Source organism: Chenopodium album, chromosome 12, assembly GCF_948465745.1.
Source record: "Chenopodium album chromosome 12, dcCheAlbu1.1, whole genome shotgun sequence".
Taxonomy (NCBI): Eukaryota; Viridiplantae; Streptophyta; class Magnoliopsida; order Caryophyllales; family Amaranthaceae; genus Chenopodium; species Chenopodium album.
Window position 1 is genome coordinate 44,042,270 of NC_137845.1, and position 72,089 is coordinate 44,114,358.

General features: G+C 36.9%; 1 protein-coding gene across 1 annotated transcript; it reads left to right on the top strand.

The window, feature by feature from the left end:
• The first annotated feature begins 41,885 nt into the window (after positions 1-41,885).
• On the top strand, positions 41,886-45,891 carry LOC145570546 (aquaporin TIP1-2-like). Its single transcript, XM_081629669.1, has 2 exons — positions 41,886-42,364; positions 45,167-45,891. The coding sequence occupies exons 1-2, from the start codon at positions 41,981-41,983 to the stop codon at positions 45,545-45,547; spliced, it is 765 nt and encodes a 254-aa protein (XP_081485795.1). The 5' UTR covers positions 41,886-41,980; the 3' UTR covers positions 45,548-45,891.
• Positions 45,892-72,089: the final 26,198 nt, after the last annotated feature.

Sequence of the window (72,089 nt, forward strand, 5' to 3'; positions counted from 1 at the left end):
GTTTAGGTTTTATAAATTTCTAATTTGATTAGGGGTAGTAGTCCCAACGACCTACTTAATCCCGCGATCAAATTTTGGCGCCGTTGCCGGGGACTAAGGCGTTCATTAGTTTGTGTTGATTAGATTAGTTAGGTTCTTGTATATTATTTTATTTTTGTTTGCTTTTCTTATTTTTCTTTGTATAAAAATGGCATGCTTATCTTTTCCTCAATTTGATGATGAACCCTTTTATGCATACTTTGATAGATTAGATGGTTTCCTTAGTTACCATGGGTGTTCTCTTAGTGATGCTTGTGGAATAGCTTATTGGGTCATGAATGAGTATACTAGGGGTATGGTTGAGAATATGCACAATGGTATATTCCGTCATTTGTCTATGCATGATGCTTGGAATTTCTTCACTTGGCTTGCTAGAGATTCTTATGATAGAGAAGGTCATGTTTCTTGTTTTGATTCTCAATGTCAAGATTCCTTTAATTTTTGCATGAATTCTCTTGATACTTCTAATGTGCCTTGTGATGATCCAAATATGCATGTTGACCCCTTCCCCTCTTATGCTCATTGTGATGAGGTTTGTGCTAATTTTGATAATATGCAATTTGATATTGATCATGAACCTCAACCCAATAACATTACTCCCTAAATTCTTTCTCAAATGCAATATCTCACCCAACAACTCCAAGAGCTTCAAGAAGAACAAAAATTGAGAGATGTGAGGCTTGCCCAAGTGATGAGTGCTATGGTTGATGTAAAAGGATGTGAGGCACCTCATTTGGAGTGTGAGAGTGTTTTTGAGGATGATGTGGGCCAAGGGTGTGAAGGTGAGGAGAGATTTTCATGTGATGAGAGGATTTTTGAGGACTTTGATCCTTTTCATTCCCCTTTTGAGCTTGAGTGCCATCCTTCCCCTTATTCACTCCCTTTGAGAGCTTCCCTTGGTGAGGATGTGACTAAGCCATCTTCCATTTTAAATGAGGGAGTTCATGAGGATGATGATGATGAGTTTGAGCAATCAAGAGAGATTGAGAGTCCCTTGAGTGATGGTGGAAGAGTTGTGAATGAAGAAAATGTCGATTTTGAGGATTCCAACCCCCTTTCCCATCTTGATGAGTCTAGCTTGCATGTTTGTGACCCTTCTATCCATGAGTCTTTGGATTCTTTTGAGGCTATTTCTAGTATGTTCATTGAAGGAGTAACAAAGCATTATAGCCTTTTGAGAGAGTTCATTGGCAATGCTTCATGGGAAAGGGATGAGTTTGTGAGAAACCTATACCCTTTCATGCATGGTTTTGAGACTCTAGGCTTTGAAGATCTTGAGGGAGTTGTTGTTCATCGTTGTGATAGAGAGGAGGATGAGGTTGTTTCTATTGGAGAGTTTTTGTTTGAGGGAGATGTGAGTCATGAGTATTCTTTTGAGGATTCTATGATTGATTTTCATGCCCACATTGGTGATGTGAGGCTTTGTGAGACCATTGTTTCTCCTCTCCTTCCTCATGTCCCTTTCTCAAGGAAATTCGACCATATCCCCTACTATCCCATGTTCCTCCCCTCTTTTGTCTTAAAGCCTATTGAGGATCCTCTCTTCTTTAATGAGACTCTTCCTTCTCATCCTCCTATTGTTGAGGAAATGGGTGATTGTGCCACCCAAAAATATTTTGAGGAGAGTTTGCCTTATTTTTCTTCTTCTTTCTCTTCTTATTTTCTTGATTCTTCTTTTGATTTTTCTTCTTTCTTTTAGCATCTCCCTCCTCACTTACGTGCAATAATCTTGTTGCACGTCCTCCTTCCGTCATTTGCCTACTTGTTATCATATGAAATGTGTAGTAGTGCATTTGATAAGCTCTTGCGTTCGTTGCAATAATATTTACTAGAGCGGTCTCGCTTGGACGTTAAACAAGCCTTTCTCGGGAAGTAACCTGAGGTTTTTATTGCTTTCATTTTCTTTTCTTTTTAGATTAGATTTTCTCTCATGGAAATGTTTGTGTACCTTTTGCTAGGTACATGACTTGATATACACTTATGTATTGGTTTGGATCAAGAATCAAGGAAGTTTAATACGTATTTTTGCTAGCATATGGAAATCGAGATTCAATTCAAAAGGAAATCGGCTTTGAAAGGTTAAATTGGTTCATTTGCGGGTATTTATACCCACCAATATCCGGTAATATCTTTCCTAGCTCTTTCTCTAATGGTTGGTGACTCGTTGGACATGTGTTGGTTTGTTGGGTTGATTTCTTTCTTTTCCCCTCCCATGGATTATTTGGTTTATGTTTGAGTATATTGTCTCATTCAAGCTTGGGGGGAGGGTATTCTATCATGCTTGGGTAGAATGTTGATTCATATATGTCATGCACCTTTGTATATGCATTTCCATGTCTTTTCTTATATTTTGAAAAGTCCAAAAAGATTTTTGTTTACTTTCAAGGTATTTGGCAAAATGTGTTTTGTTTGTTCTTATTTGGACATTTTGTTTTGGAATTGCATTCTTGAATGTTTTTCTTCCTAAGTGGTAAATGTATGCACGGTTTGAGAGTGTCTTTGGTTGACTCTAGGATACTATATGCTAAGGTAGTCGGGTTAAGAACTTTTAGGGGTCCATGAAGCCTTAGTTCACGGGAATGTGGTAAGATGGAGTTGCTCTCTATAGTGGATTTGAAACCCTTGGTTGGTATTTGTTTGGTTATAATCCCTTGTGAGCTTCATTTGTTCTAGCCTTCATCACCTTGTTGAGCGGCAATTTAGGATCCTTGGCTATGCATGTCTTAATCCTTGTTTTGACCTCTAGCTCCCAAGATCGTGACCGAGCCACTCTAGGGGAGGAAAAGGGCACATTTTCTCATTTTTCTTTATCTTCTTTTTATTTTGTTACAAATTTGGTTTTCTATTTTGCATCAACCTACTTATTAACCAATTTGAGCCTAATATTTCCCGCTCTTGTTTAAACCACGTTGCAAACCTAATGGCCTATGTTTACCAACCCTCTTAGTTAGTGAAGCATTGGCATGTGAGGTTTGAGTTTTTTTTGTGTGTTGATCATGAGCAAGAAAACTTTGTGAATTGGTTGAAGTAAGGTCTTGAAAGTTGAGCTTGAAAAGAATATGCAAAAAAGTTTGAGAAGAAAGATGCAATTTAAGAAAATCAAATGAAGTTTCAAGAAAAAGCCGTCCATGATTTAAAAAAGGCAAGGACACCAAAAAAAAAAAAAAAAAAAAAAGAGAATAAGAAACAAAAAACACAAATATATTTTAGTTTGGTTTCGTTTTCTACCCTAGTTTAAGCATTGAGGACAATGCTTCGTTCAAGCTTAGGGGGGGAGCGTTCCTTCATTTTTTTGTATATATTGTGTGTTAGTGTTGAGTAAGCTTGGGGGAGATGGCATTATTGGTATTTTTGTTTGATATTTTGTGACTTCTTGAGTTTGTTTTTGAGAGTAGGCCACTCTTTTGCTTCACTTAGGAAATATCACCAAAATTTTCAAATTTTTACCCCGCCTTAACCCTTAGCCTTACGTTACAACCCAATAAAAGTCCCTTAGACTTTAGTGGGGTTAGGTCAAAGAATGTTGGAGGGAGATAGACTTCAAACCTATGGAAAGAGTATGCATAGTTGAGATGTCGGGATTACCTTCTCAAAGTTTTTCATTTCTTTATCTTTTTCCGGTTCCTTCGTGGAATCATGAGAAGCTAGCTTAAGGGTTGATTTGAAGCTAGTGGAGAGAACGCGGCCCAATTGGTTGGGGCTAGGGTGGATTGAGTCCTCATTAGTTCTCTATGCTTAGCATATGTTATGTTTCAATCAACCATTGACATCTTGGAACGTGCATACATTTGTCTATTTAGAAAGGTTTGCATTCATTGGTGCTTGTTCCTATCTCTTGTCCAAATATGAATTTGTGTTTTCTTTCTCTTTTTACGTTTCTTTTTCTTTTCTTTTTATTGCCTTGACTTGGTTTTTATTTTAGAGTTGTGGGTTAAACTCTTAGGACACCCTCACAAGAGCACACTCGTCCTCTAGGGCGATCTAGGGGTTTAAAGGGCTTGTCTTTAGTTGCTAAAATCGACCGTGATTCCTACGAAAGTGAGTTAGTGTACTTTCTTGTCTCCTTTAGTGTCTTAGCTTTGCTTGAATAAATCATTCTCCTTCTCCCGTGTTTCATGTTAATTTGCTCGAGGACGAGCTAAAGGTAAGCTTGGGGGAGTTTGATAAGTGACTTTATGTCACTTTTAGGGTGTTTATTGAGTCGTATTCCAGCTTATTTTCCAATAATTTCACCCTTTTATCCTTTATTTCTATTATTTTATTATTCTCGTCTTTTATACAATAATTTGATGAGTGACATCACTCCAAGGATAGTTTTTATGCCTTGTTTTAGCTTGTCTTAGGGTGTTTTGTAGTTGTTTTGTTCAAATAATGCATGCATACATGTCTCGATGTGTTTAAAATGAAATCGCGTATATTCTTGAATGCTTGCCTTCATTGCGTGTTTGCACCGTTCCCTATACCTTATTGCTTCCCTTGGTGTTTGTGCTTAGGTATTTGAAGTCTTGGATTGCAAAGAAGAAGCCAAGGAAGCATGAGAGAAGAATCGAAGAAAGCAAGGTGCAAGGGCGCGCATAATGTGCAGGCGCGCAGCCCTGTGAGAACCCGCACAAAACTGGCGAAATTGCAGAATCGAGGCAGAAAGTTTTGCGCGGCCTGTGCGCGACATGTGCGCGGGCGCACACCCACACCGCGCGGGCGCGCAGCCAGCAACACGGGCGCACACACCCAAGCACAAGCCGCGCAACCCACAAATGCGCGGGCGCGCAACTACATTGCTCGGGCGCGCAGGCCGCTGCGAGGGAGCGCAGGACACACAAACCGCTGCGAGGGCGCACGCGCGGGCGCACAACTACCATGCGCGGGCGCATAGATCCTTGCGCGGGCGCACAGCGGGTCCTGTTCTTCGTTTTTGCGCGATTCTTTATATATTGCGGGGCTTGTTTTGTACGGGGGATCTATTATGCTATTTTCTTAGTTAGTTTAGGAGAGCTTCTCTCTCTTAGGGTTAGATTAGGATTTTCTCTCTCTAGATTAGGAGTAGTTTAGAGAGAGAAAGCTTGGATTTTTCATGGAGTTTTGAGAGGTTGAAGATACAATTTGTGGATTTTTCTTCTCATTAATTCAATGAGTCTTTCTAACGTTCTCTCACCATTATTGCTTTCATTTATTATTGTTTTTGCTTATTTATTTGTTGTTTTGAGTAGATTAATTAGTTTAGTTGTTTGATTCTTGCTTTTATTATTATTTTACCTTGTTTTACATGTTTTTGTTCATTATGTTAGCTTAGATTTTGTTCTAGGGAAATGGATGAAGGTTATGTTAATTAATTTAATGATTGATTGTGATTAGTATGAAATTGTTTCTTGATTATTGTGTATGGACGATGCTTTTATGGATTAGAATCTTTCTAGCTAATTGATTCTATGTTCTTAATTGTATTTTCAATCAATTGTGCGAGAGTGAGTTGGTTGAGAGCCCTAAATTCCTCCATACCTTTGCTAGGCTAGTTGCACGAGAGTGAATTAGTTTAGTAGGATTATTAACATGCTTAATTGTGCGAGAATGAGTTAAATGTGTTAGTCGTTCCTAATCAAGGTCATTTTCATCTAATTGTATGTTGTTATTGAATGCATTAATGTAATTGGATTCCACTTTCCCTAGTTTTAGTTGTTTGTTCTTAGTTGTGTTTATTTTAACCTCTTTCTATCTCACAAGCCTCCCTAGTAGTCTAATTAGCATAGATTGATACACTTAGTCTTTTTGGGTTCGACCCTTTACTTACCACTATACTTGTATTAGGGTAGTTTAGGTTTTATAAATTTCTAATTTGATTAGGGGTAGTAGTCCCAACGACCTACTTAATCCCGCGATCAGCGGACTCCCAAGATTCCACTTCTTGAAGGTTTTTAAGCCACTCGTCCCACTCTCTCTCCTCATTTCTTTGCTAATCTGATTTCCTTCTTCGCTAATCACCACCGTGAACCCGATTTTCTTTTCCCCTTATACCCGGCAATCCGAAGCCTTAAACTTAAATTCGTTGCTCCAAACCTATAGATCGGCGAATCCCGCGTTTGGTAAAGGTAATTTTCTCCAATTTTTTCGGTTTTCTATGCTTTTTAGGATATCCCCCTTTTTCGACTTTTCAAACTTCCATCGACAAAAATGGCTCGAGATCGAGGGCAGAGACCTATGGAGGTCGATGAGGAAGATGAAGTTCCTCAGCTAGTTCAGCGGCGCAACCGTCCTCTGATGATGATGCCACCTTTGAGCGGTCAGAACCTCATCCTAGGGTTGGGGCTACTGCTTCATCGAGCGGCGCTGCAATTAACGTCGTTTCACTGTCGTCTGTGCCTTCACGAGATTCAGGGTGTGCTAGCACTTCCAGCTAAGGTGGGAGGTCGGCGCCTGACCCTTGCTATTTGCCTCCCAGAGTAAGGGAGTGGGATAACGTCGACGAAAACTACGGGATAATGACCACCGCCCCTTACAATTGGTGGATAGCCAAATGGGTACATTGGGGTGTATACTCGTTAGCTGCAGTTCGGACTTCAGTTCCATACGCACTTTTTTATTCAGGTGCTGAATGGGTACAATGTTTCATTGTGCCAGTTAATCCTTGTCAGCATCCGAAGGATGATGACCTACCTCTAGGTATGCCTCTTTCACAATCTCACGCCCAACGTTCACGGTTTTCAAAAACTCCATAAGCTAGTGCCGAACAAATAGTCGACGGAATGGCATGGCGCTGACTTGTGGCGGATTGAGAGCAAGAGGGGGTACCTCACTACTTGGCCGAATGACACTTCGGACACAAATTGGAGAGGTCAATGGATCTGGGTTCCGGCACCTTCGTTTGAGGGCCATCCGAACTATTTCGGTGGTCCGTGGTATTTAAGTGAGCCTGACCCCAATATGAAGAGCATCAAACCTAATGAATTCGACAAGTTTGATGAGAATGATAAGCGGCAGCTGGTTCTCTTCGGCAAGAAGTGGAATCCTGGAGGCAATGTCGAATGACCTACTAACCACAACATGGCAGCCGTGCTACCACTATATCTTACGGAGAAAATGCTCGCTGTTGTAAGCCTCAGCCGAAAGTACCAAGGCGGTTAGGAGTCTGGGTGGGGCCGAGGGCTTTGCTTTTTTCTTTTCTTTTTTTCTGTTTGTTTCCTCCATGGTGACTAACCATTGAATTTCGACTTTTCAGTGTTGTACGAGGGGAATTCCGGCATCAATTATAGAAAGCTCGGGATAAGCCAGGAGAGAGTTGTGACGAAAAACGCTCCTGATATTACCAAGTCAGAAGACCGGCCCCTCTCCTTACACGAGAAGAAAACTTCAGATAGTCAGCGCTGTTAAGTACGAGGTGTAAAAGCCTTGGTTTAGGAAGGCTGACCCTTTCTTCGTTCCCTTTGCTAAAGAGCAAGCTTCTATAGCAGCTGCTGCTGCTGCTGTTAGGGCGGCAAGGGTTGCCGAGGCTTTTGGGAGTGGTTCTGGTCCCTTTGCTTCTGTTGCTGCACCGTAAGCGGAAAAGAAGAAAGCTAAAGAAGAATAAGAAGACGGGGAGGCTGAAGACAAGCACCTGCTAAAGACTTTAGTGAGTCCTCTAGACTTGTCTAAATGTTTTCCCATTTTTCTTTTACTTTTTTTGTAATTGATACTCATTGCTCGTTGCTCCTCTGCTCTTTCTGTTGTAGTCTTACAAAGGAGAAAGAAGAAAAAGAGAGCCAGCTGAGGGTGCTCAAAATGACTCGGCTTCGGAGTCATCGTCTTTAGATGAAGAGATATCTGAGCCGAAGAGAGGGAAAGCTGGTATAGCTTTGGCGCAGTTTCACTCTTCCTCCCGAAATGCTCGTTGAGGAATAGGTTGAGCAGAAAACCCCTCCTCCTGAGTAACTGATTGAGACTCAAGAGGGTCACCCTTCGGATCAGGTTCCTCCATCTCCTCGACATGTGGCCAAGCCTTTTGCTAAAGAGATTCAGCGAGAGGCTGATGTGCTGAACAACTTGCTAATCTAGCCTAAGGACGAGTAGGTGCAAATTTTGGGTGAACGACCCAATGATTCTGGTGTTGAAGGTCTACAGGAGACTGAAGCTGAAAAAAAAAGTTGAGGAGGCCAAGAATGCTGATATGCATGTAACTTCGGCTTTCAGTCTACGGAGATGGGGTTCGGGTCTACCCCCTTAGTGCTAGTTCCCGATGCTGCCAGAACGTCCTTGAGTCCTGGCGCAGCTCAGCCGTTAAATATTTCGGCAACCTGTCTGGCATGTCTGAGCAGGAAAGGGCCAGAGCTTGGACCATTGAAGTTGCTGCTGGTGCTTCTGAGCCACATGCAAGGGTTCCGGATGAAAGGAATGGTGTCCTTGGAACAAGTGTATTATTTCGATAGAAGGTTCGGAATTATTATAAAGTTAATTATTCAGTGAGGTCAATTGATCGGAATGCCTAGCTGGAGGCCGCTTCCGATCAGTAATATTAATGCGCAATTAATATTACAACTTAATCTTGGTTGAACCCTTCGGGTCACACCCAATTAATTAGTAACCGATCTGAAACGACGAATTAATCCAATGTATTAAATGAGTCATTAGAGTATTACGAACAAAGACGTCAGAAATCAAACTAAGTGTGTCAAAATTGAGGGTCGTAAGTCGAGTCGAATTTAGGAAACGACGAGACTAGAAATCAAGCAAACAACAAGTTATTGCTCGGGAAAATCCTAGCCTCATATTGGCCTAGCCAATCGAAGGCTAGGATGGCTAGTACGCCTAGCCGAAGCCATTGTCTCAAGGCAAGGCTTGGCTTCAAGCTCAGCATGGCCGAGCCAAACTTGTGTGCAAGGCTAGGCTGCCACAGCCAGCCGCACATGCTAGGCACAAGCAGTAGCCAGCCCGCACCATCGCAAGCAAGGCAAGCAGTATATGCGTGCTGGGCCTTGCGCGCATGGCTGCGGAGTGTTGGGCTACGCCTAGCACAAGCAGAACAGCAGAAACGCAAGCACGCAATGCGTACGGGGCTGCGGGCTGTGCGTGTTGGCGCACCTGCTGGGCTGCACACGCATGTGTGCATGCTAGCAGGCCTAACCAAGCACCAGCCTGCCAGCGTGGCGCGCCTTGGTGCCCAAGGCTGGGTGCCACGTGGCGCGCGTTGGATGGTTGGGCTTGAAGGCTTGTCCTGTGAGGGGTTGTATAAGGCGCAAGGGGTGGTTGGTCCCCCCTTATGGTCCTCACCTAACCCCTTGCTCTCCTTATGACACTTGTTACTTGTTGATTGTTTTGCTATTTATTTGATTTTAGAATTAAAATTTAATTGTAAAAAGTCATTATACCAACTCTCCCACATTGATGGGATATTAGAATTCTCAAGGGGATTTCCTTATAAATACCCATCATTGGGAATTGGGAAAATCACTTTCAGTTTTGAACTTGAAAGGATCTCCACAAGCGAGAACATTTTCGTTCTAACTCTCTTAGTTTCTTAGTCTAGCCCCGGCTAAGCTCTAGGTAAGGGTCGTTCGGGTCGGTCTTGGGGGTGAGAGCCGTCTGAGGCTATCGCGAGTGCGAAGCTTTGTAAGCTTTACAGTAAGAGCTCAAGACGAGTGAAGCACACGTCAAGGGTGTATCCTTCTTTCTCTTTCTTGTTAATTAATTATGTTATTAATTATGTTGTTAATTAATATGCATGTTTTAGTTGCTTTAATTTGTGTTCAGGTCATGGGATGGGTTTTAGTTCCGCGTGGTGTCGGACATCATGAAACCCAACAGCGGTATCGGAGCCTCGCTCATTTAATTATTGTAACTAATTTTTCTAGGTGATTTAAATGGATTAAAACTTATGGTTATTCTTGCTAATTAGATTAGAAGCTCGTTTTGATTATTTTATTCTCGATTTTATTCAAAGTTTTACTCCATAACCCAGTTTTTGACCCAAGACTAGTGAATTTTGGGTGAACTTAATGCTCTGGAATAGTTTTGATCCTTTTAAAGATGTCCAGAAGCTAAATTCTTCCCAGAAATGCTATTTCGAGGCATTTTCGACGAAAAATTTTAAATGTTTAAACCTTGATTTTGTAATGGTATATTAATTGTTAATTATGTGCACGATTATTTCATTAACCTACTGCATTAATAAGCATCTTTGAGAATGACTATAAAGTTATAATAGGTGCTTAAATTGGTTAGCTCATTTTTCACAATATTACAAATCAATTGCTCCAAGGTAAAGAGGGCTGAGGAAGCTGAATGCCAAGCAAAAATTGCTGAGCTCAAGAAGAAATATGTCGAAGATGCGGCTGCTGCACTTAGAGCTGAACTAGACACCATTACAGCTAATATCCGAACTGTCTACCAAAATCTTAAGCATACCATTTTCCCTTGGCTTGACAAGGGACATGCGCTGATCCAAGAGTATGGGGCCAAAGACATTCCTGGTATTGAGCAAAGGGTGTAGTGGGAAGTTAAGGCTCGATGCTGATGGTCAAGGACTTCAAAGAGAAGGTTGCCCGGGATGAAGCTAAATCTAGCAAGAAGTAATCTAAGCTTCAGGATAAGATTCTGCGACTTTGGAACGAGCTGGATGCTCAGGATGCAGAGCTCTCTGAGGCTGAGATTAAGATGGATGCCAAAGATGCTCAGCTCTCCCAGGCCCAAGACAAGCTGAAGGATGTTCGGGGCCAGATGGAAGCTTAGAATGAGGAAGCTGCTAAAACTCGAGCTGATCTCGAAGCTACCCAGAAGCTATTAGAAGTCCAAATTTATACTCAAGAGCAATATGAAGAGGGATTCAACAATTTCTTTAAGGTGGCTTGGCGTTTGGCCTTCCATGTTGACCCCAACATTGATTGGGACACAGCTGAAGAGTGGTCTCCAGACCCTCAGAATTTCCGTCTGCATGAGGCCCATCCTACTGAGGTTACTTTCTTAGCTCGTCAGGCCGAGGCTGAGACTCAAGAAAACGAAGAGGTGGAGGCTAAGAAAGAATCTGAGAAGACCCTTGTCCAGCTTGCTTCATCCTCTACTGGTGCTGAATCTTTTAACAACCCAAGAACAACTGCTTGGCCTGATCCTGCTGATGCCAAAGCGTAGGAACTCGGGCAGTCGTCTACAGAGTGTTGAAGGTCCACTAGTGCTTAAATTTCAACTATGTCGCATCTGTTTTTTTGCCTTAAACCTTTTACTTCATCTTGCCTTGATGTAAAAACTCTAATTTGTTTTTGTTTTTAAGTATTTATACTTAGTTCGACAGCTGTACTTTTCCGCTTATGGGCGGCTGCCGATTTAGAATGTTTATGTCTGAACTTTCTCTGATGCAACTCGGTGATCTGAGTATATTTGAATTGCCTTGAATGTACTGCATTCCTTCCTTATTGCCTTATTCCCTTTACTTAGTTTTCTTGCCTTTTTCTTTAATTTTTGCAAAAATTTTCTAAATGTCGAACTTCGGCTTGGGAGTTTTTTTACAGCTGAGTGCTTCTTGCCCCCTAGAAATATGAAGTTGTGATCTTCATGTTTCTAAGGTGCTTGATTGAACTATTTTGGCAGACGAACGCTCGTCTCGGCCAAATTTCTGGGATTGAAAAAAAAAATTAGTAGTTTTGGCTTTTTTTTTCTCTTCTCTTTTATTTGAGGAATCTATGAGTTCCCTACTCAGCAGTCTTAGACTCTAGAGTAGTATCTCTTGATCCTTAAAATATTTCTGAGGGAATGACTATCAGAAACACAAGGCCATAATTCTAGCAATGTTTCGAATATGACTCCTTTGAAGCATAGTGTCAACGATAGGCTATGCTTCAGATTTATCCATGACCTATTGCCCCAAGGAACTAACTTATCCAAAGTACCGTGCCAAAAAAATGGCTATACTTCGAGGGTGAAGTCATTGTCCCCTATAGAACTGGTATAATGACAAATCGAAGTATGATGCCACTGTTGGGCTATGCTTTGGACAGTGCCGAGGTGAAACCTTTCTTTCAAAAATTTAAAGAAGACAAAAAATGGAAACTCCCAAATTTGGTAGAAATAGTGGCTCAAAGGCCTTTTATTAATTAAGAAGATGCACTTACATAGATTTCTCTGCCCCGAAGGGTTTACACATGATACTTCTTAAGTACCATCAGCATTTCAGTGATTTTTCAGCTCAGTTCCATCCAACAGCCAAAGTCGGTATGTTCCAGCCTGAAGTTCATCATAAATTTCATAGGGGCCTTCCCAAGTAGCTGAGAGTTTCCCATGAATGCGTCCTTTTTACACAGCTGCATCATTTTGAATAACAAGATCCCAATTTTGAGAAGTCTTGCATGAACTCTTCGGTTGTAAAATTTGTTGATCCTTTGCTTGTATGCAGCAATTCTGTCTCGAGCTAAATCTCTTACCTTGTCCTGAAAATAAAGGGATTCTTTCATGAGTTTCTCATTTTCTTCGCCTAAGAACAGGTTTACTCGCAGACCTTCTGTGCCAATTTCCACTAAAAGAACGGGTTCAAATCCATACACCAACTCAAAAGGTGAATGTCCCGTAACCGCTTTTTCAGTTGTCCAAAGTGACTAGAGGTTTCTTGGAATTTCCTCTATCTACTTGGACTTTTGATCTTTAACTCTCTTCTTGAGAGCGTTAAGAATCTGCTTATTCGCAGCTTCGGCTTGACCATTGCTCTGCGGATGACATACTGTAGAATATGCTAACTTGATGCCGAATTGGTCAGTGTACCGTTTCAGCAGCAAATTATCAAATTGCTTCCCATGATCAAAGACAAAAACCTTCGGAATCCCGAAGCGAGTGATGATATTTTGCCAAATAAATTTCCTAACAGTTTGCTTTGTGATGTTCGAGGCTGCTTCGGCCTCAATCCATCCGCTGAAATAGTCAATGTCGACTATCAGCCATATTTTTAGTACGGAGCATCAGGAAACGGCCCTAAGATGTCCAGCCCCCATTGGGCAAATGGAAACGGGTTCAAGATCGGTTGGAGATCTCGGGCTGGCTGATGGATGACTGGTGCGCATTTTTGACATTTTTCGCATTTTCTTACAAGTTCCTTAGCGCTTGAGATCATGGCGGGCTAATAATACCCTGCCCTCAATGCTTGAAGTTCTCCCCCCGATGTGGTTTCCACAGATGCCGAAATGAATCTCCCAAAGAATGTAATCATCGTTTGTTGGTCCGACGTATTCTTGTAGTGGGGCTAAGGAGGATTTTTTTCAGCAGCTCTCCTTTAAAGATGATGTATATTGAGCTGATTCGCTTCAGGTTGGAGGCTAAGTTTCTGTCTTTAGGAATTTCTCCCTGAAGTTTGTAAGCTAGGATGGGATCCATCTAGCTTGGCTTATGTGTAAAGCAGCAGACCTCAGGCGCTTCGTCCACACTTCTTTCTCGGCACACCTCCACATACACAAAATGGTTCAGCTTTGTTAGAGTTAAACTTGCAAGTTTAGAGAGTGCGTTGGCTTGTGCGTTCTGACCCCTTGGGATCAGCTCGACTTCAAAAGTTCTCATAGTCGTAAAAACTGCTTTAATTTTTGCAAGATAAGCAATCATTGAGGACTCTTTGGCCTCATATTTACCTCGGATCTAATTTGCAACGAGCTGAGAGTCTGTCTTTAAAAAAATGTGCTTGGCTGCCAATGATATGCACAATTCTAAGCTGGTGATTGTTGCTTCATACTCCGCGTCGTTGTGCGACGCTCGGAACGAAAATTTGAGCGCGTACTCATAGGATTTGCCTTCGGGCGATATCAGTACTACCCACGCCCCCGAACCATTTATGGTGGAGGATCCATCCATAAAAACTGTCTAGACTTTTTTTTCTTCGTCTAGCGTCTCTTGGTAGGAACACTCGGCAAGGAAGTCCGCTAGAGCTTGAGCATTGATGGTTGTTCTCGACTGGTAGATGATAATGAACTCAGTGAGCTCGAAGGCCCACTTTGCTAGCCTACCAGATTTTTCAACTTTGCCGAGGACTTTTTCCAGCGTTGTTCAGTCAAGACCACTATTTGGTGGCAGTCAAAATATGGTCTCATCTTCCGCGCAACTACCACTACTGCGTATGCAACTTTCTCCAGTAAGGGGTAGCGAGTCTCGGCATTTGGCAGAGTGTGGATGACGAAATAGATCGGCTGCTAGACTTTATCTTCTTCCCCTGGCAAGACTGCGCTTATAGTGGCTGGCTAACCGCCACGTATAAGTACAACGTTTTTTCCTCCAAGATGCTCACGTGTCAGCGTCATGAGTTGAGCCAGATGCTCACGGAGCTGCTTGAAGGCTTCTTTCTGCTCGTCCTCCCAGATGAGCTTCTTTGTTTTTTGGAGTTTTAGCGCTTTTAAGAAAGGAAGCCCCTTATCCGAGACTATAGAGATGAACCCAGATAGGGCTATCATTCTCTTATTGAGACGCTAAACATCCCTATTTGTTTTCGGCTCGGGAAGATCGAGCGCTGCTTGCACTTTGGCGGGAATGGCATCAATCCCCCATTTGTTGACTATGAAGCCTAGGAACTTGCCTGACTTCGCGCCGAAGACACACTTCTTCAGATTCAGCTTCATTTGATGTTTTCTTAAGGTGGCGAAGGTTTTAGCCAGTTCCGCGACATGGTGTTTGTCCTCTTTGCTTTTGACGATTGAATCGTCAACAAAGACTTCAATATTACGGCTGTTTTGCTCTGCGAAGACCTTATCAACCAACTTTATATTAGTTGCCCGCATTTTTCAATCCGAAGGGCATCATTTTGTAGTTGTACACCCCGGAGTTCGTAACGAATGCCTTTTTGCTCGATCATTCGGGGTGCATGAAGATATGATGATACCCCGAGAATGCGTCCATGAAACTAAGTAGGGCATGCCCACTTTTCGAGTCGACTAGCTGATCGATCCTCTACAAGGCATAGAAGTCCTTCGGATAGGCCCTATTTAGGTCCGTGAAGTCAACGCACATTATTCAAGTGTCATTTGCCTTTTGAACCATCACCAAATTGGCCAGCCATTCTGGAAATTGACAAGGTTCAATAAAACCTACGTCTAGAAATTTTTTTACGTCGGCTATAATGTCTCAGTTCTTACCTGCGGAGTAATTTCGTTCTTTTGCTTAACTGGTCGACAGGTGGGGTCGACATTAAGCTTATGAGAGATGAGGTTCAGATCGATCTCGGGCATATCTGCCGCCGAGAAGGCGAACACAACTTTGTTGTCCAGAAGGAGCTGGATAAGTTCAACACAGACGTTCGGATGGAATCCGAGCCCGATGCTAACACATTTTTTGGGGTCTCCCTCGGTCAACACAATTGACTCAGTCCGTTGGTCTAGCTCCATTGCTTAGGAACCAGACTCTTCACAATCTGGCCAGCTTTCAATATCAACAGGCTTCTCAAACCTCGGCTGGTGCTCCAAGTCTTTCGGCTCGGACGAAGAATCGCCTTTGCTTTCCCCAAAGATTTTTCTCGTGCTGGGGTACCTTGGGCCGAAGCATTTAAGCCATTAGACTTCTTTGTGCATCGGTCTCTTTCTTTTTCATTGTCCTCATCATCCTTGTCATTGCGGCGACTCTTGGATGGCTTAAGGTAGTTGCATCTTCGGGCCTCCTTTTGGCTGCCTTGAATTCTTTCGGAGTATCCCTCGTCTGAAACACATATCCTCATCTGATGGTATGTAGAGACTACTCCATGAATCTCGTGAATCATGGGTCCCCCCATATACACGTTGTACAAATATGGAACATCTATAACCAGAAATCACGCTGTACAAAGATGGAACTTCAGCTGGTCGTACACCTCCCGAAAGAGGATATTCGTCCACTTTCGTCGTCGGGACGAAAGTTCGCCAGACGTTGTGGTTTGGGATTCCTATGATGATCACCAGCGGATCATCATGGGGGTATGCTACCTAGGAATGTAAGTGGGGCGGGTAAACTAGGAGACCCGCCCTATCCCTGCCCTTGTGGGGCAGGGATAAGTCTTGGTTTAGCAGGTGGTGGGGCGGGGATGGGGATAAAAATCATACCCGCCATGAGTAATGGGGCGGAGGTGGATTTTACGTTGTACCCACCCCATCCCCGCCCCGCCCCACTTCGTACCCGCCTCATCCCCACCTCAACCCACATATATATATTTTTAAAAACAAAATTATATACTTTTATACTATTTTATAAAAATATGATGTAAAATGAAATAGTAGATATAATAATTTGTAATACACTAATATTATAGCTAAAAAATTGTGTAATATTAACAATTATTTTTCAATTTTTTGTAATTTATATTAATTATGTTGAATTGTGAATTGGGAGGTGGGGATTAGGCGGGTCTTAGGTGGGGATTAAGTAGGTATGGATATCTAAGTGGGGGGTGGGGCGGGGATGGTTTTGGAATTATACCCGACGGGGTGGGGATGGGGGTGAATTTTAGACCCGCCGTGGGGATAGTGATGGGGTGAAAATTTTAGGTGGGGATGGGGATGGGAAGGCTAACATCTACTCTGCCCCGCCCCATTGACATCCCTAATACTTCCCTTCCTGCAGCCTTCCGCTATGAACGTTAAATTCGGCACCAGAGACTGGGGGCTTCCGATATCAGCATAATTCATCTGATGGGTCAAACCCCTCAAGTGGCGATTTTGCGCTTTCCAAGAGCTTGTCCAACCGGAAATGATAAGGATGTCAAGATTATTGTCTTTGTCTTGCGGCTTGTCTTTTTTTCGAGGGAACTCTAGTTCTTGCCGAGGATCTTTCTCGACTATTTTCTCCTCGCGGCGATCCGCAAGGTTTTTTTTTCAGATAACCTTTTCGAACCAACTCCTCAATCTAATCTCTTAGATAGATACAATCCTCGGTTTTATGTCCCGGAGATTTGTGGAACTCACAAGATCGGTCCTTATTTTTCCACTGATGCCACGATGGTAGTGGCTTCGGCTTCTTGTACTTTTGTTCGTCCTTCATTATGCTATAAATCTTAGCACGCGGAAGGGCGAGAGGAGTGTATGATTCGTATTTCCCTACGTATGGGGTTTTTATTTTTTCGGCTCGATAGCCGAGGATGGTTCTGAGGCATTTGCCTTCCTTTCCCTTTGGCCCTAGCCTTCGGACTGCTATCCTTTTGTTTTCCTAGTCCCGAAAAGAGACTAGAACTTGGTTTTGTTCCACTCTTCGGCTCGGATATACTTATCCGATGCATCTAGAGCTTCCTCCAAGGTTTGCAGAGGATGCATGACCACGCAGTCGAGGAACTTTCCAGCTTGTAGCCCATTTTGCAATGCAAAAACGGCTAGCCCTTGGTCCAGACTTGTAATTCTGGACGACTCGTTGCTGAAGCGAGCCAGATAGTCTCGGAGGCTTTCGTCCTCCCCTTGTTGCAGACTCATCAGTTATGCAGTCGTCTTCTCTCGACGGTGAAAACTTACTCTTCAACTTGTTGAAAAGATATTTCCAACCGGTTATCGAGCCTTCCTACTCCCTTGGTGATCCACGCTTGTGCCACACCTTTGAGAGTAGTTGAGAAATATTAGCACCAGATTTCTTCGGACCTAGGGTTCGGATACATGTAGCCCTCGTAAGAGGTGATGTGGTCCTTCGAATCTGAAGTACTGTCATATGTAATTTGTGTCGAGATTTTCACCGTCGGCATATGTTCTTCCAATTTCCAACTTTATAAGGGTGAGCTGGTGGGGATCATCACGGCTTTTCCTTTATGCCCATCCGATTGAACCTCGCTCTGTTCTCTTAGAGAGGTAGAAGTGGTTTTTGTCCTCGAATAGGACAGTGTGGGATGAGGTGCAGTCCCTTTGAGGCAGGTGAGGCGGCTATGCACGCTCATCTCCCTTGAGTTGAGATGTTCATAAACGTTCCGGCGAGCAGGCTCTTGCCATGTAGAGGTGGTATTGCTGCTTTTGTAGCTTCAGGCATCCTGGGTTTCGGAATCCTCGAAGAACTAAGGGTTCTTTTTCTTTCCCATTCGGTTCTCTAAGTGTACTCCTCCCATTTGTTCCCTAGCTCCTTGAAGGATGGAACTCGTCCACTTTCCTCTTAGCCGGTCCTCCTTCTCTAGCATCTTGACGAAAGAGGTGAATGGTCGCGGGGTTTTGGAAAGTTGCCTCCTTGGTCCTTCATGAGGTCCATAAAGGCCGTCACGGCTCTCGCCACTTCCTCCGTAGAGGGCCCCGTTTGAGGAGTCGTTCTCGGATGAGACCGAGAATGGAAGCTTCGAGATGGACTCTTAGCATTTGATTGACTCGGCCGATACGAGCTGGTTGGCTGGCGAGTGTGATTAGAGGATGACCTTGTTGAGTTTTGTGATGTCCAACACCACGCGAAAACAAAACTCGACCCGAAGACCCGCACATAAATAAATGTAAATAAATACAAGCATATTAATTAACAACATAATTAATAACATAATTAATTAGTTAAGAAGAAAAGACAATCATACCCTTGATGCGTGCTTTGCTCTTTCTTATAGCTCGGACTTGAAAGCATCGAGCCCCGCAAATGCACAAGCCTCTAATGTCTCACACCCTCGAGACCTGACCCGAACAGCCCCTACCCCAAAGCTTAGTCGGGGGTAGACCAAGAAAGACTAAAGTATTACGAACTTAAAGGTTTTTACACCTATTGGGAGATGCCTTATTGAGTTTAACTCAAGTGAGTAATCCTAACTCTTAAGGTTGGTATTTATAAGCAATGGTTCCCAAAAACTTCAATCATCTTTTCATGTGGGAGAAATGATAGAGTGAGAAAAGTAAGAAATTACTTTAATTCTAAATTAAATTAAATGTTATGAAACAATAATCAAATGACAAGTGTCATCACATAAGGAGGGAGTAGGTAAGGACCACAAACCCATCCTTGGGGGGCAAGCATAAACCTACCAACCTCATGTGCAGGGCACACTTGGTCAACATAAAGTAGACCAACCTAAACCCTTGGGCTCTTAGGCATGCCTAAGTGGTGGCCCTTCCTTTGGTTGATCCTGCCACCATGCCACAAGCCCACAAGCAGCGCCCGCAAGCAAGCAGCAGCAGCACAAGCCTAACAACGCACCTCGCAAGCTCGACTTTCTTGCTGGGCTTGCTAGGCAACTCGGCTTGTGGCGCGCAGGCACAAGAACAGCCCCAGCAAGCCCCGTAAGCCTCGGCCAGCCTAGTTGGGCCTTGCGAGGGTTGCAGTTGCTTGATGCCTTATGGCTTGCGGCCCCTAGCCACTTGCTTTCGATCCGAGGCTTGGCTAGGGCTCGTGCTATCCTCGTAATTTTAGCACGATATATTTATTTGATTATTTTTCTCGTCTCGGTCGATTTTTAAAATCGACTCAACTTACAACGCTCGGTTTCAACGCTCTAAGCTCGAAATCCGACGTCTTTGTTCGTAATACTCTAATGACTCGTTAATCCTTCGGATTAACTCATCGTTGCGGATCGGTTACTTGATTGGGTGTGACCCAAAGGGTTTAGTCAAGATTAAGTTGTAATATTAATTATGCATTAATACTATTGATTGGAAGCGGCCTCCAGGTAGGCATTCCGATCACTTGACCTCACTGAATAATTAGCTTTCTAATAATTTCGAACCTTCTATCAGAATAATACACTTATTCGAAGGACACCATTCCTTTCTGAACTCTTAGATGTAACACTCTCCGAGGAGGGAGCTTCCGAAGAAAACGAAGAAGGTTGCTGTGACGGTAGGGAAAGTGCACTACTACAAAAACCGTGTTTTTAAGACTCTTTTGCCTCGACACCGTGGTTGTGGAGTCAGTTTACGATTTTGGGTTTCGTGTTTTCGCGACGCTTTTCCGAGTCGAAGATTTTACTCAACACTGAAAAGCGTCGAGAAAATCACATGCCATACACGTGATTTTTGTTGCCTACAATTTTAAAATTTAGGGGAAAAAATAGCGGGTTGTATTAAAATAATACCCCCCAATTCTTTCAAAAAAAAATAAAAAAAATAACCCCAGTTATAATTAAACCGTCCTATTCAACTATTCCCTGCTCTCCTCAATATTGTACTGCACTCAACTCTGATCCGTTCATTATCGCTTCAATTTGGTAAGTTTCAGAGTGTTTCCTGTTCAACTTGAACGAATTTGGGGGGATTTTCTTGTCACTTTCATAAATTTTAGGTAATTGATCTTCAATTTTCTTTACAATTTTGTTGAAATTTATATATCGATCGTTTTTGGCTTACCTTAATATCTCACAATTCCTAAAATTTCATTAAAATTGGGTATCATTCTTTGCACGTCATCGATTTTGAATTGGAGTAGAACAAGAATCAGTCTCTTATTACAAGGTAATTTTTTGCCCTTAATTAGATAAATTAATTTCTTTTTATGTTTTTTTTTTCGTGAGTTTATTTTAAAAGTTCAGGATTTCCTGTTTTTTTGTAGTTTTTTATGGGTTTTTGTTATGAATTTTATGGCGTTTTCTAGGGTTTTAGTTTGGGATTTTTCTGTATTAATGTTACTAGCTTTAATTTGAATTTTATGTCTTTGCTTGTGAATGGCACTTTCCTGTTTTGATGATTGTTTTGAGTTGTTTGGAAAAGCTGACGGTTAGCTAGCTTGAAGGGGGGTTAGCGTGGTGGTGGTAGTCAGGTTCTTATTTCTTAAGGAGGTATATATAGTTAGGGGTGAGTGGATAATTAATGGTGGATGTGACCTTCTTACCTATCTTCTTAGGGAGGGATATATAGTTAGGGGTGAGTGGATAATTAATGGTGGATATGTTTACATGTCAGATTCAACTTGACCTGAGTATGTCTAATTCAGTCTAGTTGATTTTGTGTTATCATATCCTCATAACCTCTACTACGAATATGAAAAGCACATACATGAGGGACTAGCTCTTTTCCAGTAATGGAGTACGCTAGAACTATTGTAATATACGCACTCTAATTTTCACTCAGGAATAAAAAAAACTAAATTACCTATAGAAACTGACGCAAGGGTCTGGGAGAGCCAGTTGTGACATAAGGTTGATTTGATGATTGCCTCCATGAAACCTCTCCATTGCTTCCCAAGAAGACTTTGCAGCCAGACACCACAAATTATAAACACCACAGGTCTAGATTCTTTTGCCACAATACAAATCCCCCGGCTTCATCAGTGTTTTTTGTCTAGATTATAACTTGGTTATCCAAGGGTATATGTGGCTTAAGTTATATGTGTATGGTTTTCGAGGGGGTTTCGTATTTTTAATTTACTTAAGTTTTTAGCTTCAGTTAGATGATTTTTACTATGGACTTGGGCAATGATTTGTTGCTCTTATTATATTCAAGTACGATGATGCTTCTGTGAACTTGTATTTGTAAGTTGTTTCATTGGAGGGTTTTATTTGTGCTTTTAGTTTTGTCTATAATTTCTTCTACAAACATCATGGTACTTACATGTGATATTTAGTTACACATTATTGACACGAGTAAAATGTAGGTCGTTCTCTACCCTTTCCTAGAGCCAAAGAAAATTTATAAACACTCAACCAACCTAATACGAGTATATGGTGAGTCAAGGGTCGAACCTAAGGGAATGAATAGGTGTAAGCTATAGCCTAGGTCAAGCTACTTCGAAGTTTGCGGGAAGATGCGGTTGGTAACTAAGGTATCAAGAAATCTAGATGAATCGAGAAATTCAATATACTAAACACTAGAGATATAGGTTCCACATGCAAGCTCAATTATTATGCTAATTGAAGGATCACTCAATCAATTCAAACATTGCAAAGGACAAACAATAGTTGCAATCAAAGGAATTCAAGGGATATCTCCTATAAGCCAATCTAGGGTTCACTATGAATGGCTAGCTAGGAAAATCACAATCAAATTCAATCAATTAAAGCAATTCTTAAATCAAGGGTTCATGTCATTGAAATTTGCAATGCAATCTAGATTAATCTTATAGGTTGATCACTCCTAATCCCATTAATCACATGCACAACTATGTCAACCAATTTAATTGCACCATTCAAATCAATTTAGCATCATCAACTAGCAAAAATCATCAATCAAGCATGTTTCCCCTTCTCCCTAGAAACTAATCTACTCACTAAACATGGTGAAAGTAAGAAACAAAACAAATTCAATCAAATTCATATTCATTTAAAGCTAAATAAAAAGAAAATCAATCAATCAATAATTTTTAAAAAAAGGAATGTAATCTCAATCAAAATCCAAGAAACTAGAAGGAATTTCATTAAAAGTAAATCAAGGGAATGAAATCTTACAAACATTCATTGAATTGAAGAAGGAGTTTCAAGATCAAATTGAAATCTAAGATCAAATTCAAGTACAAACAAGTAAATCTTAAGCTTCTCTCTCTACTTTCTCTCTCTACTATTTCTGGAAAAATTCTCTCTCTAGTACCAAGTTAAGTCTTTTTTCAAAAAGAAAGTCAAAAGCTATAAATAAGAAAAATCGAGCGAAGAGGGCCGCACAGGCCGTGCGCACGCACAGCCCAGCCGCGCGTGCGCACAGTTGGGTCTGCGCACACGCACCCCTGTGCCGCACGCGCGCACCCCTGTGCGATGCATAAGCTTTGGCTCCTTCGCTTGCTTGATCAAACTCCGCGCTCCCGAGCATCCCCATCATCAGTGCACTCGAGATGATGCCCGCGAACATGGCAGTCCCAAAATGAGCAAATTGACTTGATTATTCACCTACAAAACACAAATAAAACAAAGAGAGGAAGCGTAGCAAGGTAAAAATAACACTAAAATTATGAATTATCAACTAAAAATATGAAAAACTCGTAAAAACCAATCGAGAACTAAAGTGAATTATAAAAAAATGGAAAATCAAATAAAACTAAAAGAATTATATGAAAATGATGAAAGAAAATAAAGAAAATGAACCTAAATCTTATTCTTTTGAGCGCCATAAACGACGCTCATCAATTATATAACCTTTGTTGTATTGTATTATGGTCTTCAAGTTTCTATCAATGTTGTGGTAAATCATGATCATGTAAGATTTCTATTGTAATGGTCATGTATCTTTTACTAAATTCTTTTCTGTGATTAGTGACCTTGTTATGTTCTTGGTAATGTCGTGTTGTGTCTGACAGTTATTTGAGAATGCTTATGACTTTTTATCTGAAATGCCGATTGGACCTTAGTCACCTTACTACTAAAATACGGAGTACATTCTGGTACTTAATTGTCTGATTTATGCTTCCTCCGTCATTGGTGTTATGAAATAAATGTGGCTGAATATATTGGCTGCCTCAATATTGTAGCTATTCTGATTCAGATTTATGACATTATAGGTCCAAATCTGTTTTTCCAGCCTTGTTCAGTAGCTTGATTCCCATGGGTTGTCTACTCTTAGTGTATTTTTGCGGCAAAAGAATGTCCATGATGAATTCACTCTACCTAGTGAGGCATCTACAAATTGCTAAATTCTTCTAAGTCATCTGCCTTTTACTTGTTATCAGCCGCTAGGATTAATGTCCATGATGACTATTACCAGTATTATTTCCCAGAGATGAGAAAACTTTGTAAGCCAAAGTCATGTTCAGTAGGGTGGTTATGGGGTTGTCTAGATTTAATTTTAAAAAGCGTTTTCCATTATGACTCTGAATTCCACTCGCTAGACAGATGTGGTCAAGTTGCTCGGTATTCTAGTTTTCTTGAGATAAATTAATATTATTTGATGTTTTGAAGTCTAAACGGTTGATCAAACATGATATCTCAAACTTTCTTAACCAGCTTCAAAGTATTTGCTCGAATAAACCAAGTTGAAATTAGAGTTTTGAAAATTTAGTTCGAAGCAAAAAACAGGTGAATGTAATATGAAGAAGAAAATTAGTTAAGCAAATACTAAGAGTGTCACAAACTTGTCCTCCTTAATGTGCTCTTCACACTTTTGCCGTTCAGTTTCTAGTTTGTGAAATTAGAGCTAAAATCCATAACTGAATTTCAGAACTGAATTTCAGAACTTAATTCAGAGCTGAATTTCAAAACGGAATTTAGAGCCGAATTTCAAATCTGAAGTTCAAAACTGAAAATCAGATTTGAAATCAGAGCTGAAATCCAGAACTGAACTCAGAGCTGAAATCTAGAATTGAACTCAGAGCTGAAATCCAGAACTGAATTCAGAGCTGAATTTTAGAACTTGTTTTCAAAACTTATGTTTCTCCAAACTCAGTCAAAGTGGGGGCTTTTGTAGACACCTGATTGTGTCTCCCCAAAAGCCAAACCTAGTGATGAGTATTCTTCACGTCATTGATTATCGAGTGAGGTGAAATGTGGAAGAGTCTCGTGAATTTTCCTTTTTCTAAAATATTTTAAACCAAAATCAGTCATTTCGTGTCTTTAAAAATCATTCATTTCGTGTCCTATTTATCAAAACGTCCAATTCAATTTAGTGGTCCAATAATTGTGTAGTTGGATAGGGCTTGAAAAGAGATTTTCAAATTCAGAGCTGAAATTCAAAATGTTTGTGTGTGTGTGAAATTCAGAGCTTGTGTGTGTGTGTATAAGCATCGATTATCCTTTTTATTAGCTTTGTTGTTGTTTATCTTTACTTATATACTTGTTAAACCTCATTTAAATTGTTTAATCTTATGCTTTGATATTTATCATGGTATAATTATGGTGCTTCATTATACTTGGTTGATACAAAGACTTTTATTAGTTTCTATTGTGGAGTAGTTCTTAATATGCTCTGAAAGTTTCTCAGCACGTGTATGTTCTGGTTTAAATACATTGGTCTTTTCATTGTTGTTTAAATACAACATGTTGAATCTTGAGCCTATATTGTGTAATGTACTAATTTATACTTTGTATGTTTTTTTTTTTTTTTGAAGATTGGAAAAGGCAATGTAGGTGCAACAAGAGAATAGGCCGGGACACTTGAGCATCAAAACAAGCGACTATATCCTCTATAAGGCCATCATTTATCTTTTTTGGTTTTTAGTCTTACATTAGTGATGTATTTGTTTAGGGACAAGCTACTATAATATGCGACGTTTTTTTTATTTTTATTAATTATGTTGATGTTTTCTTTTATAAATATGGTAATTAACTACGTACTCTTTTTATTTTTTATTAATTATTGTTTTTTTCATCTAGTTATATAGAATATTTGTTTATTTTAATTTTAATGTTATTAATTTAATTTATGATAAATTTAAATAACTATAATGTATGTATGATGGTAATAATTTAATAAAAGGGAAAAAAAAAAGAAAAAAAAAATTCTAGACGCTTTTTAATGTCTATATATTTTGCACATTTTCATATTTCAAGAGTTTCCCACCATACCATAGGCTGACACGAATAAACGCTAGACAACAAAAAGCGTCGCTAAATTGGAGTATGTGGACATGTAAAAGCGTCGCTAAAAGACTACACAACTTTGGGATAATGCGCGAAATAAGTATTTCCGACACTTCGTATATTAGTTAGAACACATAAAAGCATCGATATTCTCGACGCTTTTTTGTGTCCCTCAAAATTCTCGACGCTTTTTAGCAGCGTTGAGAAATATTTTTGCGACGCTTTTTAGCGTCGAAAAAAGGCCTAAAAAGCGTCCAAAAAACATGCTTTTTGTAGTATTGGTGGATTCTTCCTCACCAGAATTGGACCTTTCTCAAGGAAGAAGGGTCGTTCTTTTTAGTGATCTTTGCACTCTTATTACCACTCTTAGTCATTTTTTGCTAAGATTGGCCAATTTTTTGACTTGTTTTGAATGTCTTCCCCACAGAAGGCGCCAAATTGTTTTGTGTAAAAACAATTGGACCTTCGGATTGATCCTTTTCCGTGGGCTGAAGACTGGTCTTAGTCCAAGTGGTTACTAGGCCGAGGATTTTCTGCACAGCAAACACATGTAAACTGGCCTCAGAGGTTGTGCCGAGGTAGGCCCCTCCGATGTCGAAGTCAATACAGTGTTTAGAGACAGAAAGCAATGCAAGAGTATTAATTGCTTGTGGCTTAATGTGAATGAATGTAGAGAGAGGAGATTGAAGGCTTTTATACTTGCTCAATTGATAAATTGGTCTTGAGGTCTAAGGGCTTGCCATGTTGACCAGGCCTTTAACTGACTTGGCATGATTTAGAAGGTTAAACCTTTACCTAGGGCTTATTATTAAAACATTTGTTGACTGGCCCAATTGGAGTAAATTGGACCCAAACACTTACCAATAATTAATTTTGAAGAACTAGCTTGAAAGTTTTAAATCCATTCCAACCCATTTCAATAATTTCAACCAAACAGCCCCTAAATATAAACAATTAGATTACCATTGGAGCATGTATAATACATTAGCCAAACTTATCAAATTAGATCCAATTTCTCTTTTTTTTTTTCTTTTTGTGGAATTCCCTACATTTTTTTCACTTTAATGTAGCTAATTTCGTTTCTGTTCAGTTCAACTATTACTTATTATTTATTATAATTATTATTGTAATTATTATTTCTCAAAAACAGACAAAGTCTTACAACCTATAAAAACTTAAAGGAAAACCGAGATACAATCTGGGCTCGCATTCCTCTAGTTATAGCAAAACCTATCCTAGTGAAAATATTAGCAGCAACACGTGTCCCAATGTCCTGATTCATCGAGAACTACTGAACTCGCTTCAGTAACGCAACAACCTCTTTCTCTAATTCCCCAAGAGAAAAAAAAATAAAAAAGAAGGGAAGGAAACCATATCTAATTAAATATGATATAAACATTATTGGATTTGAGTATTGGCAAATATGACGACTAAAGAAATTTGTCAACTAAAAAGAAACAAAGGAAGTATATGCTACAAATTATTCCTAATAAAGTTTATCCCTCAACAATCCACATGGCCCTCTCTTTCAAGGTTTAACCTTTTATGGCATTCCTTACGTATTTTAAAATATATATGTACTCCCTCTGTCCCGTAATATAGTTCCTGTTTTCCTATTTTAGGGATCCAAAATATTGTTCCTGTTTCCATTTTTGGATAGTATGTAAAGATGACAAGGGAATAAACACGTTGTCACTTGTCTATCCCTAGATCAAGTACAATTTATACAACCTAAACAAACCTAATACGAGTATAAGGCAACCACAAGGGTCGAACCATAGGAAACGATTAAACACCACCAAATGTTATCAATAAGTAAGCTAGTCTGGACTAGGAGATAAGTAAACTAAAGTCTAAAGACACTAAAACTAGAAGTAAAACACTAAGGGAAATGGTTTAGGTATAGCATCCACTCACACATAGCAAAGGCATAGAAGTTGAATTAATCATGAACTAAACATGCTCAAATATCGAAGTAAGGTCCAATCTAGCCACCTGTCGGGGTCAATTGGCTTCTCCTAACATAGCCTCTATGTTGTCACATTAGAACCATATACTAGGAGGTGCGATCAAATAACGATCGATACAAACGAATCTTGCTAGGTCCGCTATCCCATCATCAAGCAATAATTCACCCCTAATCAAATAACATGCATTTTGCAAGTAGATTGAAGAACATCAAACATATAAAGACTTTAATCACAAACAAATCAACTCCAAACCCTAAAACATGCTAAAGATCCAACTACACCACAACCATCCCCTTAATGGGGAAATTACTCACTAATCATGCCAACAAGAAGATTAATTAACAAATAACCAAGCATTAACATGATTAACATGCAATATTAACAACTAAAACAATAATCAAAAGAAAAGCAAATAAAATAGAGGAGAGAAAGTTAGAAATTCTCATTGATTGAAGGTGAAAGTCTACAAGTAAGATGACTAATCTTCCTCTTTAAGATCCAAGCTCAACAATGGTGAAACCCTCATTTTCTCTCTCTAAACTACTCTAATCCTTAGCTAAACCTATAGAGAAAGCTCTCCTAAAACTAGAGATAGAAATCTAATTGATGCCCGTACAAAACAAGCCTCCTAAATTTATAACATCGCGAAATAAGCTAAACAGGGGCTCGTTGTGCGCCCGCGCACTGTAGCTGCGCGCTCGCACCTTTGTGGGTTGCGCGACTTATGCTTGGGTTGTGCGCCCGTGTTGCTGGGTGTGCGCCCACGCACAGCCCGCACAAAACTCTTTGCCTCGATTCTGCAATTTGCCTTTTTGTGCACGGGTTCTCACAATGTTGCGCGCCTGCACAGTCCGGCCGTGCGCGCCCTTGCACCTTACTTTCTTTGAGTCTTCTCTCGTGCTTCCTTGGATTCTTCTTTGAAATCCTTAAATTCAAATACCTAAGCACAAGCACCAAGGGAAGCAATAAGGTAGAGGCAATGGTGCAAACACGCAATAAAGACAAGCATTAAAGCACATACGCGATTTTATCCAAAACACATCGAGACATGTATGCACGCATTATTTGAACAAAACAACTACAAAACACCCTAAGACAAGCTAAAACGAAGCATAAACACTACCCTAAGAGTGACGTAAATGTCACTCATCAAATGCCCCCAAGCTAAACCTTTGCTCGTCCTCGAGCAAGGCTAGAACAAAAGAGAACATGATGAAATTATTGGAAGCAAAAGAAACAAATAGAAACATAGAGAAAGATTGTACACTAACTCACTGTCGTAGGAATCACGGATGCATTTAGCGTATGCATCAAGCCCTTAAAACCCCCATGTCACCAAAGAGGACGAGTGAGCTCTCGTGAGGGTTTCCTAAGAGGTTTAAACCACAGCTCTTGACAAAAACCAAGGCAAGGCAAATAAAACTAAAGAAAAGAAGAGAAAACAATGAACATAAATGGACAAAGAGATAAGAACAAGCACTAATGAATGTGAAACTTTCTAAATAGACAAATGTATGCACATTCCAAAATGTCAATGGTTGATTGAAACATAGAATATGCTAAGCATAGAGAACTCCAGGAGACTCAATCCACCCTCGTTCCAACCATACTTTCGCGTTCTTTCCAATAGTTTCAAATCAACCCCCAAGCTAGCTTCTCATGATTCCTCGAAGGAACCGGAAAAAGATATAGAAATGAAAACATGAGAAGGTAATCCTGACATCTTAGCTATGCACACTCTCTCTATAGGCTTGAAACCTATCTGCCTCCACCGGTTTTGACTCAACCTCTCTAGAGTCTAAAGGTCTTTTATTGGTTGTAACATCACGACTTAGGGTAAAGGTGGGAAAAATTTGAAAATTTTGGTGGTATTTCCTAAGCGAAGCAAAAGAGTGGCCTACTCTCAAAAACAAATTTAAGAAATCACCAAAATATCAAACAAAAATGCCAAAATATCATCTCCCCCAAACTTATTCAACAAACACTCTAAACACAAAACTAACAACCACTCCCCCAAGCTTGAACGGAGCATTGCCCTCAATGCTCAAGCTAAGGAGAAACAATCATAACTAAAAATGATTTTATTGCTTTTTTTCAAACTTTTTCTTCCTTTTTTTTTTCTTTTTTCTCTTTCTCTCTCTCTTATTTTTTTTTATTTTTTTATTTTTTTTTGTTTTGTGAATGCATTTTTCTCATCTTTTCTTTTTCGTGCTCTTTTTTTCTTGTCTTTTCTTATAGCATTTGCTAATCAGCTAAAATACACAAATCTCAATCTTGTCATACACTTTGAACTTAAACCAACATGTATTCACAAGTCGCCAAAACAAGAATCCAACCAAAATTTGCTTCACAAAACTAAGGGTGATGGTCGTGAGACTTGTAATGAGACTAGTAACCAAGAAAGGAAATAAAGCTCAAATGGGTAGCAAGAGGGTTAATGCAAATGAAAACAAGAATGTAACAAAATAAAAGGAACATAAAAGAAAATGAAAAGATATCTTTTTCCTCCCTTAAAGTGGCTTGGTCACGGTCTTGGGAAACTAGAGATCAAACTAAAGATCAAGACATGCATAGCTAATGATCCAAAGTGCCACTCAACAAAAGTGATGAAGACTTGAACAAATATACCTCGCACGGGATGTATTTAACAAATACCAACTTAAGGGCTTCAAATCCACTATGGAAAGCAACACCATCTTACCACATTCAATGAACTAAGGCTTCATGGACCCTAAAGTTCTTAAACCCGGCTACCTTAGCATATGGTATCCTAGAATCAACCCTAATGACATTTTCAAACCGTGCAAACATTTACCACTTAGGAAGGTACACATTCAAGAACACAAGTCCAATCATGAAATGTCCAAAATACGAACAAACAAAACACATTTTTGCCAAACTTGCCTTGAAGTAAACAAAAATCTAGCTTTTTGGATTTTTCAAAAGCATGAAAAACAAGGAAATGCATATACAATTGAGCATGGCATAAATGAATTAACATCCCACGAAACATGAAAGAATACCCTCCCTTAAGCTTGAATGAGGCAACATGCTCAAACATAAACCAAGAATCCATGGGAGGGGAAAAGGAAGAAATCAATCCAACATTACCAACACATGATCTTCGAGCCACAATAAGTAAGAGAGAGGGAGAAAGAAGGATATTACTGAATATGGGATGAATGCAAAATCACACAAAAACCCGAAATAACCTCATAGCAGCCTTAATCTCTACAGATTTGTCTTGAAATCCATATGGTAGGAGAGTTGAGGTAGATTTTCCTTGATTCTTGATCTACACAAATGCTCAAGAGTATATCGATTGTGTACCTAGCAAAGAACACAAACACGTCCATGAGAGAAAAACTAAACTAAAAAAGAAAAGAAAATGAAAACAATAAAACACAGGTTACTTCCCGAAAAAGGCTTGTTTAACGTCCAAGCAAGACCGTTCTAGGAAATAATAATTTAACGCACGCAAGAGCTTATCAAATGCACTACTATACATTTCATGGGGGTGTAGATAGGCAAATGACGGAATAAGAACGTGCAACAAGATCATTGCACGCAAGTGAGAAGGAAGATGCTAAAAGAAAGAAGAAGGGGGATCGAAAGGAAATTCAAGAAAGTAAGAGAAAGAAGGAGAGGGAAAATAAGAACGGAAAGAAAAGGAAAAAGGCAAATCCTCCTCACAAATTTTTTTGTTGGCATACTTCCTATCTTCCTCAACAATGATAGAATGAAGGACATGAAAATCATCCATAGAAGGCGGCTCCTCAATAGGCTCTTTGAGAAATGAAGGGAGAGGAATAGGGCAAGGAGGGATGTGGTCAAACCTTTGAGAAAAAGGGGTATGAGAAACGGGAAAGGGGTAGCTACTCCCTCACCACAAGGTCTCACATAGCTAATGAGGGCATGAAAATAAATCATAGAGTCCTCAAATGAAGAACTCTCACAATCTACACCTCCCCAAAGCTCAAAAACTCCAAGGGAATCAACCTCAACCTCCTTTCTACCATAATAAACAACTTTTCCTTCAACTATCTCAAAACCCAAGGCCTCAAAACCGTGCATGAATGGAGGTAGATTCATCTCAAACTCATCTAAGTCCCAAGAAGCGCTCTTGATGAAATAATCCAATAATCTATAAGTCCTCATATGACTCTCGAAAAACATTTGGGACATTACCTCAAAAGAGTCTATATACTCATAGATTGAAGGGTCAAAAACATACACTTGAGATTCATCAAGATGGTAGAGGGGGTTAGGGCTCACAAATTCAACGTTAGCTCCATTCTCAACTCCTTCACCATTACTCGAATGATCTCTAATGGGATCCTCACTCATATGGGGAAGAGAAGAAGAAGGAAGGGCATTTTCTTGAGAATTGGCTAGTTGGAGAATTAGGCTCTCAAGCATCTTCATTCTAGCTTCCGTCTCCCTATTCTCAACTTCCCTCATCTCATTATACTTCTCCATCATCTTCATTATCTCCATCATCTTCTCTTTATTCGAATTTTCATAGAATTACCCTCATAAAAGGATTCATTTGAAGCATAAGGGAAATCATTTGAAGCCATGTAAGAACAAGAAGATGAGGAGGGAGGATCATTCACATTATAAACATGAGCATCATCATATTGGGGAGAGGGGGCATAATCAAGCAAATGAGATTCATCATTAACAATAGGAGAAAAAGAGTTGAAATCACGTGTTCTAGGTTCACATATGGGATCACGAGACAAATCATGGGGATTCATGCCACCAATAAAACTATTATCACATTGAGAATCAAAATTAGCAACATTACATGACCTATTGCGTACATCCCTAGCAAACCATACATAAAAGTTCCAAGAATCATGAACTGTTAATGCTCTAAATTCGCCATTAAACCTGCTTTCAAATTCATATCTCATTTTTTCATTCATGCCATGATAACAAATCTCACAAGCCTCCCAAGGATTACAACCATTATAGTTCAAAAACCTTTTAAGCCTATGGAAGTAGACATAAAAAGAGTCACCTTCATATTAAGGAAAAGAAAAACATGCCATTTTTTCAACAAAAGCAACGCAAATAAAAAATGAACAAATAAAATGAAAATTATAAACAAAGGACTAGTCTCAATAACATAACGGTAATGGAAGCCGTTCCCCGGCAACGGCGCCGATTTGACAAGGGAATAAACATGTCATCACTTGTCTATCCCTAAATCAAATACAATTTATACAACCTAAACAAACTTAATACGAGTATAAGGAAATCATAGGGGTCAAACCACAGGAACGATTAAACACCACCAAATGTTATCAACAACTAAGCTAGTCCGGACTCTGGAATGGGAGATCAGTAAACTAAAGTCTAAAGACACTAAAACTAGAAGTAAAACACTAAGAGAAATGGTTTAGGTATAGCATCCACTCAAGCATAGCAAAGGCATAAAAGTTGAATTAATCATGAACTAAACATGCTCGAATATTGAAGTAAGGTCCAATCTAGCCACCTGTCGAGGTCAATTGGCTTCTCCTAACATAGCCCCTATGTTGTCACATTAGAACCATATACTAGGAGGTGCGATCAAATAACGATCGATACAAATGAATTTTGCTAGGTCCGCTATCGCATCATCAAGAAATAATTCACCCCCAATCAACTAACAACATGCATTTTACAAGTAGATTGAAGAACATCAAACATATAAAGACTTTAATCACAAACAAATCAACTCCAAACCCTAAAACATGCTCAAGATCCAACTACACCACAACTAGGGATGGCAGCAAATTTGGACCCGACGGATATGGGTCTTCAAATTTTAGACCCGATGGATCCGGGTCGGATCCGGGTCTTGTTGAAAAAAACGGATCTGGATCCGGGTCCAACCCCCAGACCCGGACCCAGATCTGTTTACCCGTTTTATAATTTTCCTATTAAAAAAAACTAAAATTATTTGTTTCTTTATTAAACATGTTTATGATGTTAGTGATGAAGATTAGCCCTTTTAAAAGATGGATTTTTTATGCTCACATCGGATACATTATCGTTGTTTTTTTGCTTGCTCATTTGTAACATCGTACTTTTTCATTGTTTATAATTTTTGTTTCAAAAGACAAGTGTATAAGTTGGTTGCTTTGTATTTTTAGATTAGTTGTATAACTTTAATTTAGGTTGAACTTAATAAACCTCCGGTAGAAGATTTTTGACCAAAACACTACATTTATTGTAAAAAATTAGGCAAAACGTATTGGACCCGTTTTAGACCCGGATCCGGACCCAGACTCGGTGGGTGGACCCGTCGGATCTGGATCCGGGTCTTCATTTTTCAGACCTGGCGGATTCGGGTCGGATCTAGATCAAAGCTAGAAAAATGGATCTGGATTCGGGTCCATTCAGACCCGGTCCAGATCCGACCCGTTGCCATCCCTAACCACAACCATTCCCTTAATGGGAAAATTACTCACTAATCATGCCAACAACAAGATAAATTAACAAATAACCAAGCATCAACATGATTAACAAGCAATATTAACAACTAAAACAATAATCAAAAGAAAAGCAAATAAAATAGAGGAATGAAAGTTAGAAATTCTCATTGATTGAAGGTGAAAGTCTACAAGAAAGATGATTAATCTTCCTCTTCAAGATCCAAACTCAACAATGGTAAAACCCTCACTTTCTCTCTCTAAACTACTTTAATCCTAAGCTAAACCTAGAGAGAAAAGCTCTCCTAAAACTAGACAAATAAATCTAGTTGATGCCCATACAAAACAAGCCTCGTAAATTTAAAACGATGTAAAATAAGCTGAATAGGGGCTCGTTGTGCGCCCGCGCACAAAACTGTGTGCCTGCGTGACCGTGCACTGTAGCTGCGCGCCCGCGCCTTTGTGGGTTGTGCGGCTTGTGCTTGGGTTATGCGCCCGTGTTGCTAGGTTGCGCGCCCGCGCAAGGATGGTGTGCCCCGCGCACAAGTTGCGCACAGCCCGCGTAAAACTCTTTGCCTCAATTCTGCAATTTGTCTTTCTGTGCGCGGGTTCTCACAGTGTTGCGCACTCGCACAGTCCGGCCACGCGCCCACGCACATGGTGCGCGCCCTCGCACGTTGCTTTCTTCGAGTCTTCTCTCGTGCTTCCTTGGCTTCTTCTTCGCAATCCTTGAATTCAAATACCTAAGCACAAGCACTAAGGGAAGCAATAAGGTAGAGGCAATGATGCAAACACGCAATAAAGACGAGCACTCAAGCATATACGCGATTTTATCCAAATCACATTGAGACATGTATGCACGCATTATTTGAACAAAACAACTACAAAACACCCTAAGAAAAGCTAAAACAAAGCATAAACACTACCCTAAGAGAGACATAAATATCTATAATTGTACTTTTCACTTTTATTAATGTATTTCATCCACTTTTTCCTCCTATTTCTTAAGTACCGTGAAAAAAAACAAACAAGAACTATATTATGGGATGGACGGAGTAGTTGTTATAACTCAAGGAATTAGTAAAATAAGGTTGTAATGTATTTGTATTTACCTACAATGGCAAAGTTCTATGCAGAGGGACAAAGAAATAGGAGAACAGCATTTGTACCACTAAGTTGCGAATTATACCATTGAGTAGTGAAATGGTACTATAAATGGTTAAAATAATGCTATATATAGGGTTATAATGGTATGCTTTTGAAACTAATATAAGAACTATATTAGGTTTTGAAATTATATCATTAATAGTACAATGGTACTATAAATGGTTGTTATGTGACCAAAATTACTACAATGGTACACTAGAATTTAAAGTAAAGTAATATAATGTGGTTCAATCACCTTTTATTATTGTACAAATTTACCAGCATGCCTTTGGCATGCAAAAGAATCTGCCTAATTGTTAGCCATTGGTAGTGACTTGTTACAAGGAATCCACAACCTTAAGATTAATAACCACATGAATATATTAATATTACATGATTTTATTTCAAAACTAAAATATAATACTTTATCGGAATTTTTTAGATGCATCACAATCTATAAACGAAATTTTCAATATAATTTATAGAGCTGTCAAAAGTTGACCCGACCCGAAAAATTTACCCAAACCCGATTATTAACTAGTCAGTTTGAACCCAGAAAAATGGTGACCTAAACCAGATATGACTCGAATTGAAACCAACCCTAGACCTAATTGAAATCAACCCTTGACCCAATTAACCCGAGTATTTGAGACCCGAACCCGATCATGAATCGACCTAGAGATGACTTGACCTAAATATAACCTTTAAACTATTGACTTGGATCGAGATAGACCCAAACCCGTTTTAACCAGTCAAAATTCGAATTTAACCCGATTTGTTACTAACCCGACCTGAATCAACTCGATCTGTTACTAACCGCCGCCGACCTAAATTTAAGCCGACCTATTACTATCCTGACCCAATTCAATCCGATTTATTACTAACCCAACCCGAAATCAGCACAACATGTTATTGATCCGACCCAAATTTAATCCAAATTGTTCCAAACCCATTTCGAACTCAACCTAACCTGTTATTGATCTGATTCAATTTAAAATCAGCTTAAACTCAATTTAGACCACCTTATTAATATATAGTTTTAAATTTATGTTGTCACTTGTGTAGTTGTGTGCTTATGCAAAACGAGTTACTATGATAAGTTCAATAGTCAATAGTTCAATACATACGACTCCTTACATAGGCTAATTATAGCTATTTGCTCATTTCTATTTGTTAGAATATATTTAGCATATATTCTCTAATTATTGTATTATCTTTATTATTGTAGATATTTACTAGTTAAATAAAGAAATATACAATAATTAGAGAATATATGCTAAATATAATTAGAGAAAATATATATTCTTTTACAATAAATGAAGAACTGACCCGACCTGATAACTCGACTAGAACCGACAATGATCTGAACCTGACTTGTACTCAAACAATGGGGTGAAACGAACTAATGGCCTATAACCCGACCTGATGTTCAACTGACAACCGATTTGATCCAATACTTTATGACTTGAACTCGAACCTACACCTGACCTGATAATAACCGTCAACATATTTAATTTGACCCGACAACAACCCGAACCTGAACTAGTACCTGACCCAATTAGAACCTGATAACGGTTATAACCCAACACAACATGTTATTTACCCGAGTCAAGGAAGGTTTAATAAAATTTTATATACCTTTCCTTTAGCTACTGGTACAATTTTGTATACCCTCAATCCATAATTAACAATATATTAGTACAATTTTCTCAGCTTATATACTTTTTGTTCTCTATTACTTCGCATATAGATTTAATAAAAATCATGATAATGCTTGATCAAATTATGGAAGGCGTAATTATATAGGTTCAACTAAACCACATTGATATTTATTCGAATTGAACCTGAACCAAAACCAAAAATAATCCAACTTTAAGATTATCTGACCAAATAATTATCTAACCCGAACCCTAACCCAAACCCAAATGTACCATGTATAACTCACCAAACACAACCTGAACCTGAAATTGAACCCAATCTAATTTTGACTCGAATTGAACCTGACCTACACCTGAAAGGGTGAACAATCCAAAATAACCTGAACCAAAATTGACCCGACTCGAAATGTGAACCTGATCTAAGGCTAAATTGACCAGACATAACCTGATCCTAATTCAACTTGAGACCTGATTTGACTCGACCTAAACCCAACTTGAATACCCGAATTGACAGCTCTAGGATCAGCTCAAAGTTTAAGTAAATTATAGGCTAGGCTTATATGCTTATAATATAATGTATTGTTAGTAAGAGAAAGAAATAATAAAAAAAAAATAAAAAAAGTAGTGTGGGTGGGGTTGGTAGGAAAAAATAGTAATAAAATATTTGTGAAAGTGGGGTTAGTGGGAGAGATAAATTATGAAATAGTGGTGGAAACTTTTCCAATATAGAAGTGTTGCAATTAACATGGAACGAATGTAAAAGGAAAGTGTTGGAATTAAAATGAAACGGAGGGAGTAATGATTAAATGTGAACGTCAATACATAAACTGTCAACAAACCGACCAAAAATGTACCTAAACTCGATATGACCCAACCTGAAATCAACCCAAAACCTAGATTAACCCAATATTTGAGACTTGGACCCTAACCCGAACCCAAACCCGAACATGACCCGACTTGAAAATGTCCCGACCTGATTGTAGCCCGTATATTGTTGACTTGAACTGAACCTGACTCGAACTCCAAAATTACCCGACTTGGAAATTACCCGATCTGATTATAACTCACAAATCATTGACTTGAACCGAACCCGACTCGAACCTGAGAATGACCTTAACCCATGAAAATCCGAATTAAACCTGGCCTATTATTCACTTGATCGAATGTAAGCCGACCTGACCCAACCTAAACCGGACCTAAACATGATAAAATGTATGACCTGATGTGACCAGACTCAAGCATGACCCAACCCAAACCGCATAGGTTATAATATTAACCCGTATTGACCCGACCCGAGTTGACCTGACCCTATTAACCCGACTGAAACCCGACCCGTTTACCCGAATTCACAGCTCTAAATTAATTTAATGCATCGCTTTCCATTCTAGTTAATTCTCACTATGTTTCTTATATCACATGGTTCTATTTATTCTTTTCCTATCTCTTTCTATAATTTAAAAATTTTCTAGAAATCGGTGATTTCAAAAGTAGAGCAATTCTTTTTGAAAATGGTAAAATTATATTATATATTTATATATAAAAAAGAAATGTGAAATGAATATTATACCAAGGGTATTGCCAAGGTCCAAAACCAGTTTTACCTTAAAAAGGAACGAAGTAGCATAAAAATTCTCTGTGGCATATTAAGCTAAAGTAATTAGCCAAATATTGGCGTTGCTCCAAAAGTAAAACTTAATACTTATACTATGAATTTAATAAAACCCCACAAAACATTTAATTTGTAATCTATGAGTATCCTCAACGTACAAGCAAGATAAAACTATTTATTGCTAGTGTGCTCACAAGGTATAAGTACATTAACGAGAATATAATATTGGTTGTATTATGCATAATGGTACATATAATTTCGCCCATGATTTATATGATTCAACAATATATATGACCGATATTGATTGATGTTAATTGACAAAGTTTTGAGTATAACTCAATCTTATAACTTTTTTTTTTTTTTGACGGAAAATCTTATAACTAAATCTTCTACAAAATTCAAAATGAAATTCTCCTCGGACAAATATGACCGGAACCGACTAAATTTGTTGCCACCCCTTCGATTGAAAATGTGGGGAAAACGGAGCTATGCGGCGGGAAAAAGACTCGAATGTTTTTTGTATTATTGGTTCATTTGGTTGGTAACATGAATTATGAAATACTTGAAATTATTTTCAATGGGGCTTTTAAATATAAGTATTTTCCCTTTTTCCCCATTTGTGACCCACCATACCCACCCAAAAATATAAAAATTTGATAAATAATTTTGATGAATGTTTATTTATTTATTGATTCTTTTATTTTATTTTTTTTTAAAGGAAGATTGAAGGTGTAAAATCGTGAAGATCAATTATACTCCTTATCCAGCTTGTACATGTGTCCACTTCACAGTGGCATCTCTATCCCAAATTGGGACCCACCTCAAGAAAACAAAAAATAATTTTATGCTTAAAATTGTATAAAATTTAGGCCCTATTTTCTTCACCTTATTTTTAATGAACTAAAATTATGTTAATTAAGGGTCTGTTTTGATTTACTGAACTGAATTAAACTAAATTGAAATGAATTATTTATAAGAGAAGCAAATTAGGAACTAAAATGAATTGAAATGAAATTAAACTAAAGAGAACCGGTCCTAATTGAAATTATTTTACTAAATTGAAATTGTTTTTTGTTATTGATTTTCTATAAGGTCATGTTCAGTTCACCTTACAAAGATAATATTTAACAAACACAATTTTAGTTCAATAAAAGTATTTTCAGTTTAGTATAAATAATTTTAATTCACGAAAAATAATTTTAGTTTAACAAAAATAATTTCAGTTTAGTAAAAATGATTTGTGTTTAACCAAAATAAGGTAAAGTAAACATGACTTATTTTTACTGAACTAAAACTATTTTTACTGAACTGAAATTATTTTTGTTCAAATTAAATTATCTTTACAAAATTGAAATTAATTTTACTAAAAAACTTATTTTTTTCTAAACTAAATATTTTTTTTATTGAATCTCTATTAGTATCTTTTTCTTTAAATTTACATATTTTTAATGAACTGAATTTTTTTTTACTAAATTGAACTGAAAATTATTTTACCGAACTAAAATTATTTTTAGTCAGTATATTATTTGGCAAGGTAGCTGAACCGGGCCTTGTATTTGTTCTTTAAAGTTATTGATTTTTAATGAATTACTAAAACTATTTTGGACTAAATTGAAACTATTTTCGCTAAATATTACTTTTTAAGGTAAAGAGAATATGTCCTTATTACTCTCTTGGTTTTTAATTGAATATATTATTATTTGAAATCTTATGAGGTTTAATGGAAAATAAATTCTACACTTGTTTCAAAATATATACTCTAGTTTGATTGGACACGTATACCATTATTAAATTATTTATTATAATATCTATGATTAATAATTTAAAAATTATACATTGAGATGATCGGTTCCAACAAGTACTCGCATGATCTATGTTTTCTTATGTATAAATTACTAAAATTGGTCAAAGTAAAATATATGCTTAGTACAAAAAATTGTGAAGTCAATTAGATTCTATGGGATAACTTTAGGCTCTAAGGGCCTGTTCAGTTCAGCTTAATTTCAGTTCAATTCAACTCTAATCAGTTCAACTCATTTTAGTAAATGTGAACGGGATTGTTAAGGGTTTTTTCGGAATTTTAGGCCATTAGACAAGATTGAGGTTCTGTTCAAAAAAAAAAAAAAGACAAGATTGAGGTAATTAGGGCATTATGGGTCAAGTTAATTTTAAGGGTTTGATCAGAAGGGTGTTTGGACAAAATTAGAGTTGATTAAAAATTATTTAGGTCCGATATTTACAAGGTTTGCGGACATTATATTTCTTCGACCCTCCAACAACTTCAAGCCAAATCAGATGAGTTGTACTTATTCAATCATTGGATATGTTTTGGGTGACATGATTATTTGTCAACACAATTACATTTTGACAAATAATCAAATTATATATACAGAGGTAGTATTATATAAAATGTACTCATAATCGATTAAAATAAATGTAATCGGTCAATAAATATAACTTTAATTAATAAAGTTCATTTACAATCAAGAAAAATCAATTTTAATTTTTGTTATAATTAATTTCACTAGCAACCAGGCGATTAAAGATCTACCTTAATTAATCATGGACAACATGAACTAATCCTATAATGAAAACTTGCAATAAACATAATAATATAGAGTGAAGATGGGTTTTGAGTGTTAAGTAAGTTTCACTTTCTCAAATTACGCCTTCTTAACTTGTTTTTTCAATTTTTTTTTATTAAAAAGCTATCATTCTATCCTAATCTTAAGGATAATACAGAGTACGGGTCTATTCTCTTCACCTTAATTTCAGGTCAGTTCAGTTCGGTTCAGCTCACTTTAGTTCCTAATTTCCTTCTTTCATAAAATATTCAGTTCAATTCAGCTGTAATCAGTTCAGTTCAGCTCAGTTCAGTAAATCGAAACAAGCCCTACAATTATACAAGTACTTATCAACCTTTTTTTTAATTACTCAATAAAAACAATATTCCTTCTTAACTTGTTTTTTAATTTTTTTTTAAAAAAAAACTATCATTCTATCCTAATCTTAAGGATAATACGGAGTACGAGCCTATTCTCTTCAGCTTAATTTCAGGCTAGTTCGGTTCGGTTCAGCTCACTTCACTTCTTAATTTCCTTCTCTCATAAAATATTCAGTTCAATTCAGATGTAATAAGTGCTTTTCATTTTAGCTCAGTTCAGTAAATCGGAGTAGGCCCTACAATTATACAAGTACTTATCAACCTTTTTTTTTTAATTACTCAACAAAAACAATATTCCAAGACTTTATCTATTTTAAAAAAAAAAAAATATTTTTAATATTTTTTATGAAATTTTTTTATGAACCAGTCTTAAATTGCATCCATTAATATTTATTTTTGTTATTTTATTAGAATAAATTAAAGAGGTAAATAAAAGTCTAATAGATATCTTACGTATTTTTTTTTTTAGCTTGTGGAGTATATAAACTTTAAAGCCAAAGACATTTTGTTATAATGGCAAAAAAAATTGTGGCCGGTCCTATCGAAATTAAGAAAAATAATGGCCGGTGAAAGACATATTCTAGAATTTTCTTCCAATATCCGTTTTATTAACCAATATTTCAACATCATTGCATTTTCTTAAAAAAAAATAAATAAATATTTTACATAATGGACAGGCTGGCCAATGGGGTTACCCATCCCAAACATGCCAACATGGCAACATATCATTATTTCCACCGGGTAACCGGCTATCACCGGTTACACTACCAACCTATCTCCCTCACTCACCCTAGATAACTCTACTATAAAGTACGTGCTCCCATCTCTACGAAGAAGACACTAGAACAAAAAAAAAAAAAAAAAAAAAAAAGGAGTGATCAAATAGTTCATCACATCAATCTTTTTTCTTTTAAATTATTAATCCGAGATTAATAATATGCCTATTAGCAGGATCTCCGTCGGAACCACCGATGAAGTTCGCCACCCCAACACCTTAAAGGCAGGGTTAGCGGAGTTCATCTCCACCCTTATATTTGTTTTCGCCGGTCAAGGATCTGGCATGGCTTTCGCCAAGCTTACCGCTGGAGCCGCTGCGACTCCAGCGGGTCTTGTGGCCGCTTCCGTTGCCCATGCTTTTGCCCTTTTCGTTGCCGTGGCCGTCGGAGCTAACATCTCCGGTGGACATGTTAACCCTGCTGTGACTTTTGGTGCATTTATTGGTGGTAACATTTCTCTTCTTAATGGAATTGTTTACTGGATTGCTCAACTTGCTGGCTCCTCTGTTGCTTGCTTGTTGCTTAAGTTCTCCACTGGTGGCTTGGTATGTTTCTTAATCATTTTTTTTACCAATTTTTTTTAAGCGATTTGATTTTTTTTAATTGCAACATTTTGATTTTTTGGTTATCAATAATTTATAAGTTTTAATTTTGATTGTTTATAATTAAATATTTTAGAAAATAATTTCTTAGAAAATGTATGAACATTCTTTCGTTTATGATCGTATATATTTTACCATTGAATATTTTAAGAAATATTTGTAAGAAAGTACCTTTAATGTTGACACGTTAGCGAAAAATGACTAAGCTTTTTGTTATTAAAAATAAATTGAATTTCGTAGTAATTTAGGACCGTAGTTGCATTTTTTGTTGTTGATGATTAGAACTTTTCTTTTTTTTTTTTTTGGATATTCTTTAATTATCTAGGAAAAAAATTATAAAAAGTTACTCCCTCCGTTCCCTTTTGATAGTTTTATGAGTATTTTTCACGGGAATTAATAAACACAAATAAGAATAGTTAAGTATATTGAAAAAGTAAATTGACATTGGGTATGCAATAAAGTAGAGAGAGAAAGTAATAAAAGTATATATGGAAAAACAAAATTTACATGAAAAAGTTAAATTTGCACAAATATTATTGCAAATTAGAGGGAATTTTGGTAAAAAATTAATATTAATGGTTGTTGGAAGAAGTAAATGAGATGAACATTTTGGGACTAAAATTTGTGCATAAGAGACTATCAAAAGAGGACGGAGGAAGTAATATGTAACAACATGAAATCACATATGTTCAGACGCATTTAACAACATCTTACATACTCGTATATTTTTCATACATTATACTACGGTGTACATAGTAAAATCATGATATGAAGTTGTGAAGGAAGGTGTGAAATGTCACAAATGCAAATGGTAAAAAAATTAGAAAACACATGATATATAAAACCAACATTAAATTATTAAAAATGTTAAGAGTAGGGGCCAATTTTTATTTTGTTTATAAAAAAAACTGGATAGATATCACAATTTACAGATTTGGTAAAGAATTTGTATACATAGAAATACGAGATTGTATGCGGATTTGCATATTTAGTTACGATCTGACAGTCTGATATGAGATGAATTTCAACAAAATAAAAAATTATGAGAGGGGAAATGAGTGAATGAGCTGGTAAAATGTATGATAGGATCAAGTATCCAAGTTTTATTAATTCTTGGTAAATTCTTTTAGTACCGCTTTTTTAGGTAAATGTTCTTTTGTTTTAAAGGATCGTTTATTCTAGGGAACAAATCAAACCTTATTTACTGCAGTGAGATTTTATACTTCGTCGGCTATTTTTTTTTTTTTTTTTTTTAATGATTTATCAATATTTTTTTTGGACGATCATTAAGGTTAATAATAATGACTAAATTTGTCCCAATGTCATATAATAAATAAAAAGTACTCTCTCTGTCCCTTTTTTTTACATTCCTGGTTTCCTTTTTGGGTATTCCAAAATTACATTCCTCCTTTTTATTTTTAGTAAGTATTTTTTTCCAAATATCCCAAATTATCCCTCTTTTTCTGTTATGTAATTAATGATCAGACTTATTTTCTCACTCTTATTTTATCACTCTTAGTCTCCTATTTTCACTCCTAAATTTAGATGAATATGATTGATTCTTAATTTTCAAATAGGAGCATGTTATTGGTCCTTTATTTTTTGCAAATGATTGATGACATGGCATCATTAAATATTAATCTATTTTTGCTTTATTCAAAGACATCATTTAATGTTTTGTACTTTCCATTGTGTTTTGTTTTATTGTTATTTGTTTTATTCTTTCCTCGTTAATTCCCGTGTAATTTTACAAACAGGAATGTAAAAAAGGGACGGAGGGAGTAGTGTTATTGTTGCTTAAAATCATGTATCATAAAAGAAGTACTACATATATAAATCAAATGAAAAGAGGCCACACAAAAACAATGACAACTTCTAAGTTGTGTGGTTTGAAGTCAATTATATGATAAACGAACTATTTGATAAATATGGTACAATGAAAAGTTTAATTATAATTGAGGATAGTCGTAATCATTTTTATACACCACTTTTAATAATTGAGTGTCAAATAGAGACATCTAGAAAAAGCACGAGAGACTCGAGAGTAAAAGACGAGAATTTAGTAGAACATTGGGAAAAAATGTACAAGTAGTATGTACTAGGTAGCCCATTTAATTTAACTTTATTGACAAATCATACAAGTATTAATTAATTTTGTGCATTTATTTTTATTCTTATCCATAATAATTATATAATTATTCTTAGTAATAAAAAGTACATCATAAGGATTCATAACTATTTTTATAAAGTCTAATACTATAAAACTACTCCATATGATATCAAGTCTATTAAATTAAATGCAATACTCGTATCTTGTTTTGGAGGGAAGTAAAATCAAGATAATAAAAATAATGCCTCAACTTATATTTTATCATTCATTGTACTTTTCAGCCTTATCTAACTCCAATAATTGTTATTTGAAATAAACAAAAAACTCCAATAATTGTTGCAAGCCTCTGTAGCCTGCAATGATTTCAATATTTTACAATATGTTTGTGGTTTGAAACTTTGAACGTAAAATACAAACTACTTAGGCTCATTGTGACCATGACAAGTTTTCTAGGAATAAAAAAACCTTGATAATTAGGAAGGTTTTCTCATAGACTGAAAGTTGGTATAAATTATAACTTTTTGTGACTCGTAAATAATAAATTAATTAATTTAGCAAAATTTCGATAAAGTTAATCTAATCTATTTTTAACCGTATGTATGTAAATTAACATGTTACATTTAAAATTTGTGTAGGAAACATCTGCCTTTGCTCTATCCGCAGACGTGACCGTATGGAACGCCCTAGTCTTTGAGATTGTGATGACTTTCGGACTAGTGTACACCGTGTACGCCACAGCCGTTGACCCCAAGAAGGGCAACATTGGAATCATTGCTCCACTAGCCATTGGTCTAATTGTTGGTGCCAATATCCTAGCTGGTGGGGCATTCGACGGTGCCTCAATGAACCCCGCCGTGTCATTTGGCCCAGCCTTGGTCAGCTGGAGCTGGAACAACCACTGGGTGTACTGGGCCGGACCTCTCATTGGTGGTGGACTCGCCGGTCTTATCTACGAGTTCATCTTCATTGGAGGCCAAGAGGCTGCCCCTGCTGATTACCAGAGATTATCTGCTTAATTAAGTTGATTATGTGAATCAAAATTTGAAGATGGAAATTTGTTTTTTTTTTTTTTTTTTTTTTTTTTTTTTTTTTTTTTTTTTTTTAATGGGTTATTTTGGTTGTTCTTGTATCATTTGAGAGTTTGAATTTGTGGGGCTCTTTTTAATGTGACAATTCTTCAAATCATGGTGGTAATTAATTTATAATGTGGGTAGTCGTCTTTCATAATCGTCACTATCATATTATGAGATTCCTTTATATTTATTGAGTATAATATGTAGTGGATTTAATGGATAGTGAGGTTTTTGGAGGCTACTCTTGTGGTTGTTCTATTTTTAAATTCAAGTAATATTATCTTCTACTTTTAATTTTTATTGAATATTATTGGTTGTTTATCCTTTCATATCCACCAACTTTGGATTATATTATACCTTTATTGCTTTGGACATAATTGTGATTAGTTAATTATATCTAAATAATAATTGTATGATATATTAGGTATTTCTAAAGGTGGCAGTATGCTAATTTGAATTATTAAAAAGATCAATGAAAGTCGAAATGATTGTAAGTTGAAAATTAATAATTGAGTTGTATTTTATAATTATTACTTTCAATATATACTTCAAGGATTACTAAAACAAATTTTAAGTTTCAAGGTGGAAAATTCAATGTACGAGTAGGTCTTAGGACATCCAAATAATTTGCATATCTTAAAAGAATGTGACAAATTCAAACTTATTATTATGTCAAACAGAGCTACATCAAAACAGCTATTTATTGTATAATTGGTCATATTATGCTCATCGTACAATAGGTATATGCCCGAGCCTTGGAGCCGTTGGAGGGCATCCAAATGATTTATGCATCTTAGTAGAGTGTGAAAGTCAAAAGTTACTAGCTCTAATTAGAGGTGTCAATTCGGATAACCGGATGGAGTTTGGGTCGGGTCTGTTCGGGTCGGGTCTGCTCGGGTAGGATATGTTCGGATCAAAATTATCCTCTTAACTCGGATCGGGTCGGGTCGGGTCAAATTCAGGTCGGGTCAAATTCGGGTCATGGTCTATCGAGTCCGGGTCGGATATGGGTCGGGTCAACTCCAGATCGGTTCACTTTCGGTTCGGATAAATTTGGATCGGGTTAAAACGGGTTTAACCAGATAACTTCGGGTCGGATGAATTTGGGTCGGGTTGATTTCGGTTCGGATGATTTCGGTTCGGTCAAGTTCGGTTTGATTAAGATAAGGTTGATCCGTTGATTCATTAAATGGTCAGTTTCGATTCAATTCCTTTTTGTGTTTGGCTGGATTTTGGTCGAGCTGACCAAATTCATATCCAAATAAGGTTATTTTTAATAATCTAGAGATACTATTGAGTTTTTACCTTATTATTGGTTCAATATGATTATTAATTATGAAGCACGAAGTTTTAGTTTACTCATTTGATAAAGTTATGTATAATTTTTATCTTAAAAGAAAATTGAGATTGAATAATTATCGATAACTTATCATACCTATATAAGTGAGACCGAGCTAGTGATTGATGAGTAATAATAGTTACATATGGTGATGTATACAAAATAGAATATCAATTTTTTATGGTTATTACAAGGCTACAACTCTTCATCAATTGTACAATCTTGCGAGGTTATGAGTTCTGTACTATTAGTTTAGTTTATTACTAATTCAATTTGTATAAGATATTTGTTAGAGTTGTTAGAATTACTTTATTACTAATTCAATTTTTATATTAAAAACTTGACATTATACATAGTGATAGTTAATTGTTACTATGTACATTCTTTTTATTTGAGCATAAATTATTGCATATGTATGTAGTGTGTATATAACCGTACGATGTATAATGCCTATAATTCTAGGATAATGCACAGTTGTAGAGGAAGTAGTAATGAAGGAATGTTATGTATTTGTAAATACATAACAACGATTAAAATATTCTAAAAACACATGGTAGAGAGAGAAAAAAGGAGAGAGATAGGAAGAGAGAGTTCTTTATATGGACCCCACCTACTTTTTGGTCAGATTGTCTCACGTGATGGGTTTGTAGTAAACTTAAGACTTCAGACTATTTCTTTGTAGTAAAAAAGTTAACTTATTAATAATTAATAAAATATTAGTATAAGAACTTGAATAAAAAGGTCAATAATCAATCATAGTCGGGTTAAATTCGGATCGAGTAAAAATCAAATCGAGTTAAAATCGGGTCGGGTTAATATCAGTTCAGGTCAAAACAGATCGGATCTGATCGGTTATTTGTCGGGTCAATTTTGGATCGGGTTGAGCTTGGTTCGGGTCAAATCGGTTCGGTTTGAGTTCAGGTCGGGTCAAATCGGATTCGGGTTGAGTTCAGGTCGGATCAAATCGATGCTGGGTTGAGTTCAGATCGGGTCAAGTTCGGATTCGGGTTGAGTTCGGTTCGGTTACAGATCGGGTTTGGGTCTTGAATTTCTCGGATCAAATCGGATCGGTTACAGTTCGAAACGGATAATTTTTTCGGGTCGTTTCGGGTTTGACACCTCTAGCTCTAATGTAGAACAAAAGTTATACAAAAACTTTTGCTATAAAACTAGTTATATTTTGCATATGGTATAATCAAATTTATTTCTTTGCTGATTTGGACCATTCCTACATGAAAATATATGAAAAATAAATAGACAGGGTTGTACATCAATAAACATGATGCAAATATATAATACTGTAAATGATTTTTTCAATTTTACAATGCTAAATTGAGATATTTTATTGTTCTCGAGTACTCAATTCTAAATGAAATTCCCTATTAAACCTTTAGAATTCATGGAGGATTCATTTATTATTTCATTTACTTATTATTTGACATTTGCATGATTCATGAAGCTAAAATGTACTTCTTTGATTGAAGTAGCTTATCATGTTTTCCACTAGACATAACATGTGCAATAGCTTCATTATGAAGTTCCATTTTTATAATAGAACGTGTTAAGGTGTACGAATTTTTATTTTTATTTTTTATTTTTTCTTGAAGAAATTAGTTGGATTTCATTGACTATGATATAGAAATATAATGCTCCTCTACCTTAATTGCTAGACAAATACAACTTACACAATATTTAATATTAACAAATTCAACTTAATTATATAAAACTCTAAATAAGTTTAAATGTTGCATGCATTAAAAAGAAACGAAAAAAGTATTATCAATATTGTATATATCAGCCAATTATAGGCAGGATGACAATGAGTATACAAGTGGACATTGGATTCATTTACCACTTGAAATGAAAAGAATTGTGAAGAGAGTAAGTGTGATCTGAAAATGGTAGCTACAAAAGGCGACGAATGAAGCATTGATTGAAAGATCACCACACAAAAGAATCACACATACTGTATTTGTCAAAGTAGTCACTTTTTTATTTACAAAAACTGTGATGAAATAGAAGCCACAATTTAGGTAGATTTGTGGTTTGTTTTATCATGCAAACGGACGTGAAAAGTGGCCCTACCACGTGATTTGGGCTAAATAGTGAACCGACCTTACTGGATTATGGCACCGAGCTGTCAACGTACTCAATATGGGTCTCATTTTTATATTTTTGACGACAATCATTGTCACCCTTTTTATCTTTTGCCTCCCTGGTACAAAATTTAAATTATACTTCCTTCTTATTAGATTATCTTTAATGGTGAGATTAGAAGAAGTTTCTTTAGGAGAGAGAGAGTATTTTTTACAAAGGATACCAATAAATTGGTATTTAAAATTAGTAACTCCAAAACAAAGTTACTAAGTTTAGATAGTCAACTTTGAGTTTCATTTGACAAAAAGTGTGGACTCTTATTAATATTATAATATGTTTTGTAATTTATTTAAGTTTTAATTTTATTATTTTTTCTAAAAAAAACTTATAATATAATTTGGTGGGGCGTAAATTGAAAGTGACATTAGTAAACTTTAGAAAGTCTAATCATTGGAAAATTAGACTTCACATAAGTTGCTAAATTGAGAAGTGAGTTAGTTGGGTATCACCATTGAAGGTAAAAAAACAACTCATTTTGTATTTCAATATTCAAAGTTGAGTCTCACCTTTGGAGATGGTCTTTATGCGTTTAAGTTTTGGTTGATTTAAATTAATGAGAGAGAAAATTTACATTGCATAAAGTGATTTTTGGTAAGAGTAAAGTTATAATCTCATATCATGAACACTTAGAGTTTGTTTCGTCATTTTTTTTTTTTTGGAACGGGTTAGAATGAAGTTAGAATTCATTCTATTCATTTTATTAGTTGATTAGTATTAAATACGGGTTTGGGGCATACCCGCAAACCAAAAGAGAGAGTCCACTTCACAAGTCCAAAGTAAGGTCCATTCCAAAACCATATGGCAATAGAAGGTTTAGCCCCTTAGCCTTATAAAGTGTTTGACTCTCTCTTCTTCAATCAATGTGGGACACTTTCATGTGGTGATACTTGGGAGGATTATTCTTCAACACTCTCCCTCACATGTATATAAGGTCCCTTTTAACTTTGTCTCATATGATTTTGCCGAGCTAGAATGCTTCTTTGCTCCCCTCACATGCAGGCCCGTTTCTGAGATATTGGTGGCCTGGGACGAATATATGATATGAGGCCCTAATTAATAATTTTTTTTTTTTTTTTTTGATCACGAGGGGCAAGCCCCAAAGAAAATTACTCGTATTTTATTTGCACCAAAAAAAAAATACTCGTATTTCATAATTTCGTCTTTTTTTTTTTTTGAAGAAAAAAGACTAGCCAATTCAATTTTAACTCCGAAATTCTAATATCAAATCTGAAAAATAAAAGATGCAAAGTACTCCATAGTAAATATTTTAGTGATGTATTGTTAAGTTATCGAAATTTACCTACTAAAAAAAAGTACAAAGTGTATTTTTTTTAATAATTTGATATATATAGCCATGAACTGATGAATCGTGTAAGTAGAAAGTCAAATCATTTGTTTAATTTATAATAGCAAATAATAAGAAGTCATTGTTCCATACTTCTATTCATCATTTTATTCCACGCCAAAGAAAAAGAAAACAAACTAAATGAAACTAAATTTTTGTTGTTGCTTATTTTATTTTTCTTGATTAAATTCAATTTGTCGAATAAAAACCTTACAAAATTAAATTAAAATCATCAAACACAAACTATACGGAGTATTAATTATTTTTTTGAACAAATTATATTAATTATATAAAAAACATAAGAGATAAAAGTTTTAAAATGAACAAATTGATAAATTGAACATGAAACTTGAACTATTAGAAAATATAACATAATTTGAATTGATGAGAGAGTGACAATAGACAGTCGAAGCCAAACAGAATTGATATTGCCCAGCAAGCATTGAAAATTTAAGAGATACTCATAGTTAATTAGCATATTTATTAGGGACTACTTTGACTTTGGGTAGGTTTTGGAAAAACTAATTTAAAGAGATACTACGAGTACTATGGATGACTTTTGAGTGGCTACAATATAATTGTAGTCATTATATTAGATAAAATCCCAGCCATTAATTTTTTTGACTTAATATCAACTGTTGATTTAGATAATTATTCAGTGTGGCTTTTTTTTTAAAAAAAAAATAATATATAGGATAATTGACAAAAAAGAACACGTTCTTTGATTCAATTTCTCCTTTAATATTTTGATCCATGATCCTCTCTCTTTTGGAATTCTTCTCTATTCATTTAGATTTTAAAGGATTATAACAAATTAAAATACAATGGAGATAATTGTTGATCCAAATTTTTCAAAAAAAAAAAAAAAAAATCATAAGAACATGAGTATGTCATTGAAGATCTGATTGAAATTAAAGGTTTTCATGGTCATGCATATTTTACTTTAAGCTTTGCCCAACAAATGAATTGAGGAGGTCAGGAGGGGAAGGATCAATGGAACATTCAATAGATCAAGAAACTTGGACATTGATATGAGAAATAATTGGAGATTAAAAATAAATATGTTTCATGTTTGATTACAGAAGAGAAGCAAAACAAAGTATTGAAGGAGAAACTAACATAACTTTTTTTGTTTTTTTAACCAAATAAATTTTAAAAAAACTAAAAAGTCATTTTGATTCCCAATCAACGGTTTGTATTAGTTAAAGTAGATGAAGGGTTGAGATTTAATCTAATATAATGGCCACAATTTTATTGTAGCCATTTGAAAACTGTCCCGAATACTATATTACTCCAGAAATGAAATTTTTAAAATATTCAATAAATTTAATTATAGAAAACTAAAAGGACCGATAATCAAGGGAATGATGTATTTAATGACTTTAATCTACATTGAAAACTGTTGAGAATTACTCGAACATGGAGTACTTATTTATTTATTTTTTTCTAATTACATAATTTGGGGCCTTGATTATAACTAAATTGAGCTTTACTGTGATGCGCCCAGGGCGGTTGCCCCACCTGCCCTGGGCTTGCTACGGGGCTGCTCACATGGACCTACTTATTTAGCCCAATGAACTTTAGCCAATTAGGGTACCATATCATAAACTTTGCTCTGATACCATATTAAATACGAATTTGAGCCATACCCGCAAACCAAGAGAGGGAATCTACTTCACAAGTCCAAAGGAAGGTCCATTCCAAAACCATATGGTAATAGAAGGTTTAGCCCCTTAGCCTTATAAAGTGTTTGACTCTCTCTTTTTCAATTAATGAGGGACACTTACATCTGGTGATACTTGAGATGTCTATTCTTTAACAATTAGGCTCTTCTAATGTGAAACCACTTTTCAAGAAGATTCTAACTTTACCTCATCCCTATAGTCCTATATATATATATATATCCACCTCGAGTATATGATTTACAATCCATTCCATTAATAAGATGTAGAAATCATTCCAACAATAAACCAAAAAACTTTTATTTAATATGAAATTTTGAATGATCCATACCTCCTTATATGAATTTCAAACTAATGCATTTCTATTTGATGACAATACAAATGACCCCTTATAGTGTGAGACAATCTTACAAACGACCCCTTATAGTGTAAGACAATCTTTTGATTAAAAATGGTCCAAAATGAAAAATAAGAAGAAAAATAAATTTTAAGGATGGAGGAAGGACCTGTTCATATTTACTGAACTGAGTTGAGCTGAACTGAAATGATTGGAGCTGAAGTGAACTGAACTGATTAGAGCTGAAATGAATATTTAACGAGAAAAGGAAATTAGGAGCTGAATTGAATTGAACTGAACTGAAATTTAGCTGAAGTGAACAGGCCCGAAGTAATAACATATATATTCACCATTTTTTTAATTGCATCATTTTCTCTTTTTAACAATAATATCTTTAAATATTTACGTAAAAACTATACAAAGTTAATGGTTGAAATGTAGACGTCGAAAAGAACCTGACAAGATCCCACATGATTATGTTTTCCTTACAAATAAATTACAAAAGATGGTCAAAGAAGGTTGTGTAAATAGCGTAAAAGTCCAAATGGTGCAATTAAAAAAATAAAACGGAGTAAGTATTGCTCAAAATTTGGCTCAACAATAATAAATGAAAACTACTCCGTCCTATTTTCATTTTAACTGACACAAACATGCCAAGATACAATTAAAAAAAAAACCAAAAAAAAGAAAGGAAAAAGAAACAAGTATATGTTATACTATTAAATCTATATTTAGAAGTATAAGTTTAAAAAAAAGTGATTATCTTAATACTTCATCCGTTTTTTTTTTTTTTTTTTTAATTGCATAATGAGTGATTCATGCTTGTCAATACATTACTTTGCCTATTAATATCTTGGATCTTGCTAATGAGCGTCCGGGGCTTTAGATAAAGAATAATTATATTGGTTGAAATGGTATTAAGTTAGGAATGCATGACAAAATCACGCGTCGTTCGGTGTAATTAATGTTAATTTTACTTTAATATTTCCACTTTAATTCTCTTATCTAACGCCCTGGGCGCTCATTAGCTTTTGCCTAATATCTTTAATTATACTTTTATAAAAATTATTAAAAAATTTGATATTTGAAAAGTACATTTCGAAACGAACCTAACTAAATTCCATATTACTATATTTTTCCTTACGGATAAATTACAATTAAAAAGATGATCAAAGAAGATTATATAAATAGTGTAAAAATCCTTATAGTGCAATAAAAGAAAAACAAAGAAAGTATATAATATGCATTTGAAACTAATCCAACAATATACCTTACACCATTAAGTTATAACATACAAATAGGAAAAAAGAGGTCAAATCTATCAGTTCATGATAATAATAACTCGATGGTCATTCAGAGATTTTAAATGAGCAAATCTGTTGAAGGTGTATTTAAAGCCGTACATAGAATTTTCATATTGGATCAAGTTTAAAAATACAAAATAGAACAGAATATGTCCAATACAACAACCTTTTAGCCCCCTAATAATAAGAGCAACTTGTTTAGTCTATTCGACCCTCCATCAACTATCTCATATTGGAATGTCACATTTCGGCTGTTACTTCAATTCAAGCTCAAGTGACCATTGTGTTTAATGTCAAAAATCGTCAAAATCAAGGGTTTTCAAAATAATGTAATGTTGGAATCAATAATAGCAGTTGGGACAATGTTTGCTCAATACCTGTAATTTTCTTAGTATTTTCTGTGGATGTTAAATACAATAATTTTACATGGTGCTTTGCTACCACATGTTACCAAGTTAGATTTGATATTTTCCTGTTTTTTTTTGGGTGATATATGTTAAGAAATAGTGCCTTGAATTGGGAGCTAGGAAATTCAGGAGCTAGGGAACTTGTGTTGCATAGTTGGGACGTTGCAGCAAGACATACACGCCCATGTCTTAGGTAGACAGGGGCATGCCTCGACGAAGAAGCTGGGAAGATGCAACGCGACACGGCCATGCCTTAGGGAGACATGGGCGTGCCTCAATGGAGAATATGAACACTCGCACTGACACGACCATGTCAAAATCTGACATGCCCGTGTCGTTTTGTTTTCAAGTTAATGCTTTGTTTTTGATCCAGGACACGCCCATGCCCTGTGTGGGTGTGTGACACGCCCATGCCTAGGGTTTTTTGGCCGATTTTGAGTAGTTTGTTCGTGGGCCTTATTTCCTCAATTAAGGCCTTTCTTTCGTAGTGTAGGAGTTATTATAAATACTCCTAGGTTATTTCCTAGCTGCGAAAATCATTAGTTGAGTGATTATTAAGAAATCTGAGAGCCTTTTGTGTATTTCTCATATGTGAGTTCTGAGAGAGATAACATTAGAAATCTGAGAGACAATCAATCTGCTTTTTGTGATTGGTCTCAAATCTATGTTGAATTTGTAATCTGTATTCCCCAAGATCAATAAAACTATTACTCTCGCCTGCCCGTGGATGTAGCCAACTCATTGTTGGTGAACCACGTAAATCAGTGTGTTATTTATATTATTTTGCATTATTTATTTGTTCTTTCTAACATCCGTTATAACAATATATATAAACACCAGAGTCTTGTAAAAAGTATGTACTATTCAATAACTCTTCATAATTTTAAACAAAGTTGTACATAATTAAAGGTATATTATATTCTCCTAATTTTCACTTATTATAAATTTTAGGAAAATTTGTCTAGGACAACTTTTTAAAAGACATTTTTTGTTTAGGACAACCTTTTAAAAGACATTTTTTTTGTCTAGGACAACCTTTTAAAATTTTCTTGGCAAAGTCAAACTTTATTATAAATTTTTTTTTGTTAACGATGAACAACCCCCACTTTCAGGCGTTAACCCACCGGAATCCAACGTTGACACCCCTTCACCACCAGTATGTTGTTCGTACTCCACTCGAACCACCACCCCCACCAGGCCACCACCATCACCACAACTAGAAACCCCACCACCACCTAAAACCCACCATCAGTGGAACCCAAAACCCCACCACCACCTAAAACCCACCTCCAGTAAAATCCGAAACCCTACTACCACCTAAAACCCACCACCATCGAAATCCCAAAATCCCACCACCAACAAAATCCCGAAACCCCACCCTACAATCACCCTCCTCGCAGCAAATCGAAAGCCACCCCACGGCAGGAATTCAACCCACCTCACTCACCCTCCCCGCATACCGTAGCAAATCGAAATTTACCACAAAAATACCAACCCTAGCTTTAGATCTAATTGATTTCCGTCGTTTTTCTAAGATTGCACACCATTTCTCTCTCTTTCGTGTCGATCTGAGATCCTTAATTGAGACAACGAAGAATGCAGCTAGTGGTGGTGGCGATGGTAAAGAAGATGAAGAAGATTGGTGGTTGTAATGGTCCGATGTCGAAGGTGTTTATGGTGGCCTTGGTGTTGGTGCTCCGCTGTCGAAGGTGTTCATGGTGTTGGTGGTCTGGTGCAGTGGTTCTTATGGTGGTCGGTGATGATGGTGATGGTCAATGATGACGGTGGTATATGATGGTGGGGTGCAATTAGGAGAAATAAGGGTCACGTGCAAGTCACGTTAGGGTCAACGCCAGATTCCGGTAGGTCAACATTTGAAAATGGGGGTTGGTTGTCGTTAACATAAAAAATATAATAGGGTTTGACTTTGCCAAGAAAATTTTAAAAGGTTGTTCTAGATAAAAACTGTCTTTTAAAAGGTTGTCCTAGACAAATTTTCTTAAATTTTATAAGACCTTATTAAAAAAATTGTTTTAATGCACTTGAGTAACTTTTATCATAATTTATATATTTTTAGAACTTATCCGAAGTTATTTTGTTAAAAAAAACTTATGAGATCTGACATGAGTAAAAATAAGATGAACAAAATTTAGCCTAAATACATTAATGATCAGATTATACATCATAGACACACATAAAACATTACACTGTTGAAAGTATAAAAAGGTAAGTATTTTCCCAGAAACTTGTATTTTCGTTTTTTAAAGGCCTCCTATTTTATCTCCTCAATAAGGAAGACTGTATAAAGAAAGTGGACTTTTAAGCCTAGTAAAAAAATTTCATTTTGGTAAAAATGAGCTATTTGAAAATTTGTGAAGGCATGCATATAGCTAGCATTATTGGTGGGGCTTTGGAGCAATCGTGCAAATTTAAAGAGAATCGTACATAATTCTTAATGGTCCTTATCCTTCGGCATGGATTAAGCATATATGGACTTTAAATCTCATCCCAGGCCATGTTCATATTCATATCTCACATGGGTAGTTGTATCTAGAGGTGTCAATTCGGATAACCGGATGGAGTTTGGGTCGGGTCTGTTCGGGTCGGGTCTACTCGGTTCGGATATGTTCGGATCAAAATTATCCTTTTAACTCGGGTCGGGTCGGATCGGGTCAAATTCGGGTCGGGTCAAATTCGGGTCATGGTCTATCGAGTCTGGGTCGGATATGGGTCGGGTCAACTCCAGATCGGTTCACTTTCGGTTCGGATAAATTTGGATCGGGTTTAAAACGGGTTTAACCAGATAACTTCGGGTCGGATGAATTTGGGTCGGGTTGATTTCGGTTCGGATGATTTCGATTCGGTCAAGTTCGGTTTGATTAAGATAAGGTTGATCCGTTGATTCATTAAATGGTCAGTTTCGATTTAATTCCTTTTTGTGTTTGGCTGGATTTTGGTCGAGCTGACCAAATTCATATCCAAATAATGTTATTTTTAATCTAGAGATATTATTGAGTTTTTACCTTATTATTGGTTCAATATGATTATTAATTAGGAAGCACGAAGTTTTAGTTTTCTCATTTGATCAAGTTATGTATAATTTTTATCTTAAAGGAAAATTGAGATTGAATAATTATCGATAACTTATCATACCTATATAAGTGAGACCGAGCTAGTGATATATTGATGAGTAATAATAGTTACATATGGTGATATATACAAAATAGAATATCAATTTTTTAAGGTTATTACAAGGTTACAACTCTTCATCAATTGTACAATCTTGCGAGGTTATGAGTTCTGTACTATTAATTTAGTTTATTACTAATTCAATTTGTATAAGATATTTGTTAGAGTTGTTAGAATTACTTTATTACTAATTCAATTTTTATATTAAAAACTTGACATTATACATAGTGATAGTTAATTGTTACTATGTACATTCTTTTTATTTGAGCATAAATTATTGCATATGTACGTAGTGTGTGTATAACCGTACGATGTATAATGCCTATAATTCTAGGATAATGCATAGTTGTAGAGGAAGTAGTAATGAAGGAATGTTATGTATTGTATTTGTAAATACATAACAACGATTAAAATATTCTAAAAACACATGGTAGAGAGAGAAAAAAAGGAGAGAGATAGGAAGAGATAGCTCTTTATATGAACCCCATCTACTTTTTAGTCAGATTGTCTCACGTGATGGGTTTGTAGTAAACTTAAGACTCCAGACTATTTCTTTGTAGTAAAAAAGTTAACTTATTAATAATTAGTAAATATATAGTATAAGAACTTGAATAAAATGGTCAATAATCAATTATGGTCGGGTTAAATTCGGATCGGGTAAAAATCAAATCGAGTTTAAATCGGGTCGGGTTAATATCAGTTCGGGTCAAAACGGATCGGATCTGATCGGTTATTTGTCGGGTCAATTTCGGATCGGGTTGAGCTCGAGTCGGGTCAAATCGGTTCGGTTTGAGTTCAGGTCGGGTCAAATCGGATTCGGGTTGAGTTCAGGTCGGATCAAATCGGTGCCGGATTAAGTTCAGATCGGGTCAAGTTCGGATTCGGGTTGAGTTCAGTTCGGTTACAGATCGGGTTTGGGTCTTGAATTTCTCGGATCAAATCAGATCGGTTACAGTTCGAAACGGATAATTTTTTTCGGGTCGGTTCGGGTTTGACACCTCTAGTTGTATCGTTTTGTTTATGTTCTCTTGTTGCCTAATTTTGTTTTGAAATGAATTAAGGGTATCAAATTGTTGCAATTCACAAAAACATTTTTTTAAGGTGATTGAGTAACTGAGTGTCAACTATATTACGGAGTAGTTAGTTAAAGTTTTGAGGTGGTACGGTATCCAAGATGTGAGATTGAATCCTGCCTTTATCATTATTCTTGCAATTATCGATTCTACCTCCCTAAATTTTTTTCCAATGACATTTACTTTAGCAAGATTTGTTACATTGTTAAGGTGGCTTAGTTCACCTAGTAAAAGTAAAGGGAATTAGAACAATGTGCTTAGTTGGTAAGATTCACTAATACTTTCTCCGTTCCACAAATATTGCAATATTTACTATTTAAAAAATTTCACAAATATTGAAATATTTTCTTATATGCACGTGTTTTATATCTTTCTCTCTCCTCATTACATGGGGTCCATATCTTTATTAATTACTCTATTGTCTCTCTCCTCTTCTTGAAATCTGTATCCCATCTTCATGTTGCAATATCTGGGGAACGTAGGAAGTATAATTCATAAGCCAAAAATCTACAAAAGAAAGAATCTCCAAAATAATCTTAGAGGTATCAAAAATTGAAGCCGATCATTGCAGGAAACTTGCTAAATTCAATCAAACACAAGGCTTAATTCTCATTAATGTTCTCCCAAGCATATACAATACAAGTAAACCCTATTGTGATAGGATTAGGAAACTACCAAAGATAAAATATATCAAAAGATATACTAGCCGAAAATATGCTAAACAAATATATCCTAAGATTTCCTAATATATCTCAATACCCACCCTCAAGTTGGAGCATGGGGATAAAAAATGCCCAACTTGGAGAGAAGGGTATCAAACTGCAACTTCCCAAGTGGTTTTGTGAAAATATCCGCTAATTGCATAGAGGATGGAACATAAGAAGGAGAAAATAAGCCATCTTGAATGGCATCGCGAACAAAGTGACAGTTAATTTCAACGTGCTTCGTTCTTTCGTGAAATTAAAAACAGGATTTTTAGCAATGTGTAGGGCTGATTGACTATCAAAAAATAACTTTATTGCCTTAGGATGTTGAATCCCCAAACTCAATAGGAGGGCCTTCAACCATTTCAACTCCATCGTGATCGAAGCCATGGAACGGTATTCTGCCTCGGCACAAGACGTGGATACTGTAGGTTGTTTCTTGGTCTTCCAAGAAATAGGAGAATGACCTAGAAACACAAGCCAACCTGTCAACGAATGGCGAGTGAGGGGACACGCCGCCCAGTCTGAATCACACCATCCTTCCAAAGTCAAGTCACTGTCTGCACTTAACAAAATCCCCTGCCCCAGGGTACCCTTCAAATATCGCACAACATGCAAAGTAGCATCCCAATGCTCACTTCGTGGTTGTTGCATAAACTGAGAAAGAACATGAACAGAATAAGAAAGATCTGGTCGAGTGACTGCAAGATAAATCAAACGACCCACCAGTCTCTGATATGCCTCGAGATTATCCAACAACTCACGATCAGCAAGACTAAGCTTGTGATTTTGCTCAATAGGAAAACCACAAGGCTTAGCACCCAATAAACCAGCTTCCGAAATAATATCGAGGGTGTACTTTTGTTGACACAAAAACAATCCCAAAGGACTACGAGCCACCTCGATACCCAAAAAATATTTTAAAGGACCTAAATCCTTCATCTTAAAACAATCACAAAGATAAGCCTGGAATACTACCAACGTAGCGAAATCATTCCCAGAAACAATAAGATCATCCACATATACTAAGACATTAATCTGAATTTTGCCTTTAGTGTATGTGAAAAGAGAATAATCAGAGTAAGATTGGAGAAAACCATACCCTTTTAAGGCCGTAGTGAACTTGGCAAACCAACATCTCGGAGCCTGCTTTAATCCATACAAAGACTTCATCAAACGACATACCAATGAAGGATCCGAGCTTTCAAACATAGAGGTAATTTCATATACACCTCCTTTGTCAAATCACCATGTAAAAAAGCACTGTGAACATCCATCTGATGAAGTTCCCAATTCTTGGAGATTGCAATTGCAAGAAATGTCCGAACTATAGTCATTTTTGCAACCAGAGCAAAAGTTTCATTGTAATCAATACCTTCCTACTGATGATTGCCAAAAACAACAAGGCGAGACTTAAGACGCTAGATATCACCATTAGACAAAAATTTTGTTCTTATACACCTATTGACTCCCTAGAGCTCTCTTACCAGGGGGAAGATGCTCTAAAGTCCACATTCCATTGCCCTCTAACGTCGATATCTCTTCTTTCATAAACCGTCGCTAACCCTCAGATTGCATGGCCTCTTTAAAGGATTTTGGATCGTTTCCCTGAACAACTGCTGCAATAAACTTTCGATAATTAACAGAAAACTTGTCACAATTTATATAATGTGTGAAAGGATATGGCGTACCTGAAGGAGGATTTGGAGATAGAGAGGACATAGACGGACTATTAGCACAAATGGAATATGTCACATAATCACGAAGCTTGACTGATTGTATCTTCTCATGAAACCCCTTTCCTAAGGGTTCAAGATCAAGTTGATGGTCGGTGGAGGACTGTGGAGAAGCTGCAGCAGCGTTGCTTGGCAGCTCGGTGGGGGACGAGGGGTTGCCCAGCTGATGTACACCATCAGTAGCATGCTGGGCAGTCTGGTCCGCGGCCAGGCTGCGACTGGAAGCAGTCCCCCCTAGCCTGTTGCAGACAGGTCTGTTTCTGGCAGAACAGCCTGCTGGGCAGACTGGTCAGTGGCCAGGTCGCGGCTGGGAGCTATATAGGGTTGCATATGGTGCTCATTGCTCGTGGCTTGCTGCTCTTCACTCAATAAAACAATATTTTCATCCCCAATTATCACCTCATTGTTATCAAATTCATCATACTCCATAAAATCCATATGAACGTCATTATTTTGACCAAAATCCATGGACACTATATTCACATGTTCCGGGCTAGCAAACAGAAATATACCCTCTACAAACTTGACATCACGAGATACAAAAAAAAAAAAAAAACTTTCAAGTCAAGATCATACAATTTCCACCCCTTCTTCCCAAAAGGATATCCCAAAAAGACACATTTTCTGCTCCGGCTAGCAAATTTATCCCTGTTTGTTTTCTGGTTGTGAGCAAAACAAAGGCCTCCAAAGTATGAATGGTATCAAAAGAAGGAGTTTTATTTAACAAGATTTCAAATGGTGTTTTGTTTTGTAATAAAGGAGTGGGTGTTCCATTAATTAGGTGAGCTACAGCAAGGACACACTCCCCCCCCCAAAAATAAATAGGCAAGTTAGCTTGAAACCTCAACGCTCTCCCCACTTCAAGAATATGTTTGTGTTTTCTCTTAACCCTCCCGTTTTGCTGTGGAGTCCCCACACAAGAGGTTTGAAAAATAATTCCAGTAGCTCTAAAATAATCAAGCAAGCAATTAAATTCCGTACCATTATCACTTTGCACAACTTTAATAGTTTGGGAAAATTTCCTATCAAACATTGCAACAAAAGACAAAAACATTCGAAAAACTTCAGTTTTATCAACCAACAAATATATCCAAACTGCTCTTGAATAATCATCTACAATAGTAAAAAAAAATAACGAGCACCACATGACGAAACATGTCGATATGGACCCCATAAATCACAATGTATTTTCTCAAAAATCCTAGTAACTCTACTATAACTTAAAGGAAATTTGTCTCTAGAAAGCTTAGCACGCATACACACTTCACACCCCTTATCAAGACTATCTTTATTACTACTAACATGAGGAAGAAACTTAACTACTTTCTCGGAAGGATGACCCATTCGACGATGCCACAACTCCAACCTTGAGGTTGCTTCAACAACACCAACATGGTTCATTGTATCCGAAGTGCTAAAATAATATAGTCCAACTCTCCTTGTTCCCGTTCCAATTTGCTCCTTCGTTTGGTCCTGTATAACACACATATAAGGATTAAATTGGATAGTACAATTAAGATCATCAGAAAGTTGTGATACTAATAGCAAATTACAACTCAAGTGCGGATCATAAAGAACTCTAATTAGAGTAATCTTGTCTGATAAACGAATAGACCCAATTAAAGAAGCCACAACGGTATCTCTGTTAGGTAAACCAACGGGACATTCAAAATTTTGTGTATCGAATAACCAAGTTTTTTCTCCTATAACATGATGAGTTGCCCCAGTGTCAATAATCCAAGAAGAAACATCAAACTTACCATTCAAGTGATTGTCAGAAACTTTGGCATTACCAAACAAACCAGTAATTGCTTTCCATTGTTCGCTTGAAAACACTTGACCTTGAGAAGAAGTATTCGAATCCGAGACAACATTAGCACGTGTCGGTCCTTGACTAAGACCACCCGAGGACTTCCCCCTGGCTACCATCACCCATGCTAGGGGGATAGCCATGAATTTCAAAACACTTTGCCTCAATATGGCCCCGTTTCTTGCAATGGTTACACACTTTGTCCGACCAACAACTCGATGTCTCATGACCAACCTTCTTACACTTACCACAAACTGTACCCGAGCCTTCACGACCCCTGCTCGAACCACCTGTACGGACAACAAAGCCCACGACTTGGGTGAGTTCTTCTCGTACTCGATCGAGCCCTCGTACAAGCTCATCTTGTGCAACCTGTTGGTATGCTTTATTTAAGGTAGGGAAAGGGTCTTAGGATAAAATATTAGACCTTGTTTGAGTATAATACTCGGAACTTAGGCCTAGAAAAACTGTTGTAATCTATCATCCTTACGCCTTTTCTCGTGTTGTTTACCAACATTACAAGTACACTTCCCACAATTGCAATTAATCAAAGGTTCAAATTTTGCCAATTCATCCCACAAAACCTTCAATTTGCTAAAATAAATAGCCACAGTCATGTTTTTAGTTTGTTCACATTGATTAATTTGTGCCTTTAAGTGTTGGATACGAGGACCGTTTACTATACAAAATCTTTCATGTAAGTCATCCCACAAACGTTTTGCATTATCATAATTAGAGAGCATAGATTTTACCTCCGGGTCGAGCATATTCATGAGCCACGAGACAAGCATACAATGCACCACAACCCAATCATCCTTGGTTGCAGGCGGCACAAAAATCAGTAATCGAACCATCACGAAACTCAAATTTGCGTCTAGATGAAAGGGCCACATAGATGGTGTGTGCCCAAGCATCAAAATTATCAAACTTTAATCGAATCGGTGTTATGAAATCACCGGGTCTATCTTGCGCCCCTAGATAAAAGGGAGAATTTGTTTCAATTTTTGGTGGTGGCGGTGGTAGTGGTGTCTCACCGCCGGTCATGGTTAATTTCTAAAAAAAAAAAAAAAAACTCTGGCTCTTATACCATGCTAAAAAACACAAGGCTTAATTCTCATTAATGTTCTCCCAAGCATATATAATACAAGTAAACCCTATTGTGATAGGATTAGGAAACTACCAAAGATAAAATATATCAAAAGATATACTAGCTGAAAATATGCTAAACAAATATATCCAAAGATTTCCTAAATATATCTCAATAAAACTCGAGACGCATTGTGAACCTAATATCTGCTAAAAAGAGAATTCACCCTTAACTCAGTATCGATTTGAAACAAGATTAATTAACCTGATATAATAACTTGTAATTTACCAAACCACACCATTGTGAGCTTATTTTTAGTCAAACAAAACCAGCATAATGTACCCCTAACTTTTCTTAACTCTATAATTAATAATAGCTGAAATCAACCCGGGTCAACTGAATTGATATCCAAAACCTACCAGATTAGATATAATTTAAACCCGCCGATTAAGCTTAACTTGAGATAATTTCCCAATTTGATTCAACCCGAACAATTGTTCGATTAGCCTATATAAAAAGCTACTTACAGTTGTTTATTGTATTTAGGCAATCTAAATCATATATACTTAAACCTAAACTTTATATATTTTATGTTTATGGTTTATATAGGAAAGATACTCTTACCCAAAAAAAAAAAAAAAAAAAAGATATATAAGTTAGGTAAGCCTTTTTACAAGACTGTATCCTAACTTATCTAAAGAAATTAAATATAAAAAAAATTTAGCGTCTACAATCAGGATCATTATTTACATAATTTGTAATTTGATGGCCTATAACTGCAATTTAATCTGATGCACGATACTTAAACCTAAATATGATATTTGTATATTAGTGTAATATTTTAAACACGCTTAGTTATTTTCCCATTCTAGAATAGTTTGTACAATTACTGATGTACAAAAGCAAATCATGTAAATATCAAATTAGTAAAAAAATGTAGTTAAGTGAGTATGTTAATAGCTAGAGTTAACAATGTTGCGTGCTTTTTCATTCATTTCGAAATATATGTCCAGAATGTCCCACTTTGACTTTTGAATTATTCATATATAATGATTTGATCAACTCTTATGTTTTATATAACGCAAACATATTCATGTGGGTAGTCGTTACAATCGTCTCAATGTATGGTTAATGAATATTAATAACCTTTTATCATTTATACTTAGCTTATTGACAATTAATTATCGTTATTATCTATCAAAGTTTCGATTTGGCAAATATGTCGGTCAAACTGAGTCCTTTATTTTGGAACAAAGAAAGTATTTCTAAATGTAGAACTTTAGATACTCTAAGTGGAATTGCATGAATCTCATTCATAAGCATTTAATAACCAAGATCATTGCATAACACATAAAGGACATATAATTGTACCTTTGTAGCGTGAATCCACATGTATCGAGAAAGAACAATAGGAGAACAAGAACTCTAAGCATGATTCCTCTACTTTGTCCACGGGCACAGATTAAACCTCCACTAATGCTAGTTAGTTGTGATTGAACGCTTCAACCAACCTTCTATGGAGAAAGGAGACACGAATTAACCACGATCTATCACCATGAGCACCACGCGCCACAAAGGGAGGTGGCCGGCCGATGGATGGGAGAGAGAGAGAAAGGGGAGAGCCGTGAGGAGAGAGAGAGATATTAGGGTTTTTGGGAACTTGGTTGCCTTGTGTCACCATGTCAAGCCCAAACACCTAATCCTAATCAAACTACTCTAGCCCAACACCTTTCATAGTATGTCATCATAATATCATGAAGCCCATTAATGGGCCTCTTACTTGTTTAACCCAATACCCTTGTGTGTGATCTCATAGGATTCATTATTCTATTAGGCTTTGGACTATTTGACTAGCCCAAAGATCATTTTCCATATTTAGCACCAGACAATGACGACCAAAAGAATGAAATAATTATCTCCATAATAGTGATCCTTGATATATTTATTAATTTCACTCATCTAAGACATAATTCCTTCAATCTCCCACTTGTCTGAGACAAGTGCGCAATATTCAAATTACTTAAGTCAATATGCGTCGATTTGATAATATGATTGCATTTCATGTCGTGATCATATCAATATACAAATCTTTTCTTGAAACTGAGTTAGAATCACAAAACAAATGATTACTATGTAATCCATTTGAGCATGGCCACGCATTTTTTGAATTCTCCCTTTCCAAGGGGCCAAGACACATTCCTAATTAAATAGGTAAACTAAATCCAATCTTGTGACAAACAAAGCTCCTACTCAACTTTGGAAGTAACCGGGAAACATCCTTTATAGCCTCCTTTTACGGCATGACGTTTGAATGTACCACAGTTAAACAAATCATTGAATGAAATCAATATTCCACTCATTTCAACAGAATCCACTAATAGTTCATGTTTTCGTATTTTGGAATACCAAAATATTGTTCCTGTTTCTATTTTTGGATAGTAGGTAAAGACCATTATACCCTCACTTTTTTAACTTTATTGATTGTACTTCTAACTTACCCTTGAATTTTGCACATGCATTATACTTTTTTCCACTTTCTCTCTCTAAATTTTGTCTATGATTGTACTTTTCTCTTTTATTAATGTACTTTATCCACTTTCTCCTCCTATTTCTTAAATACCGTGAAAAAACACAAACAAGAACTACATTATGGGATGGAGGGAGTATATGAATTTAGTTCATTAGTGGGGTTACATTCACCAGGTCATTAACCTGATGAGCCCATCAATCCATAATTATTTTGGACATTTTATTTAATATAAAATCCATAATTAAATAGGAGAAATAATAAATTTTAGATTATAAATAATTCTGCAATGAATGTATTACATACGTAACAAGTTTTTCTATAAAAAAATTTAACTTAAATTACATCACTTGCTTTAATCCAGTTGCTCTAGCATGAGCCTCATGCTTGCGCTGTGGAAGGGATTTAGTAAGCGGATCAGTGATATTCTTATCCGTATGAACTTTGCACATCTTAACATCTCGTCTGTTAACGATCTCTCGAATGAAATGATACTTCCTTTCAATTTGTTTGGATTTGTAATGTGACCTTGACTCCTTTGATTAAGCAATGGAGCCATTGGTGTCACAATAAAATTCAATTCCTTCTCGAGCACTTGGTACAATGTCAAGCTCTATAAGGAACTTCTTGATCCAAATTGCTTCTTTAGCTGCTTCGACGGTAGCTAAATACTCTAATTATGTCGCAGAGTTTGCGACAGTACTCTGCTTTGAACTCTTCCAGCTCATTGCTCCTCTATTTAGATAGAAAATGTAACTTGACTGGGATTTGAAATCATCTCGGTCTGTTTGGGCACTCGCATCCGTATAGCCCTTGACAACCAACTCATTTTCGCCATCATATACTAGAATCCTTTAGTCCTTCTCAAGTACTTAAGGATGTTCTTGGCAGCTATCCAGTGTGCTTCACATGGATTTGCCTGAAACCTGCTGCACATGCTAAGAGCATATGAAACATCTAGCCTTGTATATATCACATCATACTTGATTGACCCTATTGTAGAGGCATTTGATTTATCAACAATATGTCTCAACTCTTCTGGCTTTTGAGGGCACTGAGCTTTACTGAGCGTAATAACATGAGAAATGAGAAGAAATTCTTCTCTTGGAGTCTTTCATCACAAACCTGTAAAGAACCTTATCAATATAAGTCTCTTAACTTAGTCCAATCATCCTTCGAGATCTGTCTTGATGGATCTTGATTCCCAAAATGTACACGGCGTCACCTAAGTCTTTCATGGAGAAACAACTCTTCAACCATTCCTTAACTGACTCAAGCATTAGTATGTCATTCTCCATGAGTAGTATGTCCTCTACATACAAGACTAAGAAAACTAAGCTGCTCCCACTAGACTTCTTGTATACACAAGGTTCTTCTTCGCTCTTGAGAAAACCAAATTGTTTGATTGCCTCATCGAAATAAAGGTTCCAACTCCTTGATGCTTGCTTCAATCCATAAATGGATTTCTTAAGTTTGCATACCCTTCCAGGATTTTCTGGATCTTTAAAACCCTCATGTTGTGTCATGTACACATCCTCTGTCAAGAACCCATTCAAGACAAAGGTTTTGACATCCATCTGCCAAATTTTGTAATCGAAAAATTGCAGCAATCGCTAGAAGAATCTAAATTGAGTTAAGCATAGCTACTGGGGAAAAGGTTTCATCATAGTCAATACCATGAATTTGTCCGAAGCCTTTTGCTACCAATCTTGCTTTATAGATGTAAATATTTCCATCTTTGTCTATCTTAATCTTGTAGACCCACTTGCAACCTATAGGTTTTACCATATTAGGCAAGTCTACCAGGGCCCACACAACGTTTTAAGATATCGATTCCATTACAAACTTCATGGCCTCAAGACACTTCTTTGAGTCGGGGCTCGCCAAAGCTTTCTTGTAGGTTATAGGTTCTTCATTCTCCAATAGGAAGATTTTTCAGAATTCTTAATTAACAGAACCTCAACAAACTATTTGTTTCTGATTGACTTACGTGGGGTAGGAGCAACAGTAGGAATATTCTCTTAAACTCTTTGAAGATTTTCTCAAGAATTAGATTCAAGTGGGACGATAGGAGTCTCGCTAGTCGAATTAGCTTGCTTCGACACATGATTTGTCAAATTAGCTGACTCATGAGCCCTCACCTCTGATGTGGTGTTATCCACATCCATTTGTTGTTCGTCTCGAATTTCTTCAAGAGCCACTTTACTCCCACTTGACTTTGTAGAAAGAAATTCTATTTCTAAAAAGACACTATCGCGAGCAACAAACACTTTGTTATCTGTGCGATTGTAGAAGTAATACCCTTTAATCTCCTTGGGATAACCCACGAAGAAATTAAACACTTGTCTGATTAAGGGCCTAGTTTGTCGCCTTGTAAACGTTTTACATAGGCTTCACATCCCAAAATCTTAAGATAAGAAAACTTTAGAACCTTTCCAGTCCATAACTCATATGGTGTCTTCTCAACTGCTTTGGACGGGCTTCTATTTAGTATGTTCGCAGCCGCCTCTAACACATATCCCCAGAACGATATGTGCAAATTAGTAAAGCTAATCATGGATCGAACCATGTCAAGCATAGTTCGATTCCTCCTTTCTGACACACCATTTAATTGTGGTGTTCCCGGAGGAGTTAATTGTGAAAGTATTCCACAATCCCTCAGATGATCATCAAACTCTTGAGTCAAATATTCACCACGATGATCAGATCGTAGTGCTTTTATTGTCTTCCTAAGCTGGTTTTGTATCTCATTCTTGAATTCCTTGAACTTTTTAAAGGATTCCGACTTGTGTTTCATTAAATAGATATTGCCATACCTTTAAATCATCAGTAAAAGTAATGAAGTAGTTAAATCCACCTCTAGCATTTGAACTCATTAGTCCACACTCATCTGTATGTATGAGGCCTAAAAGGTCACTAGCTCTTTCACCCTTTCCTATAAAACGTGATTTGGTCATCTTACCCAGAAGCATGACTCATAATTTTCAAATGATTCATAATAAAAAGAAGTTAGGATTCCATGCTTTTGCAATTTCTGGATGCATGATTGGTTTATATGACCTAATCTACAATGCCATTGATAGGTTTGGTTTGGTTCATCTATTTTGCGCTTTTTCTGATCAATATTGTAAAATGGGTTGCATAATCTAAGACAAACAAACCATTAATCAATTTTGCGTTAGCATATAACATATTATCTTTAAAAATAAAATAATTATTGTCTCTTATTGCAAATGAAAAACCTTCAGTATCTAAAACTGGATCCGAAATAATGTTCTTAGTAATTGTTGGGACATAATAACAGTTATTAAGCACCAAAATAAGACCAGACGAGACTCTCAAGTGATAGTTTCCAATAGAAAGTGCAGCAACTTTTGCTCCATTTACTACTCGAAGTGTGACCTCCCCTTTAGCTAACTTCTTACTCTCTCTTAGGTCCTGCATGATTTTAACAATGTGAGCTCCACAACTGGTATCGAATACCCAATTGGAAGAAGAGGTAAGATTGTCCTTGATGATCGAAAGTCTATTTTGAGGTATGTGTCTTACCTTAATTGTTTGGTAATTAATTAGTTGAAGTTTGACGTTTCAAGAAGTGACTCCCTTTTTACCATGAAAGCCAAATGGTATATATTGACGGATATGTGTCAAAGAAACCCAGTGGCTAGGATGCTTTCATGGTATATGTTCTCATTAAATGTACTACGCAGAATAAACACCATGAAAATAGTATAGTGCACCCAGGTGCACCATGCGCATGGTGTACTTGGAGAGAACATTAGACATATTTTAAAGAACATGGGGAAAAAAAGAACATATTAGTGTTAGGAAAAGAAAAAACTAGTGTAAGAAAAATAACATACTATGTTAGGTTTCGTGACGTCCGACACCACGCGGAACTAAAACCCATCCCATGACCCGCACACAAATTAAAGCAACTAAAACATGCATATTAATTAACACATAATTAATTAACAAGATAGAGAATGACGAAATTACCCTTGACGCGTGCTTCGCTCACTTAGAGCTCTTACTTGAAAGCTAGCCAAGCTTCACATTTGCGATAGCCTCCGACGGCTTACACCCTCAAGTCTGACCCCAACGGCCCCTACCTCGGAGCATAGCCGGGGCTAGACCAAGAAACTTAGAGTATTAAGAGCGAAAGTATTCACGCCTTTGGTGATCCTTTCAAGCTCACAACGCAAAGTGATTTTCTCAATTCCCAAGGATGGATACCCATCAATGTGGGAGAGTTGGTAAAATGTCTTTTTACAATTTAATTTTTAAATCAACAAGTGTCACAATGTGACTAAGGGAGTAAGTGAGGACCACATGGCCTCCTTGCTCCCCAAGCATTTCCACAAAAATCGGCCCACATGTGGCTGCCAATAGCAGTACGCTAGTTGGCCGCAACCAGCCTTGATTGCCAAGGCTTCCACGCTAGCGACCTAGCCACTTGGTTGGGCCTGCTGGTTTGCCGCACATTCGGCCCAGCATGCTGCGTGTGCTAGCGGCTGGCCGTAAGCTTCGGCTTCCTGCCCCAGCTCGCCACGCATCATTGCGGGCTGCTAGGCGCTGCTACCTTCGCACATGCGCTCAAGGCCCAGCAAGCACTGCTACGATGGTGCTGGCCTCGCTACGATGGTGCGGGCTCTACGAGCCAGCCTGCCTAGCCATTGCTAGCAGCTACTAGCGAGGCACATCGTGCATTGCTTGTGGCTTGCCTTGCTAGCACTGCTAGCTTGTGAGCTCGGCCAGCACTCTCGAGGACTGTTGCGCTTGCGGCCTTGCTTGCGACTATGGCTAGCTAGCACATATAGCCTACTCTCGATTGGCTAGGCCAACTCGAGGCTAGGGCTATATTTTGACTTGTTGATTGCTTGATTTATTGTCTTGTCGATTCCTAAATTCGACTCGACTTGAGACGCTCGGTTTCAATGCTCCTAGCTCGGTATCCGACGTCTTTGCTTATAATACTCCAATGACTCATTAATTCCTTCGGATTAATTTGTCGTCTCGGATCAATTAATTTGTCAAGATTAAGATGATATATTAATTATGCATTAATATTACTGATCAAAAGTGGCCTCCAGCTAGACATTCCGATCACTTGACCTCATTGAATAATTAGCTTTCTAATAATTCCAAACCCTCTATCGGAATAATACACTTGTTCAAAGGACACCATTCCTATCATACTAGTGTTTGAAAAAGAACATACATGTGTATGACAAAAGAACATGTTTGTGTTTGACAAAGAATATGACATTACAAAGAACATAAAGTCTTTACAAAAATAACATGATAATACATTAAAGAGCATGTTTTTTTTCATGGTTACTCATGTTGTTGAATGTGTTTGAAAAAGAACCCCATGTTTCACAAAAGAACATGTTTATGTATGACAAAGATAGAGGTGATTATTGGGCAGGCCGGGCCAGGGTAAAAAAAATTAGCCCACTTCTCGGACCGGGCCAAGCTTCGGGTTGGAATTTTTGTCCCCAAACTTGCCCAAAAAGGTCGGGTTGTGCGGGCTTTTCAGACCGGACAAAAAAAAAATCAACTAAAAATGCATTAAAACGCATTCCCATACCCGCCCAAAAATAAATTTTTGAATCGGGTCCGACTCAATTTCAGGCCTAAAAATTCTGCCCAAAACTCGTCCAAAATCAGGTCGAGCTAACTTTGATCACCTCTAGACAAAGAACATAAAATCTTTACAAAAAGAACATGATACTACAGTAAAGAACATGTTCTTTTTCATGGTTACTCAGGTGGTTGAATTTAA

Bases quoted from the DNA above. Each gene is read 5' to 3' on its own strand.
- LOC145570546 (XM_081629669.1), top strand. From the start codon at position 41,981: ATGCCTATTAGCAGGATCTCCGTCGGAACCACCGATGAAGTTCGCCAC. The intron at 42,365-45,166 runs GTATGTTTCTTA...AAATTTGTGTAG, and splicing joins AGTTCTCCACTGGTGGCTTG to GAAACATCTGCCTTTGCTCT.